Source organism: Coenobita brevimanus, chromosome 69 (assembly GCF_032717465.1).
Source record: "Coenobita brevimanus isolate Jiangsu-jjx chromosome 69, ASM3271746v2, whole genome shotgun sequence".
Taxonomy (NCBI): Eukaryota; Metazoa; Arthropoda; class Malacostraca; order Decapoda; family Coenobitidae; genus Coenobita; species Coenobita brevimanus.
Window position 1 is genome coordinate 1139049 of NC_137022.1, and position 72089 is coordinate 1211137.

The following is a 72089-nucleotide window of genomic DNA, read 5'->3' on the forward strand; positions in this document are numbered from 1 at the left end:
TAGTTACGAGGTGAAAATTGTCGTGTGTTGAATCTTGGCCTTAACGGTGTCACGGCTATACCATAAACAAAGCTGCTACAAGACTTCCACCTATAGAGTCACTGCCCACTCTGAGCTCACTAAATTTGTTACATACTCCTGCCTATTTAGATTTAGAGGACTTTGATCACTAACTCACTGGAAATTTTGAGAGCAGGTAAAAGGACTAGCCCACTGAAGCGATCGAAATGTTGAGATCTTCCATGGCGGGTATCTTCATTGACTTTGGAGACTTTGGAACGCGTTTTCTTCAGTGATCGACTTTCCCTGTTTCACTTTAACGTCCTCTTGTATGTTACTAATCTCAACAACATTGATATAATAGATAATACTGCCACACATGGGCGTACTGCGGTGAAATATGGAAAATATGTCGTTAAAGAAGAACTACGAAATCTCCCAAAACCAATAACAACAAAAGTTCCCCATTTTTCGGTCTCGGAGTAGATTTCGTAACCCCGTCTTCTCCAGCGATATATTTTTCCTTATTATACTCTCTCTTGCACGTTACTGATTCAAAGTATGTCGATATTAAAAACGAGAATGGCAACATACGAGGCAATGCTAAAGTGTAATCTGCACAAGTAATTTTTCAGAAATAGTACGGTCTCCAAAGGCGATAAAATTTTGAAGCGATGGCGTAATCCGTGAGTCTGATGTCTGGTGGTGATTTTTGGATGTGTGGAATTTTTGGATGCAATTGTGAATGTTGGCCGTAAACTCCACTCTGGCCACATTAACTTGGCATACACTAGAAAATGGTGCTAGTTAAGAAAATGTTGTGGGAAGTATGTAGTGTTGTTGTTTTATTCTGCCGCTGAGCTACAGGAAAAATGGGCGGGAAATTATGAATATATCCGCCAAGTTACAGTGAACGAATTAGGCTCTTCGGAAATGGTGACCAATGGCTGCTCTCATTTTCTTTTCCTCCTTTTTACTATGGCGGTGACGGTGTGGTTTCTGGAACATTTATTACATCTCAGGGGTCTGCTGTTAGGAGGTCCCAGATTGTTCAGGCGTAACGGTATAAAAGGCCAGGTGAGAAGGTGGCTTTTCGCGCCTTAGGCCAAAACAATAGGCATCATAGACCGTGTTCTGGTTGTTTTGGGAGGCTGCGTCACACCCTCTTCCTCGGCTATTTATTTTCCGCGTTGCACTTTAATATCCTTTTGTGTGTTATTGATGCAAACTATGTCTATGCAGAAAATAAAGCGAAAAGCATACAAGCGGATATTTGGTGCACTACGCTTAATAAATCGCTTTGAAAGAGGTGCCACGAGATCTTCCATAGCGACTGGAATACGGCTTCGTTGTGTGTATAAATCTTCGACTCGGCAGGCGTCAGTGTCTTAACCCCGCTACAACACAAACAGACTGTAAATATTTGCCCCTCCTACTCTAAGCAAATGCCCTTGGGTAGGAGAGCTCAGGAAAATTATGTGTATATGGGAGTCGTGTTTTCATCGGATTTGGGGGGTTCGTAACGATTTTATTTGGCTTACACCTTAAAAGCCTCATGTATGCCATTTTTTTTAATCCTCAACATCGTTTGCATCAATAACACACAAGCGATTAAGGTGTAATAAAATAAATCGCCGGAGAAATAAAGTTACGAAATGTCTAAAACCAATGACAACACGGCCCAATATTTTGAACCTCGCGCTGCTCAAGACTGTGCCTGAGCAGTGCAAAAGTGTACATATTGTTGACTCACTGTACATTGTCTCGTTGTACTGCACTCTTGTACTCTCACCTGTTTATAGGATGTACATAATTTGCTCTAGTCCTCCAATTACAGTATGTTCTTAGCAATAACTGCGATACTGTACATAGCGAAGTGAGCGAATGTTAGAATTGTACCTTAGACCTTAAAAGGATGTGAACGAAAGGAGTTTGGAGGTGTAACTCATGACTTGGAGGTGTAATCTTGAAAGGCTTGGAGGTGTAACTCTTGAATGGCTTGGAGGTGTAACTCTTGAATGGCTTGGAGGTGTAACTCTTGAATGGCTTGGAGGTATAACTCATGAATAGCTTGGAGGTGTAACTCTTCAATAACTCTGTATATATAACCAGCATGTCTTGCAGGTGTAGCCAAGTTCATCAGTGCCTGTGTATTTGCCTGTATATCACCGCCTATAACCATTTTCAAGCCTATTTCATTTTTGTTATTGTCACGAAGGTATATAATCATTCAGTAGCATTCTATCATTTAGTCACTCATGTCATAATTCCTATATTTCATGTTATTATCCTATATGTAATTTCTTATATTTACTGTTATAAGTATCTCGTATATTCCCCACGTAAGATCAATATTTACAATTATCCTCGCTTAAAGGGTCGTATTTTCATTGGCCTAGATTCCGTAACGCCTCTTCCTTGTTGATTTATTTTCCTCAGAACTCTTTAAAATTTTCTTCTGCATTATATCTGTTTGGGAAGTCTAAGCAGCTTTCCCATCAATAACATACAAGAAGATAGTAAATTCTCAAGCTCCTATGATTCACTATGCTCTTTTTACTCTAACTTTGCCTAAAATTGCCTTCTCCCCATCTTCAGGGCCGAGTTATAGCAATAGATTAACACTACAAAATGATGACAGTCAAGGGGAAAATCAATGGAAAGGGTGTAGAGCCAAAACAATGTCTTTTACATCACTGGACCGTGTAAAATAAACTGCATGAAGAAAAGAATATTGGCCAAATTAATGTAAAAGAAGTGTAAGTAATATTGTTTCACTTTCACCAGAATATAAGACTAGATGTACCCCAGTGTAGAAGTGATGGTGACAGTTTCTCACTTAGTTAAAAAAAAAAAAAAAAATCAGCCATTACGTGGAATCAAATACAAGAGTTGTCCTGATCATGGAGGAGTTAAGGTGTAAATATGCAAAATAAATCGCTAAGGAAGGGATGCCACGAATCTCCCATGCCAACAAAAACTAAGGCCTTCGGTATACATAAATAATTTGTCTCCTTTTCATCCCTTCATAGGAAGCCAAGGGTATTGTCTATGCACACAGCTGTACAGTGTTATTTTCTTCGTTACCTGAAGGCTCGGGTATTGAAGAGCCAAACTGAGCTTTACTTCAGAACAAAATATGAATGTTGAAACAAATATAAAAGCTAACGTAAGCAACACTGAAGTCGCCACTGCAGAAATGTCGCTACTTGTGCTAATAATCAGCAGTGTTATATTAGCATGAGTATAAGCACCTTACACGGAATTATATATTGCAAATTTCATGTCTGTACTAAAGTTAAATTCGCAGTAGCATTGGGACGATGTGCCAGATGTATTTTTGACTGGTGACTTAAATGTACAAGTGGCGACTGGATTGTTACTTACGGTACATACATTTACCTGGCAGCTTGAACAAACTCCCCTTCCAAATGGTTGCTGCCTGTGTATGCTGCAATGATACATACAGGAAAGTGTCTGGTATTCATGCATGGAAGAAAATTCAAGCTACACTTAAGGAACTGCCCCTATAAATGTACAATCCTGTTTGGGAACTTTCATACCATGTTGAGGTCTGGTGGTCGCCTGAAGCCGTACTCTCACTGGATTTGGACATTTTTAAATACTTCTTCCTCAGGGATCTATTTTGCCTATTACACCTTCATATCCTCTTCTTTGAGACTGATGCTAAGTTATCTAATACTGAAAAAAGGTATACAGCAAAACATACAGGTGTGATATGAAAAATTAATCACTAAGAAAGGCTACAAACTCTCCTGAACCAGCCAGAGTAGGGCCCACAGCATACTTCATTTATTATAAGATTTGTTATTACCCATATACTGTACCTATACCTGTAGATTACGTTGTCAGCTGTGTTAATACTTTAGGTGCTTTGTTAATATCTTTAGATTATATTGCTAGTTAGGTTATGTAGCGTATGCAGCACTAAAGTCGCCACAGCAATAATGTCATCTTGTCCTAAAAATCAAGCCTTGGATTATTACAACTTTAAGTACACTGTCCCTCATGCAATTTTTTAAGTTTGTACCTGTACCAAAAAAATGTCTAATAACACTAAGGACGATATGCTGATTTTTTTTTTCCTTTTTTTTTTTTTTTTACAGTCCAGGTAACCCCAATCCACGAGGCTCATTACCCGTACGTCTAATGAAATGGTGGCGGCTTTAGCATTACATACGTTACACATTTTTCAGTATTACCGATATCTGAAAAACAATTACCTGCTTACGTTACCAGCCATACACATCTTTTAATATTACAATTTTTAAAGATATAATTGATTGCTCTGTTGACTACTATGTACAGTCTCCAAAAGAATGTGTTGAGACTTACAGTATCATGGAAAACAGGATGAAGGGCCATGAAATACCTTACTATACAGCCTGTTTGAACAACCGTACTTTCGCCTTTTAAAAGATACAAATACATCCAAACTGGGGAGGCCTGATTTCTGAATGAACGCTGTGGCTGTTATCATGTGTATTAGTTGGTTGGTTGTGAAGTGCATTTTTAAATAACTGTAACTGTACTGTATATGAAGCTTGTCCATATGGCAATCTACTTACAACCCTAAAAACGCCAAATTCAAAAATCACGTGTTTTGATCGTAACTGCAAGACGAGTAAGGTGTCCCCAGATATTTTTCATCGAATGTGTATCAGTCCAAACGCTTCTATAAACAACCGTAAATAATTTTCGACTACGGTCACTAACTAGAATAAAATTTAGCATATACGTGAATGTTCTGAGATTTTGAATTACCAGCTACACTGAAACTAATAATTATCGTCCAGGTACTGTTTTCATCATGGATTGTGGTCCCCATATTTCTTTTGGTGACTGGACACTCGCAAGTCACAATTTCTATCCCATCCTGGTCAGAGGTGAGTTTTTTTGAGGTCACATCTAACATATTTGTATAACTGATGTAAAATAGTCATTGTTTTAGGTAATTCTTCACACACACACACACACACACACACACACACACACACACACCACATTTGTGCAAAATATAAAAATCGCTACATTTGTTTAGCGAATGAGAGGCGGCGAGTATTATAGCGACTGAGAAGCGGCGAGTATTACAGTCATTGTATGTGGGCTGATTTGACGATTGAATTTGTGCTGTCACGTAACTTGTCCACAAATGACCTCTCTTCAACTCGCCTCAGATGGGCTGGGAATTAAGGCTGGGTGTAGACGGTAAGCAAAAGTGTCCATCAAGCAATACACATATATCCATAGACACATTCTCCTGCAGGTTTAGAGAGAGTGTTAGTGTATGGAGTCTGGTACACGGTTGATGGACAGTTGGCCGCACATCTACCTGGGACAGCCGTGTGAAGTGCAGATACGGTTTCCATCGCTCATGCATCACACCCTCACTGTCATTTCTGCTCAAGTTTGTGTTTGTCAAAGTTGCAAATCTGCTGCCCTCTGATATTGTCCCAGGTTTATGTGTGGCCAACTGTACCATCCTAAAACATTTATAGTCAGTGGGGCCTCAGATCAGAAACAGTCTGGGTTACACACAGCTTACAACACCCTACATCTCTCGGAGTCTGGCAAAACGTGGTAACTCACACTTGCTGTACACTGATTCTTATTTTTCTGTGTTCTCAGTTGCCATAACACGTCTGCTGCCATTAATTATTCACAACAATCCTTCATTCCATCAAGATACAGCTTCTCAAAATGACTTAATCATTATTTCATCTTTGCCTGAATTTTTAGAGTTAAATGCCTTCAGCCCAATGGCGTTATTTTGTATATATTTTCTCTTTTTATACCTCCAGATTTTTTTGGTCATGCTAGCAATAACATCTCAAACTGACGGGATTTTTTAACGTTCCATTTAACGCCTCCAAACCGAAAATGTTCATATGAGCTCAAAAAAAGGGTCTGAAAGTGGTAAGAAAAATATGAAACGTGACTATCAGAATGAAATAGTTAACCGTCTTTAGCCTATCGACTCATCATTAGTCCTTCAGTCCATTCCAAGCCGCCCTCCCCCATACACCGTTTAAATACTTGAATTCAAACCTCTACTTGTTTATGATTTGAGGCCCTGGGGTGGGATTCCCGAAGACGGTTATGATGGACTCCCTGTCGTAACATAGATTTGAATTTGCAGGAAGAACTACGCACGAGAAAGCCTGTATTCCACTATTCCTGTCCTTACTACTTTAAAATATATAAATCCGCCATTATTTCCCTCTCGCAGTCAGGTTATCTTTGTGTAGGATGAACGAGGAAAATTGTAAGGAATCTAAACCTCTTTCCTTGTCGATCCTGCGTAAACAAATCATACGACAGGGAATTTATCGTAAGTGTATTTGCGACTCCTAACCCCTAAGAAGCGATGTAAATATTCCCTGTAGCAGCCCTTACGTAGATCTCACTAGGCTAGACCAGTGTACAGTGTTGCCATAGACCACTCGTTATGTAGTTTAGTTGGGTGCCGAGAGAGGGTGCTAGTGGCAAACAAGACTGCATGTTGGTGTATCGGTATGAACAACTCTATTTCCAACGGACTTATGAGGCAGGTTACTGATGCTGTAATATATATTTCATAAAAAGAGGGGTTTTATTCTCCTACGCACTTTAAATAATAATAATAATAGAGACAGACACACACAAGTACACCCAAACATAGACAAACACACACATATAATAGTCTGATTTCAGTAAACCGCATGAGGAAAAACTATGCAGACAAATGTATAAATAATATGGTTTTATCATTAGCTGGAACAAGAATCTTTTTGTATAACAGATACTATACGTATCAAAAATACATACAATTGCACATAATTAAATGTGTTGTTGTTGTTGCTACTCCAATCACTGACCGAGCAGACCCATCGATCACAAGTATGCACTTTTTTTTTTTTTTTTTTTTTTTTTTTTTGAGCCGTTCCAGTGTACAAATAATACGTTCACAGTACAAGGAACCAGCGCCCCGTTTTGTTAGTGCCTCGCCAGGATGCAGGGAAGTATAAGAAGACTTGGTTCCCGGGTGGATGTCGCAAATGCTTCAACCAGTCACAACGCCACCAAGTCTTCAGCGTCTCAAATGTGTAAATATACTGACCAAAACATGACAACAGAAATATAGCAAAGAAAATATAGCAAACAAGGAGATAAATAGTAATAATAATACCGGTAATAATAATAATAAAACGAGTCCAGATACGATCAATAGTTCCTTTACACTGGATTCTGTGAGCCATGCTGCGTGACATGGAAGGTTTTGTAGCTCTTCTCCCTAAGCGATTTATTTCGCATATTACACCTTTGCATTATCTTGTATCTTTATGCTGTTTCAATATCGACATAGTGTGCACTGCTATCTATTAGGACTGTGAGGTGTAATATGCAGAATAATTCGCTAAAGAAGAGGTGTAACGGAAGATGAAGAGAGGAAAAACAAACTAAAAAAAAATCCATACACCATATTACAAGTGTCTGCCATTCATTAAATAAACAAATAAATAAACTTGCCAAACTTAATATTCAAGCCGATTGGATGGGTTTGAATCTCATTAGCTTTGAATCCCATATGTGTAAAGCAACCGTTGATCGTAGCTGTGGAATATCTAACTATACTCCTTTCACCTTAACTTGGCCCAGATTTTCGTCCTTTTGCAGCTTATTTCACGCAGCTTCGGTTCAAAAATAATGCTATGGCTCTACATCCTTTCCACAGCACTTCTTCGTGACTAGCGCCATATTCTACCGCTAAACTATTGCTGCACCTTAGCATGCAAGACACAGAGATGGCAGGTTGGGCCAAGTTAGCGTAAAATGAGTATAGAATCGTTTATACACGGAATATACGGGTTACATTGGGTTATGCTCGTATTTGTGTCAGCATGGGAGAATTCGTAACACCTCATCTTGTGCTATTTATTTTTCACACATCTTAAATTTCCAAGTCAACATCATTCTATTTTTTTATGCTACCACTAGACTATGTTATTAATTTTAAAAGATATTTCGAATTAGAGAGGTCAATTATAACTCCTACTGACCCCTCCACTACAGCTGTCACTTCCTCCAAAGGATTAAGATGGACTTGGGCAGGAATTTCGCTTTTCATCAGGAACTTGCAAGAGGATACCGATGTGTAATGTGCAGAACAAGTCGCAAGGGAAAAGGTGTTACGAATCGCCAAGGCCACTTTTGAAAAACGGCCCTGTCACTTCACAAGTTTGACAAGTCTCTCCCAGAAAAACAAAACAAAAAATAAACAAACAAGAACCACGTCATCAGAGTAAAGTGCTAAGGATAGTCCATACATAGCGCCCTTTTTGACCAATTCTCGCGTTTAGCGGGTACGGCTTACTCAGCGCACAAGTGTCTACCCTGCATGACATCAAAAGTGTTTATCATTAATGTGTAACAGGGGGGATATAATGGTCTTTGTCTAGATCATTTTACCACACCCACATCAGCAGACTGAGCCGTTCCCGCACCACATGAGTACTGGCCAGGGGGTGCAATGTATGTACCACCCTGCAATGTCTGTATATTTAGGTGCAACACAGCAACAAAACATAGAGTAGTTGTTACAAGATTTTACTACAACAACAGAAGGCTCTAAGGATTTGACAAGAAGTGCAACGTAACAACTACTTGAGAGAGTGCGTTACGTAGCTAAGATAACACAATACACAGCGTTACGTAACTAAGATAACAAGACAGGGCGTTACGTAACAAAAATAACAATACACAGCGTTACGTAACTAAGATAACAAGACAGGGCGTTACGTAACTAAAATAACAATACACAGCGTTATGTAACTAAGATAACACAAGATACAGCTACGTAACTAAGATAGCACAATACAGAGTTACGTAACAAAATAACACGATACACAGCGTTACGTAACTAATAACACTAGAATCAGGGCGTTACGTAACAAAAATAACACTACACAGCGTTACGTAACTAAGATAGCACTAGACAGGCTATTACGTAACCAATATTACTAGATACAGTGTTAAATAACCATGATAACACTCGAGATACTGTGATATGTAATTAAGATAACACTAGACATGCAATTACGGAACTAAGATAACACATAACGTACAGGGCGTCACGCAACTCATACAACATTTATACTGACAGCGTAACGTTAATACTGCGGGATTTTACTGCAACAACAAAGAATATCTGAGATTGAGCGAGAAGTGCTACGTAACTAATCATTCCACATACCGACAGTGTTAAGTAACTGAGGTAACAAATGCGAAGAGCGCTACGTAACTGATAAACACGGAAAGCGCTACGTAGCTTGGATGAACAGAAAAAGCGCTACGTAGCCAAGATAAACACGAAAAGCGCTACGTAACTAAAACACAAAAGGCGCTGCTAACATCGATAACACTGAGCAAAAACCTATATGCATACACTACACAACACTACTGGTGATATGGAAAACACAACAACCAACATTTTGTGTGTGTGAAGCTTAGACATCGTTCTCAGCTGACGAAAATATGGGCGTTAAGGAAAATTTAAAAAAAACAATTAATCTTTTGAAATGCGCGGGCTGTTATACGGATGCTACACAAGCCAGACTTTACAAGATTTAACCTAACTGAAGGCCACATACTTTTCTTTTTTTTTCTTCTTCCTTCTTTTTTTTCTCCTTTCCTTTTCTTTTTTTTCTGTTTCTTCTTTCTCTTCTTCATCATCTTTTTCTTTAAGGTTAGGAGCCGAAGGATGCCAACGTAAGGATGGAAGGATGCCAAGATTAAGGCCAAAGGATGTCAAGGTTGGGAGTGACGTATGTGACTTTCACGCTTTGAATAGGACTTGTATTCCCGCCGGTTAAGGAAGTTCCCTAACACCTGTTCCTTAGCGATTTATTTTTGGATATGGGTGGTTAATATGCTGTTGTACGTTACTTATGCAGTGTGTGGCGATATTAGGAGTAGTGCAACACAGAAGAGGACAGCAGGGTGTAATAAAGAGAATAATTAGCTTAGGAAATGATGTTAGGGACTTGAAATACGGGTCTAGGTCTTGTTAGTCTCGGTTTGTGCTATATCCATTAATAAGGCGACACAAATCAACGTAATAATGACAGGAAAATTATATCAGTTGGCGATAATTACAATAAATAATGTTTAAACTCACACAGCCGATGCGACGGTCCTCTCGCCTCCATTTCGCGCCAAAAACAGCAGGTTCTTCAGAGCGGCCACGGGTTTGACGTAGTATGCGGGCGTGGGCGAGGGCGTGGGTGGCTCTGTGGGTGTGGGGGAGGGTGTGGGCGTGCGGATGAGTATGGGGGCGTCCTCTGGGGGGATGTGGAGGTCGGAGTAGGCTGGGGGCGGCGTCTCCTCCTTCAGTACCGTCTCGTAATCGGGAGGCGGGTCCTGCAGAAGAGACGGGGGGAAAATGAACTACACTTGATCTATAAAGCTTCGTAATCCCTTTCCCTGTGCGATTTATTTTGCCTATTACATCCCTACTTTCAACACAATATCCCATAACAGAAAAATACTGTACATATTGACCTAACAGGAAGGAAAATACTATATAGGAGGGAGACAAGCCCGTAACTATGTCTCAAAAGGAAGCTCCCTAACACCTTTTCTCAAGTGATTTATTTTGCTTATTATATCTTACGCTCCTCCTCTGCGTTATATAAATCCATCTAATATCGCCATACTCCGCATAAATAACGTGCAAAAGGATATCAACCAGACATCTAAAAATAAATCGATAAGGAAGAGGTGCTTGGGGGAAACGAATTTTAAGAACACACAAATAACAGATATGAACAACTAGAAGATTATGAATAACTTTTCCTGTGGATCTGTTTGAATTACGAAAACTAACAACCCTTTCAGTACGATGGGGCCACTAAGGTGATAGGATCTAGTTAATATTATCATAGTATTATTGCATTCACCTGTACTGCTATCATTTGCAACATTATTATTATTATTATTATTATTATTTGTGGTAGGTGGGGGCACTCATCATCCACTCACTCGATGTAGTACTGCTCTCGGGTGTCAGCCCTTTCCTCTCCTCCATCCTTCTTTCCTTCCGTCCTCTTCTGTCTTTCTTTCCTTCATTCTTTCCTTGTCCTTCTGCCTATGGGCAACTTTACACTCCCTCTTCTGTCTTTCTTTCCTTCATTCTTTTCTCTTCCTTCTGCCTGTGGGTGACTGTACACTGAGTGACAAGCCAAATGGTTTCCTGTACACCAGGAAACCATTTACTACGCTGGATGGTAACCATATAACCAAATTTTGGCGCCTGGTAGTTTAGTGGGTAATTACAGTATTGCGCTCCAATCGGATTGAGCCGGTGAAGGTTTATATCCAAGGGATGGTTGGGGTTGATTGCTCGTGTAATGCCACTCAGGGATGAGTGAGGCTGGTCACCCTCATCTTAAATGTCAGGACCAACTGCCTAGCCCCCGGGCTCCTACGCTCCTCATGGGGGAATGTAGGATTGGGTGATAGATAGATAGAATTATTATTATTATTATTATTATTATTATTATTATTGCATCCACCTGTAGTGCTACAATTTGCAACATCAGTATTATTGCATCCACCTGTACTGCCATAATTTGCAACTTCAGTAGTACTGCATTCACTGTATATCTATCTATTTATGCCAGACGCCTTAATCTCATATGGGGTGGCCACAAACAAGTCGCCTCCATGTCGCCCTGTCCCCCGCCATTTCACTGCCCTGCTCCCAGCTAACACCCCCCTCTCGCATATACCTCTCCACCCCATCCTTCCATCTCACCTGTACTGATGTAATCTTGATGCAGTAAAGGCCGCGCTGAAGAGATAAGAGAAGTAAGAAGTCTGTGTGTATTATTTGCAGTATCAGTTTATTTTTGAATTATACACACGAGTAAAGTTTAGCCGACGCATAAGGGGTAGACCGAGGATGAGGTGGAGGGATAGAGTCGTGAGGTACATGAGGGAGGGGGGAGAGTTGGGGGAGGACAGTCAAATGGTGAGTGACAGAGCAACTTGGAGGCGTTTTGTTTGCGGCCACCTTTTGCGGGATTAGGGCTTTGGGCTATGGGTAAATAGATAGATCTCTGCCCACTGTGGCGATGAGAGGAGCAAGGTGAACTATTTATCTATTTATTTATTTATTTATTTATTTATTTATTGCTGTGATAGTAATATAAGCGTAAAATAAAACAGTATAAAAAAGGTAGGAGGTGACCTGTACAGGGAAGGGGCGGGAAATATGAAACGCAGGACACGACGCTGCCAAAGGCTTGTCCCCTAACTTTTTCACCCGCCTGTACGTTGTTATTCACGTCTATGATACTTACAGATAAGGTCAACGTTAAAAAAAAAATGTATAATAACACCCTGAGAATATATACAAGTTTAGTAGACTTTATATCGCTAAGGAAAAGATGCTTGGGAGCTTCCGGAGTCGCTGAGAATTCGGCATCACGTACACAAAGGGCCGAATTTTTGTTAGTTTTGAATATTTCGTGACACCGCTCCCTCAGCCGTTTAGTTTGAATTCATATCATGATTTCATAATGTTATTGTTGTTTCTGGCGTTCTTGTTGTTGTTGTTGTTGTTGCTGGTTTTCTTGTTGTTGTTGTTGCCGTTCTTGTTGATGTTGCTGCTGCTGTTCAACGCCGATCTCTTTGGCCAAGCAGACTCATCGACCACGTGTAAGTATCTGCTTCTGTGGGGCCCTCCTACAGGTACAGTACATTACATTATACAGTGTAGGGATCCGGCGCCCCCCTTGTAGCAGCCAGCGCCTCCCCACGGTCAAACAACACACTAATCTACAGTAATTTCAAGGCACGAAAATGGATTCACCTCTTCATTATCAGGACGCCTTTTTCAAATTATTCCCGCCAAATTTCAACCATGAGCAGTTCAAATCCAACTCTTGCAGATTTCTCTCTCTCTCTCTCTCTCTCTCTCTCTCTCTCTCTCTCTCTCTCTCTCTCTCTCTCTCTCTAATGAATGGAGGACACATGTACCCTGATGTATGGAATTTGTTTTGGTAATTAATTTGCGTTTTCTTCTGCTAATCTTTATTTTATTAGATTTTTACGTAATTCAGGACAGACACCAAATCTTAGGGGTTAAAAAAATTATCTTCCTAAACTTTGAGGTGGATTGGATGGAGAGTGAGGGACTGACGAGGAGAGTGTACGTGAGTGAGGTGGAGGGGGGAGAAGGAAGGGGAGGCCAAGGGTGAGATGGAGGGATGGAGTGGAGAGGTATATGATAGAGGGGGTGTGAGCTGTGAGCAGGGCGGTGAAATGGCGGGTGACAGGGCGACATGGAGGCGATTTGTTTGTGGCCACCCCTTCCGGAATTAAGGCGTCTGGCATTAGATAGATAAAGTTTCGCTACTGGATGATTTTTTTTTTTTTAGATATAATGAATGAAAACCTTCTGGTCAACGTGGAAAAAAAAAAGCGTCCTCGGCCTGAAGGGGTTAAAAGGAATTCGACGAAAGGAAGAGGATGCGTTGGACGAAGAGAGGAAAAAAAGTGTGTGTGTGTGTGTGTGTGTTTGCGGGCGCGCGCCCATGGTAGCAGAGTATCCTGTGAGTAAGCAACCTGTAAGTGCATGGATATATGGTACACCCGCGAGCATTTCCGCGCTGAACACTTGACTACTGATTCGAAGCACGGAGAGCGAGACTTGAGGTGTCGAAGCAGCTGCCTCTGAATCCATTGTGTTTACTGTGTTCTTGAGGGCAGGGGAGGATCTTGGAGGAGTGGGGGGTAAGAGAGGAGTGTGTAGGCGGAGGATGTGGTCATCTGAATGCAACTAACTCCATAAAGACTTTGATATCATGGCTTTGTAGAGTTGTGAAGTCTACGGCAGTGATATGGCGTGACTTCAAATGCCACTACCACTTTATACACCTTTGGCAAAACCTGTAAAGCAAATTCCAACACTAATACTTCATGAATATACATCATAACTCATACAAGCACCAGTGAAGGTATATATGTGTAGGTAGGTACGTAGGTAGGTAGGTTGGTAGGTTGGTAGGTAGGTAGATATATTTGCTTCTTTGTAAGCGCGTGTGTTTATGGCTTTCCGTCCTTTCCCCATGTGCATATCTTTAGCCATTTGATATTGACACTCAGTTAAATGATTCCCATAAACACTGCAGTTTTACACGCGTAGCAATCACAACAGGACAGTTCCCTTGAAGTTCACATTATTCTGCAAAGCCATGATATCAGAATGAAGGGGTTATTTGCGTTCAAGATTACCACACTGGCGTCTACACTCCCTCACCTCTCACCCCACATCCTATGCTCTCCCCACCCATCCCCGCCTGTGATGGTCGGAAGGTGTGTGTGTGTGAGTGAAAGTGACTCATAAAACCCAAGTGACGTACCTGAGTTGGTCGTGGCGGTGTCTGCAGTGAGCGACGATCATAGATGAGGAAGAAGAGCATGAGTATTAGGAGCATAATATTTAGCATAGACCCCGCCACCAGCACCATCTGGCCCTCACCTGCCGTCCACCCGCCATTGCACCCATTACTGAACACCACAACACCACCCTGCAACATAATGATACACCTTAATAAATATACACACACCTTCACACACCTTACACACACCCGCATCTCACCTGCCGTCCACCTGCCCTTGCAACCATTACTGATCACCACAACACCGCCCTGCAACATAATGATACACCTAAACAAATATACACACACCTGCACACACACCTGCTTCTCACCTGCCGTCCATCCACCATTGCAACCATTATTGAACAGTCACATTTTAGGGGCATTACATTTTAGGGGCATTACATTTTAAGAGCATTACATTTTAGGGGCATTACATTTTAAGAGCATTACACTTTAGGGGCATTTTAGAAGCATTACATTTTTGGAGCATTACATTTGGGGGGCATTTTAGGGATATTACATTTTAGGGGCAACTGACCTTGACGGGAACGGCGTGTCCTTGTTCGGCTGGGCTTCGCTGGTCCCCTCTCCTGACGTAGTGGGCGATGGTCCCGTGGCAGGCGACCATGTACATGCCCAGGGCCGTAAGGGTCGTGGCCACCAACCAGCCCAGCCCCAGCCCCGTCAGAAGGGCAGACCAGGGCACCTTACCCCGACACGCCGAGCCCCCCGCCATCCCGCCAAACACACCCTGACGAAGCGATAACACGAGGACATTCTTATTTTGAATTTAGATGCTTTATTTTGTATTTAGGTTCTCTGTTTTGTATTTAGATTCTTTTATTTTGTATTTAGGTTCTTTATTTTGTATTTAGATTTTGTATTTTGTGTTTAGATTCTTTATTTTGTATTCAGATTCTTTATTTTGTATTGAGATTCTTTATTTTGTATTTAAGTTCTTTGTTTTGTATTTAGATTCTTTGTATTGTATTTAGATTCTTTGTTTACCATTATGAAGCAATAAAACGAATCATGGACATTCTTTATTTTGCATTTAGATTCTATATTGTGTATTTAGATTCTTTAATTTGTATTTAGATTCTTTGTTTACCATTATGAAGCGATAAAACGGATCTTGGACGTTTTTATTTTGTCTTTCGATGCTTTTTACCATTCCGTAGAAGCCCCGGGCCCCCGACACTCAAGGAATCGTTGTCGCTGAAGGACAGGAAGGGTACATGAGAGTGAATAACTGCAGATCAAGAGGAAAGGAGGAGCAACGTGCCTCTAGTGTGCAGGATATTCACGCCCTTCTCTACGGCAATGTTTTTCACCATATTCTTGCCGCCAACGGACGATTTTTTTGCCCAGCCTAACCCCTTCAAGCTGAGGACGTATATTCATCCTTGTCTTTATCTCTATGATAGCTGAATAAATCGTCTGGATGTAGCTGGCAGTAGTACTGGTGGTAGTGATAAGTGGTGGTGGTGGTGGTGGTGGTGGTGGTGGCAGTAGTCGTAGTCGTAGTCGTAGTAGTAGTAGTTGTTGTTGTTGTCATAGCGTTGGTAGTAGTAGTAGTAGTAATAGTGTTAGTAGTAGTAGTAGTAGTAATAGTGTTGGTAGTTTTAGTAGTAGTAGTAGTAGTGCTGGTAGTTTTAGTAGTAATAGTAGTTTTAGTAGTAGTAGTGGTAATAGTGGTAGTAGTAGTAGTAGTGGTAGTAGTAGTAGTAGTAGTAGTAGTAGTGGCAGTAGTAGTAGTAGTAGTGGTAGTAGTAGTAGTAGTGGTAGTAGTAGTGGTGGTGGTAGTAGTAGTAGTAGTAGTAGTAGTTCCAGCCCCAGGTTCTTTTGAATGTGACAGACTGAATTTACTCGTATTCTTCTCCAGGCGTCCACCATCATCCTTTCTGGGGATAGGGAGGGAGTTGAGGGACGTTCGTATAACCAGGCAGTGGATCCGCCTGATTATATCAGTGCCACAGCGTGAAGGCGTCCCTCTCCACCACCAGGAGGGGGGGAAGGGGAGGAAGGAGAAAGTGTCTGCTACATCCCTTTATTTTTTTCCCTTCGACGCGTAGGGACCTCTGGCTAGGCTACCGTTAATCTATCTGAATTTATTTATCTGTCTGTCTATCTATCTGGCTACGTATCTATATATCTATTGCCTAAATCTCGTAAGGGGTGGCCACAAAAAAATCGCCTCCACCATGCCCCGTCCTCTGCCCTCCCTCCAACTCACATCCCCCTCTCTCATACATCTCTCCACGCCATCCTTCCATCTCATCCTCGGTCTCCCCCTCCTCCTCTCCCACTCCCTCTGCCGCCTGGGAAAGTGGAAGAGGTGGAAGAGTGGAGTATTGACGCACCATCTGCCTCCGAAATCCAGCTGTCTTTTCCAGCTGGGAGATGGGAAGTGAAGAGTTACGTGGACAGACTAATGAGGAAGCAAAGGAGCGTTGTGGTGCTGATGTGGATGTGGTGCTGATGTGGATGTGGTGCTGACGTGGATGTGATGCTGATGTGGATGTGGTGCTGACGTGGTGGTGTGCTGATGTGGTGGTGTACTGACGTGGTGGTGTGCTGATGTGGTGGTGTACTGACGTGGTGGTGTGCTGATGTGGTGGTGTACTGACGTGATGGTGTGCTGATGTGGTGGTGTACTGACGTGGTGGTGTGCTGATGTGGTGGTGTACTGACGTGGTGGTGTGCTGATGTGGTGGTGTACTGACGTGGTGGTGTGCTGATGTGGTAGTGTACTGACGTGGTGGTGTGCTGATGTGGTGGTGTACTGACGTGGTGGTGTGCTGATGTGGTGGTGTACTGACGTGGTGGTGTGCTGATGTGGTGGTGTACTGACGTGGTGGCGTGCTGATGTGGTGGTGTACTGACGTGGTGGTGTGCTGATGGGGTGGTGTGCTGATGGGGTGGTGTGCTGATGTGGATGTGGTGCTGATGTGGATGTGGTGCTGATGTGGATGTGGTGCTGATGTGGTGCTGATGTGGATGTGGTGCTGATGTGATGGTGTGCTGATGTGGATGTGGTGCTGATGTGGATGTGGTGCTGATGTGGTGGTGTGCTGATGTGGATGTGGTGCTGATGTGGATGTGGTGCTGATGTGGATGTGGTGCTGATGTGGATGTGGTGCTGATGTGGATGTGGTGCTGATGTGGTGGTGGTGCTGATGTGGTGGTGTGCTGACGTGGTGGTGTGCTGATGTGGATGTGGTGCTGATGTGGATGGGGTGCTGATGTGGCGTTGTGCTGATGTGGTGTTGTGCTGATGTGGATGTGGTGCTAATGTGGATGTGGTTGGGTGTGGTGAGAGCATTGGGTGATTTGCCCATGTGGAAAGGATGGATGAGAGACTGACTAGGAGAGTATGTGCGTGAAATGTAGGGGGAGAGGAGAAGACCAGGGATGAGATGAGGGATGGAGTGGAGACAGATGAACGTTGGGGGTGTTAGATGAGGGGAAGGAAACCAAATGGCAGAGAACAGGGCGACGTGGAGGCGATTTGTTTGTGGCCACCCCTTACAGGATTACCGCCTTAAACACTAGGGCGATTATGTTACTCTATTGCTATGCCCATACGACTTTATTGACATTAGGATAGGGTTTACGGACTGGAAGGGTTAGACAGAGCTTTTTAGTTACCTCTCCACAAAGCTCACCTGTGCTAATTAAGAGAGAGAGAGAGAGAGAGAGAGAGATTCCTAACTCAAAATCCTCTTCAAACCCATTATTCCAACCTAACTTCTATTTTCCAAGCCTAACTCAACTATTGTATACCTCACCACATCTGTTTTACTTAATATGCAACAAAATAGACACACAGACAGGCAGAAAAGCACAGAGACAGAGACAGCGAGACAGACAGACAGGCAGAGATAGACAGACGTACAGAGAGATAGGCAGACAGGCAGATAGACAGGCTCAGGGACAGACAGATAGACAAGCAGAAAACAGAGGGGAAAAGAGGAATAAAACAGACATAAAGCCACTGATGTAGGTGAGGCAAGGGAGCGGCTTCAGTACCTACAAATACTATCAGTCCTTCACATCCGCTAGCGTCATGTACGGCTGATACGAACGAGGCCAACCACACACCTTAATAACAATGATTTAAAACACTGTAAACCGTAAAATTAGGTGTCATATTCCCTTCGGTTTAATAAGCCCCCTAACACCTCTTCCTTAGCGATTTTGGGATATGGCTTGTTAATATCCTTTTTGTACGTTATTTATGCAGAGTATGGCGATGTTTGAAGGATTTATGTAACAGAATAGGGCAGTAAGCTGTAAAAAGCAACCCAAATCGCTTAGGAAAAGGTGTTATGGAGCTTCCTTAACGACACTTCAATCCCGTGGTCTATATTTACACTTCGTTCTTGCCACTAACAGATGAGTTTGTACAGGAGATATTTCAAACTGGAGAAGGGGTTTGGTGCAGCACCCTTCCCTCCCCCACTACAGCAGCGCCTCCCACCACTTCCCCCACTACAAAAAGCGTTCTCCCAAATAAATGACTACATAAAATCAACTGGAGATAAAAATAAAACATAAAAACAAGACAGTCCGTCATCTGTGAGCCAGGCAGACGATAATAATACTGTTAGATGAAAACTTGACTATCATTTATCCATCTTGGTGACTCCCAATGCTGGCTGAGTGACATGTGAACTCAAGCTGTGACTCTAAACGACTATTATTAATTACTTTTCCTTCTACAGTCAATGCTTCCTGAGATTTGAGTTTCTCTCTCTCTCTCTCTCTCTCTCTCTCTCTCTCTCTCTCTCCAACGGCTGCTTTAGGAGTGGTGACGGCTATTGTTATATTAATGATTCGTTCAAATTTTTGCAAAGCGAGATCATATATAAATTTAACCTACATTATTAAAGCCGTCTCATGACCAGGAAAGTTAGTATTAAATTCCGGGCGTGGAATTCTCAGCTACATTTACGATCGATTTCCCGTCGAAACTTTCATGTGCTTCTTTTACAGGAGGAACTACATAAGGGCCAATTTTGCACTTCCTTCCCTGATCGTCCTGCAGAAAACAGAACCTGTTGTACTTTTTGTCTCGTAACTTGAGATTTATTTATGAAGTTAGGACAGGATACAAGAGGAAGATTAGACAGCCTCCTCCTCCTCCCTGCAATTCAAAACCCGAGTTACGAAAGGGAATCGATTGTAAGTCGGGAGAATGTATCATAGGAATCTTACGCTGGGAAAATATATATATACTCCTTTCACCTTAACTTGGCCCGGATTTTTGTCATCTTCCAGCTTATTTCTTTTAACCTGGGGTAGAGTATCGTCCCATATCAGCTTATTTCACGTAGTTCAGTGGAGGAAAATAATGCTATGGCGACACATCCTTCCTCTAGCGCTTCTTCATGGCTAGCACCATATTCTAGCGTTAGTCATTCACGCAGGCAATAAAGATGGGAGTACGGCAGTTTTAGGCCAAGTTAAGAGTAAAATGAGTAGAGCATTATATTCAAACAAGTCCTCCTTTTTGCTCTAACTTGGCCTAAAATTGACAGCCTTCCATCTCGAATGTTGGAATACTGCAATAGGTTAGCACTGGAATAAGGTGCTAGTCACGGAGAAGTGCTATGGAAGATGATATAGAGCCGTAGTATTTTTCCGACACTGAGTTATGTGAAATTTGGTGAAAAAATGACGAAAACACTGAATAAATCCTACCACCATTAACGCTCTCATGCTGGGCACAGCTCTAGTCTTGTATCCAACCAAAACCTACTTATTTCATTCGGGTAAGAGTGGGACATAGGAGCCGGAGCCAGCTAAGGAAACATCGTCAGTGTGTTGGTCTCTCCGCTGTAGGAAATAAAAAAAATAACGAATAAAAGGAAAGGAAATCCCCCCAAGTGACGTCAGAGTTAAGCCCGACGCTACCCTGACGTCTTTTGTTTTGCGCCTCTATGTTGTTTTTGTTTGCTGCCCTCACGCGATTTATTTCTGACGAGACACCTAACAGCAAACCTCTTTATTTTATTATTATTATTATTATTACTGCTACTACTACTGCTACTACTACTACTACTACTACTACTACTACCACAAACTCTAGATGTACACGTATTCATTGACTTTACGAACTACAGGAGTCATATATAGCCCTCTTTAGCCCCGTCACTACCATGAAAGACAAAGTTTTCCTCAGGCAAAGACAATCGCCTGGCTGCTTAGTGTCGAAAATCACTGTTCACTGCCTTGTTAAATATCGTATTTAAATGACCCGATACTTCTGTCTGCAACTGTACAATTCCGTTCAGCCACTCTTTGCTAATCGCTCCTCAGATTAATTTTCCCCCACACCTGAACTTACAACAGTTCAAGTCCAGTATTTTTTTTTTTAGTGACTGGAGGACGCCCGTAGTGATGTATAGACTTTTTATTTATTTAATTTCCCTTACTGTTAGTCGTCTTTCTAAACAATGGAAATCGGAAATGTTTCAACAATGCTTCCCACGGTCAGACCTTACTTAATAAAATGATAAGCCATGGTTTCTGCTCACCGTCTACCGCTCCTGAGTGAAAGACATCAGTCAGGATGTCTCACGGAACGAACACCCCTTTTTTTTTTTCCTTGTAACTTTTGTACCAATTGACTGGGCAAGTGCTTGTGTGGTCCCGTTGTATAAAGGCAAGGGTGATAAGTATGAATGTACTAGCTTTAGGGGTATAGGTCTGTTGAGTGTTGTAGGTAAGGTGTATGGTAGAGTGTTAATTATGAGAGTTAGAGAGGGTACAGAGGGAGTGATTGGTGAAGAGCAGTGTGGCTTTAGGAGAGGGAGGGGATACGTGGATCAGGTGTTTGCTGTGAGACAAGTGTGTGAAAAGTATTTAGCGAAAGGCAACGGTGTGTTTTGGGCATTCATGGATTTAGAGAAAGCGTATGACAGAACTGATAGGGAGGCTTTGTGGACTGTTTTAAGATTGTATGGACTTGATGGTAGGTTACTAAAAGGGGTGAAAAGTTTTTATGTAAATAGTAGAACGTGTGTAAGAGTGGGAAATGCTGTGAGTGATTGGTTTCCCGTGAGAGTGGGGCTGCGACAGGGATGTGTGATGTCACCTTCGTTGTTTAATATTTACATGGATGGTGTTGTAAGGGAGGTGAATGCAAGAGTTTTAGGTGGAGGTCTGAGTCTGGTGAATGTCGATGGTGGAGAGTGGAATCTTAAGCAGCTGCTGTTTGCAGATGATACTGCACTGGTGGCTGATTCAGAGAGATTGAGACAGTTGGTAGAGGAGTTTGGAAGGGTGTGTGAAAGGAGGAAATTGAAAGTAAATGAGAATAAGAGTAAAGTGATGAAGTGTACGAGGTTGGTAGATGGTAGGGGGATGAATATAGTTTTGAATGGTGAGTTGCTTGAGGAGGTGGAGTGTTTTAAATATCTAGGGTCACATGTTGCTGTGGATGGAAGAACAGATGCAGAAGTGAAGTTTAGAATAAATGAAATGGGAAAGGTGCTGGGAGGAATTAAAAAAGTATTTAGATGTCGTTCGCTTAGAATGGATGTAAAGAGAAGGCTGTATGAGGGTGTTGTGGTACCGACTGCGTTATATGGGGCTGAAACATGGAATATGGGTGTAGCAGAGAGGAAAAGTTTGAATGTAATGGAGATGAGGTGTCTGAGGAGTATGTGTGGAGTGACGCATATGGATCAAGTGCGAAATGATGAAGTGCGAAGGGGAACTGGAGTTGTTTGGGAGATGGCTGGTAGAGTTGAGCAGAGGGTGTTGCGATGGTTTGGGCATATGGAGAGAATGGATAATGAGCGACTGGTGAAAAAGATAACTAGATCTGATGTGAGAGGTGTAAGGCCGAGAGGAAGACCAAGAATAGGATGGATGGTCAGTGTGAAGAGAGCGCTGGATGCGAGAGGGATGTCTGTTGAGCAAGGAAGAGTGGCTGTGCGTGACAGAAATAAATAGAGAGAAATTGTGAATGAAAAAATGATGACGCAGTCCTGAGGGGATATTCTCCCGCATTTGGTCTGATCAGCTAGTCAGGTCAGGTGCGAGTAAGGGGATGGGTCTATTATGATGTGGCAGGGGTAAACCAGCTCTGCTGTCGGGCCCTGCTGCGGATGTCACTGATTGCACTGCACAGTTGACCCATGTGTGGTGTGGTGCGGTGAGGATCTGTCCCTTCTTCCCTTTGGGGCTAAGATGCGAATGACTGTTTGAATGGATGAGTAAATAGGGGGGGGGGTTGTCATCCTGTCTCGGCTACCTCCCTTTCCATGGGGGAAGCAGCCTAGGTATATAGATAGAGATAGACAGAACTTTTGTAGACTAAGTAACCCTGTCATAATGAACTGTTTCGTGTAAAATTTAGCGAATCTTCAAACTGTAACCCTATCTGACCTGAAGCCCTGACGTTGGAGGTTAAAATCACTCCTAAACAAAAGTAGTAACAATGCTATCCTGTCCTCATTCGGTCTGGGAAAGCTTGGAGCCACCACAATGACACGGGACAACGTGTGTGTCTTCGCTGTGCTATACTGGCCAGGGGTTCCCTCCAGCCACAAAAGTTTTATCTTAGGTAACAAAAAGAAAAACGGCATTGCTTCCCTGGCAGTCCCCCCCTCCCCCCCCAGTTGTGGTGGCCATCGGGGGTCCCACTCTTTACAACGTGGTCAGAGTAAACGCCCACCAGTACGCATAATTCTGTGTTCTTAAGTTAAAACTATAGCTGTGCATAATGCCCTTGCCAGGAACCTTGCAACCTACCCCTCTCCTTCGTAAGCGGCGACCCTTGGTGGTTTAAACCTTCCCAAAACCTGGCCGGGGTGAACATCTATCAATATGGATAATTTCGGGTTGTTCAATTAAAAACTTTGGCCGTACATAACTAGCCTGGCTGAGACCACATAGGGACGGCCATCGGGCCCCCCTATGTGCTTATAACCTGGCGCAAGTGAAGCTCTACCACTGTGCAAAAATTCGTGTTCCTATGTTTAAAAAAAAAAAAAAAAAAATGGGGCACCTGGTGGCCGCCGCCCCCGAGGATCCAACCCTACCTATAATCTGGCCCGGGGGTCGGTCTACCATCGTGTAAAATTTCGTTTTCCTAACACTCTTTCCATAAGACCTGGACCCATTCTTCAAGTCAGTACAGTAACTCCGCAAGTGAGGGTGACGCAATTAGGGACAAGGAGTATATAATTATGGCCGATTCTAGGGGTGCGGCAAAAATATAGACTACATGGGCATCATATCGGGCCAAAGATTTTACTCCTCACATGCTGGACGAACCGAACCTGCATCTTTTCCCTAAGGTAGGTGAATTTTCAGGGTTCGGTTTTAGTGGCTGGCTCGATGAAGATCATACAAGGGTGGGGAGGTTGCTGGAACGCTTTCATTCCATCAATTTTGGCAATGAGACACTTCCACAGGGTATAAGGGTCAAACATCAGTTAATAAAAAAGGGGGAGGGGAGACTAGCTTTATCCACAAAACTCGTGTTGCCCGAAAGTAAAACTGTATCGAAATTTCCCAGGTCTTGTACTTCCTACGTGATCGTTAAGTGTGTCTCTGGGCCCGGTTACCGTACACAGTATTCAACATTTTCACTCCTAGACGAGTCTCCTGGGTTGAATAAAATCGTATTGAAGGAACAAAAATAAGCCACAGAAAATAAGACCATGGTTTTGAAGGTGTCGAATCCTAAACCTCACAGAACGACTTAACTTAGATGTCACAGGTTTTACCCGCCACTGGCAAGCCGAGAAATACAACGGTTCACATTACTTCCGTTGTAGACATAACCTTTGTACAACCTTCCCGTCTACCCTGAGTTACACAATACTTACTAGAATATTAACACAACGGCTCTAAGCAACGGAACGGAGGATAACTCTTTTTTTATATTTAACTGAAAATGCGATACCTTCAAGTCTGCTCCTAATCTGTTCCTTAATTTTATGTTTTGTCGTTCACATCATTACTCACGTACAGCATTAATATCTTTGTAATACTGATACGGGTTGAACAGCAGGGAATATAAAGCGTAATGTGCAAATATAATCGCTAGGGAAGAGCTAGTTGAAAATAAATGGCAGTGCGAAAAGGCTATGTACCGAATTCATCACACACACACACACACACACACACACACGCCCCCACATCCCCACCCCGACTCACACACCCAACAGTAATACAAGCTGAGATATTACAAGCCCAACTCAGTAACAGAACAATGCTGAAGGTAAGAACACATTTACACTCAGTTCACAAGAGCAGGAACCAACCAACCATTTCATTTTTAAATCCTTGGACTCTGGGTAACGTCTGTTCGGTAAATTTTTCATACAACCAGACAATACTATGCAACTTGGGAAAAGGATTTGTAAAGGCCGTGGCCCGCGTTCTCAAGATTTAAGCTCCCTAACACCTTTTCCTAAGCGACTTTTTTAGTTTATTTCACCTTACTGTCTCCGTGTTACATAAATCTTTCTATCTACGAATCGACTGCCAGACGCCTCAATCCCTTATAGGGTGGCCACAAACAAGTCGCCTCCTTGTCGCCCTGTCCTCCGCCATGTCACTGCCTTCCCACCAGCTCACTCACCCCTCTCTCATATAGGTTACCTCTCCACTCCATCCCTCCATCTCGCCATACTAGGAAGCTCCAAACACCTTATCCTAAGCGACGTAATTTATCACACCTTACTATCCTCCTCCGTGTTACATAAATCATTCTAATACCGCCAAACTCTGCATAAATAATGTAAGGTGCAAAAGGATATTAACCAGCCGTATCCAAAAATAAATCGCTAAGATTGAGTTGTTAGGGAACCTCCTTACCAGACGACAGTATGAGCCCCTATCTGCCCTGTCTGTCTGGAAGTCTAACCTAAACTATAAAAAAAAAAAATTACCAGAAAAAAATAATAAAACCGTGCTGAAAAATAAATCCTTGCTCTCAAAAAGAAATCCCAGCACTCAAAAAGAAATCCCAGCACTCAAAAAGAAATCCCAGCACTCAAAAAGAAATCCCAGCACTCAAATATAAATCCCCGCACTCAAAATAATCCTCAGCACTCAAAAATATATCCCCGCACTCAAAAATAAATCCCAGCACTCAAAAAATAATCCTCGCGCTCAAAAAGAAATCCTTGCTCAAAAATAAATCCCAGCACCCAAAAATAAATCCCAGCGCTCAAAAAATAAATCCCCGCACTCAAAAAGCAATCTTCGCGCTCAAAAATAAAGCCCTGCCCTCAAAAATATATCCCCGCTCTCAAAAATAAATCCCAGTATTCAAAAATAAACCCTAGCACTCAAAAAATAAATCCCAGCACTCAAAAATAAATCCCAGCACTCAAAAATAAAAATCCCCGCACTCAAAAATAAATCCCAGCACTCAAAAATAAACCCCAGCAATCAAAATAAACCCCAGCAATCAAAATAAACCCCAGCAATCAAAATAAACCCTAGCACTCAGAAATAAATTCCCGCACTCAAAAATAGATCCCCGTGCTGAAAAATAAACCCCCGCACTCAAAAATAAATCCTTGCCCTCAAAAATAAGTCCCCGCACTCAAAAATTAATCCCAACACTCAAAATAAATCCCAGCACAAAAAGAAAATCCTGCTGCGCTCAGAGGGTTAAAATAAATCGGCTGGGGGTAGATGGCAAGAAAGTAGAACAATAATAATACAACACCAAGACCACAACACCCACCTCCAAAATTTCCACGGGTGAACACACAATATCTCCTGGGTTTTCCGAGGCGCACTAAGCTCCGTTTGTTTTGTTTACGTTTACGCTTACCATTCGAGTCTCATTTTATTTTTATTATTATTATTATTATTATTATTGTTATTTTATTATTATTATTATTATTATTATTACCTGGTGATTTATTCAATTTAAAAAAATACCTGTCATACTGATGGGGTTTGTGAAAGCTGTGTCTGAATTTCGAGAAGTCTGTCCCGATGAGAGAGAGAGAGAGAGGGAGGGGGGGGGAGGAGGGAGGGAGAGAAAGCATGTCATTGAACTGAAGTGATTTGTCATTCTTGTGCACAGTACACCCACCCCAAAAATATGTATATACTAATACTTTCCTCACAGCGAAGCATTTGAGTATCTGTCTATCTATGTGTATCCATCTATCTATGTATCTGTTGTCTAACACGATAAGATTTTGTTCAAGAGTGAATTTCTACCAGTTCGAAGCTTCAAAAACTGTTTCGACCAGACTTCTGTTTAGGCTGCCAACATACGATTCCTAGCAGTTAGTGGAAATTCCAGCTGTAAAGGGTTGATATATTCTTACGTCCTTGCTAATCATAATATTATCTTCCCTACTTTTGGTCAATGCACCGTGAAAGAGTCGAACCACAAGAGACACCAATAATGTCAGTGATGATTTTGGCAATATTTCCCTGGGTTTCAATAGCTATCAGGTAAAAAGTGGAAGGAATTTGATTTTCTGACTCTTCACTCGCCAAATAATAATAATAATAATAATAATAATAGATACGAGTAAGTACCACACGGACGAGCTACTTATACGGTGTTTCGGTCCGTGGCATTTTCATTCAAACTCCAATTTCGCAATCATAGTTCGTGAGACAGTCAACACCAGAATTATTGTACAAATGGTATTTTTCAGACATCCTTACCTTGTGTTTTGAGACTGAGAATATCGATGCTTTCACTAGGCTGTTACTGAGCCCACTTACCTAGCTGTTAGCCCGGTGAAGATCAGATGCCGGATGGTTTATGGTTACGAGGATGCGTTCATTAAGCTGCTACAATCCAACGCTCCACTTCTTGCATTACGAACTGCTAAAATAATCTTCCTAGTTGTCCAGTCGTGGTTTAGAAGCGTTCACTAAGCTTCTGCCAAACACACTTCTGTTCTTGCATCACAAACTAAACAAAATTATCCGTCCAGCTGTCTACGGGGTCCTGTCTCTTGCTGGCGGCCACGAGAGCTATAGCACCCGCCTTTCCCCCGCCACCTGACTTCGGGCACTGATAGGATTTGAGTCAGCACACACACACACACACACACACACATCCGGTCGTCACACCAGTCAGGGTAATCAGTGTTCATTCCGGATTCACGAGTCAGTCATATTCTTGTTCGCAGGGAACACTTAGCATATTTTACAAGCGTTTCGTTTTTTGTTATACCTTCATGTACGGTGTTATGGAGAGTTTTTTTTTTTTTTTTAATGCATCTGTAACACAAGGGAATACTAGAGGGATTACACATAAATCTGGCGCTGAGGAAGAGATGAAACAAAACCCTTAAGCCTCCTAAATACTGTCCGGAAGTAGCCAGCAAACGATCTTTAATTACTGACTGTCCACTACATAAAGGATTATTAACTGAAGGATAAACTTGTCCGAAATAGCCTACATTTTCTTGCGTGGCCTCGTTGAAATAAATTAGTCCAGTGATTGGCATGGGATTCTCTGGAGTGGAATTCTCAGACATATTATTACGAGTGATTCCCGTTTTAATTAATATTTTGTTTTCATACGAGGATCTAAACAAGGGAAGATTTGTCACTTCTTTCCCTGATTATCCTACAGAAAACGTTTATAACCTACAGTAATATCCGTCTCGCAACCAAGACATATTTATGAAAGCTAATAGGAGAAAACAAGATTCAACAGCCTCTTTGTCCTTCCTGCAGATCAAAGTCAGAGATACGACAGGGAAATGATCGTAAGTGCGTTTGTGTATCCCGGTCCTGGTTTGCTTAGACACTGTATTTCAAAACCTTTCAGACTTGCTACCACACAAGCACTTCTCCGGCTGTACTGCCTAACTGGTCTTCTCCCCACCCACCTATTAGCCAATCTCACCCATTTTCCTCCACAGCACTACTTTCCCTCTTGAACCCATTTTCCCACTGAGCCTGCTTCCCCCATGGACCTGTTCCCACCGTGTACCTATCTTTCTTTTTTTATGTACTCCACCGACTTATATTCCCCTCGAATAACCTACGTTCCTCATGGACACCTATCTCCCTCATGGACCTATTCTCTCCATGGAACTTTTTCCCCATGAATCTATCTTCTCTTCATGGGGACACACCAGATCCCCAGATGGACTTATTTCCTCATGGACATTTGCCCACTGGTCCTGTGACTCCACTTCGGTCCACTTTCCCCTTACACAATTCCCCCATGGACCCCCTTTTCCACATGGACCTATTCCAACCATGGATCTGTTTCCCTGTAGACTTTATTTCTTCCCCCATCTCCCCACACAGGCTACCTACCTGCGAATTTAGTGTGATAAACCCGCCTCCTGGTTTGTCCTCAGGGAAATCGCACATAAACCCCACCCACACCACCCACGAGCCCAGTCCACCCAGTCAATCCCACCCTACCCATCCACCCACACCACCCACGAGCCCAGTTCACCCAGTCAATCCCACCCTACCCATCCACCCAAGTGCCCAGTCCACCCAGTCAATCCCACCCTACCCATCCACCCATCCCATCCAAGTGCTCAGTCCACCCAGTCAATCCCACCCTACCCATCCACCCATCCCATCCAAGTGCCCAGTCCACCCAATCAACCACACCCTACCCATCCACCCACTTCGCCCATCTCTACCCACTTTGTTCATTCCACCAACTTCACCCACCACACCCACCCATCCACCCCACCTACCCACCCAGCCGTCTGCCACACCATCCACCCGACCACCAAGATTCCACCACCACAGGCTGACTTGGAACGTTTCACACACACACACACACACACACACACACACACACACACACACACACACACACACACACACACACAATAGCTCCGTAGCCATTACAGCATTGGGGGGTGAGGGGCACAAGTACACCCGTGTGTGTTAAAGTACAAACCTTACGATATATACCAACGATATCTATCTATCTAACTGTATCTGCTGATGACTGTAGATATATATATATATATATAGTGATACGGAAATGAACCAGCGAATACATTAGATGAGAGTAAAACAGTAAGTGTAGGTGTAAGAGGGATACGTCCAGTGTGACGGGAGGTGCCGATAGGAAGAATACATGAAAGCAGGAGGGTCATGCAGAGATTAGGATGCAAGGAGTGCAGGTTTTAACAAGGCTAACGGGAGGCTCTTCTGCCATGTGGCCACCCCTTGGAGGGAGTCCCCAAAGGAAACCATGCGTCACAGCTACTGTAAAACCTACATTTAAATCACTCTCCTATTTATATTGGGATTCTGGACGATGTAAATAGTGCCTACTCTAAAAACTAACATACTGTCCTCAGTTTTCACAAATTTAATTTCCATATATATATATATATATATATATATATATATATATATATATATATATATATATATATATATATATATATATATATATATATATGAAATAATTATTTCAATGTTATAAGCAGGTAATTGACTAATTAGTGTAGGAAACTACTGTGAAAAATAACATACCGTATCATATGTATTCAAATATTTTTGTTGCTGCATTGTATGTTTGTAATGAGTTCACAGCTAATTATTGTGTGGGTAAAATCCCCCGTTTGCTTCCCCACTAAAAATTAGGAGGGGGGGGGCCTGCCCCACTTCCGGTGCCCTTGCACACACATCCATGCATAATTTCGACCCATTTTGTAAGACCTGGCTTGTAGTATCGAAGCATGGTGACGAACACAGCTAGAATACCAGTGTGTGAGAGGGATATCCAGCGAGCTAGATACCTTCTTCTTTTTTTTTTTTTTTTTTTTTTCCCGAGGCCTCTCAAAGTACTGTCACAATCTCAAGTTTGCCATCAGTGCCCTGCCAGTATTGCGTCCTGCTTTCCATATTTCTCATTCTTCCCCGAACATCAGAGAGTAACTTTCCTTCTCATACTGTTTTGTTGGTTGCATCGTACTGCCATCACATCAGAAACTGTCATGTAACCCCCTTCATTGCCGCAGCAGACAGGGAAAGGTCGCCAGGGCCCGGATCCACCTAAAAAAAGAAAGAAAAAATATCACTTCCTTCTCATCATTCAGACCTTCAGAACTATATAACGGGAGGAACAACGAGCCTACACAATCTTCCCGTTTCTCTTCTTTTCGCGTAAAGAATTTTAAAAAATCTTGGTTGCAAGAGGAATATTACTTTATATATTTATTTATTTATTTAAAGGAAAGACATAAGAGTAAAACAGAGCGTGAGGACACTTCCCGAGCCTGTTTTTCCTCCTGCAGCTCAGAATCTGAATTACGAGATGGAGTTGGTTGTGAATGTGTTTGAAAATACCACCCGAGGGCCTAGTTCACACACACACACACACACACACACACACACACACACACACACACACACACACACACACACACACACACACACACACACACACACAAAATCACCTACAATCAATTCCAGATATATTTGTGCAAGACGGACGAGGAAGGAAGAGTGAGAAACTAACCTTTGGCCTTCCTATACAACAAACCACAAATTTCCTTTCGCAACTGTGAATTGTTTGTGAAGGCAAGACATGGAGGGAAGACTACATACACATCCCATGTCTCTTGTCCCTCTTTATTCACGCTGGTAACTAGAAATTGTGCTAGAACGACAAGGAGGGGAGTTTGTTACCGAGACGATTAGGCTATCTAATTCTGCGATGAAGATAACGATAGGAAAGCAAGAAGGCGCCCTCCCACCCACCAAACCCTCCTGTAAAGCTGGCAGGAAAAGTGAGAAGGACAGACATGCAGCACACACAAAAATATCGCCATGGAAATTTTATAGGATAGACGGAGAAGAAAAAACTGTACCTTTTCATTACAGATTAAGATGCTGCAAAAGGACGAAGCTCTCTGGCAAGTAAAAGTGAATTCAGAATTGCTCTGATGAGTGTATATTGGCCAGGTATAACGTGTCTGCATCTCAGGTGATATGATTGGGCCATCTATCTATCTATCTATTTATAACCCGACTCCCTAATCCCGCAAAAGGGTGGCCGCAGACAAAACGCCTCCAAGTCTCTCTGTCACCCACCATTTGACTGCCCTCCCCCAACTCACTCCCCCCTCCCTCATATACCTCTCAACTCCATCCCCCCACCTCATCCTCGGTCTCCCCCTCCCTCCACTTCGCCTACATACATCTTCTTAGTCAGTGTTTCATCCTCTGTTCTCTCCACATGTCCAAACCACCTTAGTGTATTTCTCCTAATTTTCTCAGTCACATCCACATCCACCCACCCCGTTCTTTCACTTCTTCATTCGTTCATTGGGCCATACTGGACTGAATACCTTAATTGGATCTAACAACCTGTATGCTCCTGTACACCCCTGACCAAAGGCTGTATAAATGGAGGACCTTAAATGACCTAAATTACCTCAAACTGGACTACACGAGACCCATTTGGAGCTGACTGGCCCTAAAATGACCTGGACCTGTATTCTGGTTGGTTCAGGAAGCTCCCTAACAATTTCAATGGCAAAAGTTTCGCCAAAGTCCCGAAAGGTGGATGACCAGTATTTATTGGTTGATGCATTTATTCATATATTTACAATCTTCTACAGTTTGAAGGTGTATACATACCACATGAACATCAGGTCACGTGTGACACTTTCTGATGCTGTTATGGACAACTTTGACGAAAATAATTCATGCATGGAGATGGTGGTGCATCCGAAAAGTTCATGTACAGTACAGAAGAATCCTGCATCCCTCGTGCAAACAAGAAAACTTTGGATGTTTCAGATTGCAAAGAATAATTAATATCTCACCTTGGTTGCTAATGCGCCAGAACGACTGAAGGCTTCACCACCCGAGAGACTGTTGAGTTTGTGAGGAACACAGGAGTGATCTTGCTTCTTGAGCTCTTCTTTCCAAGAGGAAACAGACACCAGAATGGTACTACATCCTGTTGCTTAAACACACTCCACAACTGTCATTCCCTGTAATGACATATGTGCCGGTCATTCTATTTTACATGGTCAGCAAGTAACACCTAGAGTCCACATGTATGTTGGTCATTCTGAAAGAACCATGACTCCTGGTTTATGTTTGCCATCTAATCATGCTCTCACAAGTTGCAGTGCCAACACTGCCCTGTTCAGGACTGGTAAATGCACTGCCTCACAAAGCTGCCTCAAAATACTGCAAATCTTAGGGAACCTTCACAGTGCAGTGAGACTGGCATCGTTTGACAGCAGGTTGCTCGCCAGTGTACACTAGGTTACTAATATATATTGACGGTCTGACAAAAAGGAAAGAAACGCAGACAGAAAGGAAAGAAATTCATGGACCAACTTGTAGTACACTCTGACCACAAGAGAAAAGTCAGCCATGTTCCCGCCTGTGGTCCAGTTTGAGGTAATTTAGGTCATTTAAGGTCCTACAGAGGACGCATTCAAAAAGCATACACTGCAGGCAATGCTGTGATATTCCCAAGCCTGATATATGCAGACCCTATCGTGCATGGGTGGCTGCTGGGATAGAAGAATCCCTCTTGAGCCCTGGGATGTATGAAAATGACTGCTTCTACACAAGTAACCATCCATCCATCCATCATCCAACCCTACGTTGCCCTATGAGGAGCGCAGGAGCCCGGGGCTAGGCAAGTTTGTCTTGACATTTAAGATGAGAGTGACTAGCCTCACCCATCCCTGAGTGGCATTACGTCAGCAATAAACCCCAACCACCCCTTGGATATAAACCTTCACCAGTTCAATCCGATTGGAGCACCGTAATTACCCACTAAACCACCAGGCGCCAAAATTTGGTTGTATGGTTACCACCCAGCGTAGTAAATGGTTTCCTGGTGTACAGGAAACCATTTGGCGTGTCACTCAAATGTAGAGTTACCCACAGGCAGAAGGAAGAGGAAAGAATAAAGGAAAGACAGAAGGAGCGTCGTCACCCGTAGGCAGAAGGACGAGGAAATAATGAAAAGAAGACACGAGGATGGAAGGAAAGAAGGATATATCACAATCTCTTTTGTAGCAGTACTGATTGTGCCACATCCAGAAAATGGCCTTGAGTCATGGTTGGTTTGCAATACATCAAGCACTGCACTTGTACATATATCGTTCAAACTGACCAGCTGGGCAAACTTATTAATCTGGGGACTTTGTTGGCAGAAACATTATAGTATTTTGATAATTACTGATTAAAAGGATGCATATGGCATCCTCAGACATGTAGCCTACAATACATCCCCATGCTATAGTAGAAAAAGCAAGTATGCTTCAGCAATAATCATATAACTGTAGCCTACATTCTTGTCCATGAGGTATACATTTGTAACTGTCATTGAACATTAACTGGAACGCTTGGCATGCACATATTATGAAATTGTTTTGAAATAAACATCCATGAATAGAGGCTAGAGCATCCTATATTGCGCTTTCCAGCACTGTACTGTAGCAATAATATTTTACTGCCATTTTGGTGGTTATTCAGACATGCTTAGATTTTACTCTTTTTTGTTATTCGAATTGCTACCTGGTATTGTAACGTCTTCCGATGATTTTTGCATATGTTTAATGGCAGAGAAAAGCAATAAACAAGCAAATCCATTAAGTTAATATAATTCGATGAATATTAACACTGCCATAAGTGAATCCAGTTTGTCAATTTAAATGCCTCTGAGATGGTCCTGTCACCAAAATGTAACGCCACGACCACTCCTTTCCACCTTTGCCGTACACTATGCTTAAAATTGGAAGGGGGTGCGTTCATTTTGTTCTAACTGGGTGAGGGGCACCTCGTTAAAAAAATACTGTAACCAGAATGACCACTAACGGATGTGAGGAACAGTGTATATGGGTAAATGAGGCTTTACAAAAAACAGTAACTGCACTGGGGTAAAGCAAGTTGGGTTTGTTTAGTACACCCACCCTCAGAGAAGTAGATTTTGCAAGAAGAGTGAATATTATTTTGTCATGACGAGGCCGCAGAGAGACACTCAAGGGACACTGTGAAATGCGACTGATACTGCTGAATATTAAGGGATATTATTGAAGAAGATTATGCTGAACTGAACGTTGTTGGTACTGAATGAGGATCCATTAAATCAGTTATGGTTTCTATTCCCTGAAGCAGAAACAAGAGACAAATGAGAGACGTGAACCACAACTTGGTCTCGTGACTTAGTAACAGCTGTAATGGACGTTGTGAGGATTGATTGCCTAAATAAAGGGTGGAGTCAACAGCGTATGGGTGGATGGGACTACAAGTGCAGCTCAGACCACTGGTAAGTAGGCTAAAGGAAGGCAGCTGAGGACAGGAGAGAAACCCAAGGAACTCCACTGTTGATAATTTTAGAACAGTGGCCATCTACAAAAGCATGTACAGTGACCAGAAAGCAAGCAATAGATGCAGGAATAAATAGAACTGGAACAGTTAGCCAGACTCTGTGGAAAGCTTTGGGGATGTCAGGTGCAATGGCAAAGGTTTCGCCAAAGTCCCGAAAGGGGGATGACCAATATTCTTAAAAGACTGAGAGAAGATCGCCAGTGGCGTGTCCCTGACAGAACCCATCGCTACGGTCAGAAGGGCTATGAGAGGAAAGGTGCTGCATCATCCTACTGAGGACAGTCAACACTTTGAATATCAAAAAAAAAAAAAAAAAAAAAAAAAAAAAAAAAAAACATGCAAATAGGCAACGGTAAAAACGCTGGAAACGGTCACCCTTATCTGGCAAGGCTGCGTAGGAGCAAAGTTCCAGCTAGAAGAGAAGGTGCAAGTTGATGGACAATGGCGAAGGTGTTTGTCATGGCAGGGCATCAGCAAAACAACACAATGGAACAATCAGGACTGTACTCCATTTTAGTGTTGAGGATGGGGAATATTGTATTTCCTGCTTCCTATGGTCTCCAGTCTTTCAAAAACAGTATGTCCAGGCATCTCGAAATGAACGGATCTTGAAGTTGGCTGTTTTTTTTTTTTTTTTTTTTGAAGGAACGGTTTGCGGGCTCCTGACCTTTGGTTCCTTCTTCCTTGCATTAAAAAAAAAAAAAAAAAAAAAAAAACTGACATGACGGTCGTAACCAAAGTGCAAAGTTCGGAACACTGAAGCTGAGCAACGTGACAGCAAGTACGTGTTTTGCACGTACACCAACACCCACCTTTGGCTTGGAAAGTATAATATAAAATGAGAGAATGGCGTGCCATCAGTAGCCTTAGTTTGGAAGATAAGCCATAGACAAGCAGAGGCGGTATTCATCAGAGAAAAGAAAAGGAAAAGCTACGAATGTTACATGAGCAAACAGATTAATATATTCGTCTAAAGGTGGCAGTACCAAAAGAAAAATTACGTCGTTGGGTTAAAGGAAGTGAGTTAGGGTTGGGGTACTGAGTGAGGAATGAAAACTGATTCAATACACCATGAAGAAGTGGCAGCGTCTACGTAAGTGGCTGGTGGCATAGTTGTGCTTAGTAGGTGATAAAATACACTATGGAGATCATATGCATCAGTGGATATGAGGACAGTTGTGCATAAGTGATCAAGTACACAATAAGAATCATCTACATTAGTACTTGTGGGCACAGTTGTACATGGAAAATGTGCCATAAAATCATCTACCTCAATGGGTGAGGGCACATTTGTGCATGTGATAAATTACACCATAATGATCATGTACATCAGCGTGTGGGGGTAGTTTTGTTTGGTAAGAAATGATAAAAATAAGTAGACCTAATATGAGGCAATAATAAACACTGAACAGTACCAGCTGGCCGGCCGCTCAGCTGCGGGAGTGCATTGGGTGGGTGTGTTGCAGTGCCCTCCCGCAGCCGTAGCCGTTAAATGGCAACATCACCTTATATGCCGGCATCTGCCACACTGGGCAGTGGACTTACCAACACAGTAATATTTCATTTTGTACCAAACGGTTACAGCCTGCGTTAGGGACGGTCGCCTGACGTGGTCCTGCGGCGGCATCTGCTTCAGTGGGCAGTGTCAACAACAGTTATGCTTCATTTTATACAAAACCGTTATATAACTTGCGTTAGGGACGGTCGTTTGACGGGGTCAGGGCGCATCATTAGATTCAGCTATACATTATGGCGGCATCTGCCTCAGTGGGCAGTGTCAACAACAGTTATGCTTCATTTTATACAAAACCGTTATATAACTTGCGTTAGGGACGGTCGTTTGACGGGGTCAGGGCGCATCATTAGGTTAGGCAATACATCATGGCGACATCTGCCTCAGTGGGCGATGGAATCAGCAACAGTTATGCTTCATTTTATACAATACGGTTATAACTTGCGTTAGGGACGGTCGTCTGGCGGGGTCAAGGCGCTTTATTAGGTTACACATTATGGCGACATCTGCCTCAGTGGGCCGTGGAATCAACAACAGTAATGTTTCTTTTTGTATAAAACAGTTATACCTTGTGTCAGGGACGGTCGTTTGACGGGGTCAGGGCGAATCATTAGGTTAGGCAATACATCATGGCGACATCTGCCTCAGTGGGCGATGGAATCAGCAACAGTTATGCTTCATTTTATACAATACGGTTATAACTTGCGTTAGGGACGGTCGCCTGGCGGGGTCAAGGCGCATCATCTGGTAAGCCAGCTCCACCAGGTCACTTGCCCAAGCCCCCAGTCGCACAAACTCCAGCTGGTCGCACCTGCTTGCTATAAGATATCCCAGCGAGTACACGTCACTGGCCGAGCTTGTTGTCCTACCGAAGTACATCTCCGGTGCGCACCATCGGTGCTGACGATGGCGCTCTGGGCTGGCCGCAGGGATGGTCACGGTGTCGCCTGCTTTACTACACAACCCGAAGTCAATTAGTTTGGCCGTAACACGACCCTGGCTGAAGTCCAGAATTATATTATCAGATTTTACATCGTTATGTATGAAACCCCTGCGATGAATTTGGCAAAGACTGAGTGCAATCTGCAAAAATACATCAATCAGCTGTATTGGCGATATTGCTTGGCTGTGGAGTAGCCAGTGTCTAAAGGTAACACCGGGAGTCAGCGTTGTGATGAGAATGGGAGAGTCTGTAGCAACCGCCAACACCCGCGGGGCGCCCCCAGCACCACGAAGCTTCCACAGCTTTTTGCCCTCACTCATCAAATTGGCGTGTTCGCTTAATGTTTTACCCACCTTCATACATGAAAGTTTGCCCTTGTAATAAACCCTATACGCTATACTACTGACGCCTTGCCCTAAGGCAAACTGGGTGACAGTATCGCTCATTATATCATGTTTTTGTCGTATTAGGTCCCGCAGTGTAGGCCTACTGGTCTTCTTATCCAAACGTTGAGGCACGCCCGCCCAAGATGTGAATACGCGTAACAAATGTAGTGCGTAATCCATTGTGTTAGCAGTAAACTACGTACTGGTACCCACCTACCAACTCGACGGATCTTTTTCTACTGAGGGATTTGACAGCAGTTGTCCATATTTATAGGCTGATTCCAGGATGGCTCCGTTTTCTATGTTACTGACCATTTTCTTTCTCTCTCTCTCTCTCTCTCTCTCTCTCTCTCTCTCTCAAAACCTTCATACAGACAATTTACTCATGTGTTACGCTAAGATGGATTTATATTTATTAAAAATGTATTTATAAATACGTCCATCCTTATATAGTTGTAAATAAAACAAAGATAAAGTACACAAAAATTTGTATTATAAGCGACCGAGAGGATTATCAGCTGTTGATTACGGAGGTCGTTTCAGTCCAAAAGTTATTAACACAACACCAAAACTCAGAATAATTTATTTAATCATTCAAGCCTTTGTGTGTCATCAGGACTTCACAGCCTTTGGTAATTTATGCGTCTGAAAGCCTGTCAGTTGTAGTTTGGTAAGTAATGATAAATTTTCAGGAATGATGGCATTTGGAAAAATAATGAAGATATTGTTGACCACCTCAGAATTTGTAAAGAGGCTATTCCAGAAATGAAGCCCCTCATATTGTTTCAAAATAACAAGTCACAATATCACATTGCCACTAGTGGAACAGATTTATTTTGGAAATGAGTTTAATTCTCGTCTCCAAAACCATTCGTTTTTATGACAAAAGGAAGTTGAATGTAGTGGAGATGGCAATCTGAATATCATCTCAACTACTTTTATTTCTTTGGGGATTTTTTTAATTTTTTTATTGAGTCTGCTTACCATTTTTTTTTTTTTTTTCCAGCAAATAGTGTTTGTCTTGTTATGCATTGTTTGCTGTTAGTAAAGTGTACTGAAATGTTTTGTCAAGCCCTGTCACAGGGTGAAGATGGCTGCGTCATCATCCTGGCCTTTAATCACCACAAGAACAATCATTGGTAATTTTTTCCTTCAGTCCTATATGGTACTTGTCATCCTTCAGTCCTATATGGTACCATACTTGCCATCCTTCAGTCCTACATGGTACTTGCTATCCTTCAGTCCTAAATCTGCAATCCTTCGGTCTTAATTTGCTATCCTTCAGTCCTAAACTTGCCTTCCTTCAGTCCTATACTCATGCGAGGGAGAAGGAACCAAAGGTCAGAAGTCCACAAAATTGTTTCCTCTAAGAAAAACAAAAACAAGATACCAGAGAGCCAAATTCAAAATTCGTTCATTTCGAGATGCCTGGACACACCGAGTTTAAAAGACTGGAGGTCATAGGCAGTAGGAAACACAGACAGAAGAAGACAGTTCCAGAGTTGGCCTGTTGCATACATGAAGGACTGGGAGCAATGGTTAACATTTGCTCTAGAGAGTTGGACTGAAAAGGGATGAGAGTGTGGTGCTAGATGGATGTTATGTGCCCACTGTAGTGGGGGAGGGATGCAAGCAGACAGTTCAGAGGAGCAGTGACCATTGAAGCAGCGATAGAAAAGAGATAAAGATGCAACAGTGCGGCGAAGAGACAGAGGCTGAAGGGAGCCAGTAAGAGGAGGAGAGTTAATAGACGAAAAGCCTTTGCCTTCATCTTTTTGAGGAGAGCCGTTTGTGAGGAGCCTCCCCACATGTGAGAATTGTATATATTGCACACAGACAAATAAAATCTGTGTATAAAGTCAACAACCATTAAGCATCCTTCAGTCCTAAACTTGCCGTCCTTCAGTTCCAAGCTTGCCATCTTTTAGTCCTAAACTTGCCATCTTTCAGCTGCAATCGTGCCTTCCTTTGGTCCCAACCTTGCCATTTTAGTCCAAACCTTGCCATACTGTCCTACAGTCTTAACATTGCCATCCTTTGGTCCAAACCTTACCATCCCTCAGTCCAAACCATACCGTCCTTTTTAGTCCAAACCTTGCCATCCTTCAGTCGAAACCTTGCCATCCATCAGCCCAAACCTTGCCATCCTTCAACCCAAACTTTGCCATCCTTCAGCCCAAACCTTGCCATCCTTCAGTCCAAACCTTACTATCCTTCAGTCCAAACCTTACCATCTGTCAGTCCAAACCTTGCTATCCGTCAGTCCAAACCTTGCTATCCGTCAGTCCAAACCTTGCCATCCTTCAGTCCAAACCTTGCCATCCTTCAGTCCAAAATTTGCCATCCTTCAGTCCGAACCTTGCCATCCTTCAGTCTGAACCTTCCCATCCTTCAGTCTAAACCTTACTGTCCTTCAGTCCAAAATTTGCCATCCTTAGGTCCAAATCTTGCCATCCTTAAATCTTAACCTTACCGTTCTTCAGTTCAGCCTGAGCATCACCCAGATCAAATGTACAGTAGAAGTCCGATTTTTCGGCATCTATGGGACCAGGCAAGTGCCGAATAATCAAAATTGCCGAATTATCAAAAACCCTACCCACTCAGTACCTTATATGTTTCGGTGAACACTATCATCACTACTCATATCATTACAAATGTGTTTGGAGAGAGTACTGTATACTGTTTGATACTGTACAATACTGTAATGAATACAGTACTACTGTATACATGAATATGAAAAATAAAGAAATTAGTGAACATACTGTATATAAATGTAATGATACAGTAGGCCTACAAGTTCACATGCACTTACCTAAACTTATAGTAGGTTCCTTATTTACATATGTACAATAGAAGGGGTTGATTGGAGTCTGCTACTGCTGGAAGAAGTCCCCAGCAGTAGAGGGGACGAAAAAAATCGGAAAATCTGCCGAACGATCAGAGATTTTCGTAAATGGGACAAATTGTCAAAACTGCCGAAATGTCAGATTTGCCAGGGAATTGGATGCCGAAGAATTGGACTTTTACTGTACCAGAACATACACTGTCTGAAAATGTTGGTATGGCAGACTTTTTCTATATATTGGCCAAGGGCTTTCAGGTGAGGGGAAATATGGGGTTAATAAGCTGCAGATGAACAGGAACAGATAAAGAAATTCAGACCATTGGCATGAAATGTTGAGAGCCATTTTACAGTATCATTTTTTTCCTTTATAAAATGTAACCCTATTGTCAGTGAGATGGGTTTTAAAGATCATGGAATTGTTCAGTATTGCTGCATTGTAAGGAGAGTGGAAAGGTTACAAGAGGATGAGAAAAAGGCAGAGTATAAGAGAGAAGTGGAGGAACGATTGGGCAAATATGAATTGGAGCAGATGGGGGATGTGGAAGGTGTGTGCAGGTTATTTACAAAAGAAATATGTGCAGCATGTGATGTGGTGTGTGGGATGAAGAGAAGACGGAGGGGTGTGCAAGGAACAGCGTGGTGGAATGAAGAGGTGAGACAGGCTGTGGCACAAAAGAAGAAAGCATATAATGAATGGATGAGAAATAGGGGCCTGGAAGAAGTTGAGAGGTGGAAGAGAGAGTTATATGTAGAGAGAAAGAGAGAGGTGAAAAAATTAGTAAGAAGAGAGGGGATTAGAAATTTGGAAGGAACTTGAGTGTAAAGTGGAGGGACTGTAAGAAAATGTTCTGGAAAGAGGTGAAAAGAGTAAGACAGGGTGGAAGTGAAGTCAGCAGGGGAGTGAAAGATAAAAATGGTAGATTACTCGTGGAGAAGGGAGAAAAAGTGAGCAGATGGAGAGAACACTTTAAGGAATTGTTGAACATAGAGGATGGAAGTAATGTGAGTATAAGTGGCTGGGGAATGGCTGGGAGAGGGAGGGAGGTGAGAAGACAGGAAGAAATCAGTAGGATAGAAGTTGTGGAAGCAATGAAGAAAGTGAAATTTGGGAAAGCCCCAGGAATTGATGGAGTGTGTGGTGAAATGCTGAAGCATGAGGGAGAGATAGTAGTAGAATGGATGTGGAAAATGTGCAGATTGGCCTGGGAGGAAGGTAGAGTCCCGGAGGACTGGAAGTCAGGTATAATTATTCCCTTGTACAAAGGAAAAGGGGAAAAAGAAGTATGTGGTAATCATAGGGGCATCTGTCTTCTAGTATAATAGGAAAAGTGTATGTTAGGATACTTACTGACAGAGTTAGAGAAAGAACAGAGGAATTAGTTGGAGAAGAACAGGGAGGCTTTAGGAAGGGAAGAGGTTGTGTAGATCAAATATTCATTCCTAGATCTTTAGTGGAAAAGTTTTTAGAGAAGGGAAAGAAGTTGTATGCGGCTTTCATGGATTTGGAGAAAGCATATGACAGGGTGGATAGACAAGGATTGTGGAAAGTATTAAGAATATATGGAGTAAATGGGAAGTTGTTTAATGCCGTGAAGAGTATGTATGATGGTGCTAAGGCTGCAGTGCATGTGGATGGTGAACTGAGTTAATTTTTCTCTTTGAAGGTTGGGTTGAAACAGGGATGTGTCATGTCTCCATGGTTATTCAATCTGTACATGGATGGGGTAATAAAAGAGGTACAAGGTAGGGTAGTGGATGTTAGTGAGAGAGGGTAGTGTTTGGAAACTCCCTGTACTGTTGTTTGCAGATGATACTGTGTTGTTGAGTGAAGACGAAGGAGAGCTGCAAGGCTTGGTGGATGAGTTTGGGAGAGTGTGTAAGAAATGGAATCTAAAGGTGAATGTAGGGAAGAGTAAAGTGATTGTCTTTGAGAGAGGTGAAGTCAGTGAATGTACAGCGAGGTTGGATGGTGAGGAATTGGAAAATGTGAGTACGTTTAAGTACTTGGGTAGTGTGATGAGTAAGGATGGAGGTTTGGAGGGTGAAGTGCTTGAAAGGGTACAGCAGGGAAGAAAGGTTGCTGGTTCCTTGAAAGCAGTGATACGAAGCAGGGAAGTGAGCATGGAAGTGAAAAAGTTACTACATGACAATATTGTGATACCAACTCTAACGTATGGAAGTGAAGCTTGGACGTTGTTGGAAGGACACAAGTCAAGAGTGAGAGCAGTGAAAATGAGTTATTTGAGAGGAGCCTGAGGAGTCACATGGAGAGACAGGCTGACAAATGAGGATATAAAGGAGCGTTGTGGTGTGGATGTGGATGTGACAGGAAGCATTAGGAGGAATACACTGAGGTGGTTTGGCCATGTGGAGAGGATGGAAGGTGAAAGACTGATGAAGAGAGTGTACCGTGTGTGAGTGAGGTGGAGGGGGGAAGAGGGAGGGGGAGGCCGAGGATGAGATGGAGGGATGGGGTGGAGAGGTATATGAGAGAGGGGGGTGTGGGTTGGGAGCGGGGCAGTGAAATGGCAGGGGACAGGGCGACGTGGAGGCGTTTTGTTTGTGGCCACCCCGAACGGGATTGAGGCATCTGGCAATAGATAGATAGATATGAAGCCCATTCGGCTGGAGAATACCTGCAATGTCGTCCCCTCCCTACCCACCTGCCTTTTGTTACCTTTTGTTACTCTTGATTTCTGAATAGAAAACAAGGTAAATTACCAGAATTACACCCAACTAACAGACACTGAAATTATTATGGTATGCTCATTAATGAGTTTAAGCAGTTACAGGCACTTTCTCTTCATAAGCATCTCACAAAAAATTACTGTGTGTGTGTGTGTGTGTGTGTGTGTGTGTGTGTGTGTGTGTGTGTGTGTGTGTGTGTGTAAAATTTACCAGTCTCCAACTTCTGGGTATTTGGCCTTTAAGTGGCACACAGTGAGACTAAAATCCTAATACTGTATTTATATGCCCCTTAGGTCTTTTTTGTTTTGATATTCATTTTGAAGAGCAAATACAGGTACTTTATAAATACAGTACAGTATTCTGTATAGAGCAGTGTACAAGTATTATACAAGTGCTTAATTATTGTGCATTTTGTTGTAGTGTGGATGTCGGCACTACGAGGTGGCCAGTGTGTCTGTAGAGGAGCAGCAGCCAGATTGCACACCCTTCCCATAAGAAGGATACCTTCAGTTGTAAACTACCAAATACCTACAGCATCACTCCTCAACTCCCACCTCTGTTTTACTCCAGGTACTGTACATTGCATATAATGCATCTGTGCCGTAAATCACTGTTACCAGCCATAGCCAGGGTTTCTCTCAGTGGTATGGTATATCAGATGCTGTTTTGTCATTGTTATACCTGGAATTAGGAGGACTCTAGTACTGCCCTTACAATGCAAGGCCCACCACATGAGACTGAAGAGGAGACAGTTAGAAGTGCAGTTGCTATGAGAAATTTGGGTGAGGTGGCTGATATGTCAGAAATTGTTGCTGAGATGCTCAGAGCTGATGGTCATTTAGTTGTGAAAATACTGAGTTGCTAAATGCAGTTGTAAGAGAAGACATTGTACTGGTATAGAATGACTGGTTGGAGGGTATGAATGTGATGTGTATGAAGGTAAACATAATGCAGTGGAGAAAGGGAATTGCAGAAGGATGAAACTGATAGATTAAACAGTGATGGTTTTGGAAAGGGTCATTGAGAGCATGATTTGGAAGAGAGTATTAATGAAATGCAGTTTGTTTTAAACCAGGACAAGGTACAACTTATGCAGTATCTTTACTTATTGTCTGACATTTGCAAGAGAAATGCCTCAGAGGAGAAAGCTGCACAGTGCTATTGTGGATTTGGAGGGATTTGATAGGGTAAAATGGTCTTGGAGAAAGTTGTTTTGATAAATGGATCATCAAGTTGGTGTTCTGTGAAGGGGCAGTCATGTATGTGAGAGTGAGCAAAGAGTTGACTGATGAGTTCTCAGGCCATGTTGATACAGTACAGGGTTCAGTGCTGAGTCTGTTGCCTCTCAGCTAGACACTTGAAGCATTGTTATGAGAATTTAGAAGTTGGCTACTTAGGAGCTGTTAGGCTATATCTTGCTAATTTAGTGTACGTACCAAAAATATGGAGGTCAGAGAAAGTTTGAAAGGTGGACGAAGGGATGGATACAAAATTGCTAAAGATTAGTACTGGTAAAACAGTGTGGTGTTACATAGATAGATAGAAAACAGAGGTCTTTAGGTATGAGGCCTCTTGCTCTGTGTAACAAAGGAGTTTGGAGGAATTCTTTCCTGTGTACACCATGTAAAGAAGGGATCCGCAGAAAGTGCAGCAGTAGAACAGGTATACTATAGGATGTGAGAAATTTTCAGTATGTGATATACCTGGACTGTGGAAAACAGAAGGGAATGGGTCATTTAGGATGACAGTCACTTGGAATGCATGGAAGAGTTTTGTCACCTGGAAGACATGCTGAATATGGAAGGAGGAGCAGAGTCTAGTTCCATCGCTAGAATGAAAGGTGGATGGGAGAAGTGTAGAGAACTGTTGCTTCTCCTGACCATGTAGAGGCTCTCCTATGCCAAAGGCACTCTCTGCAATGCAGGTGAAAGATGTGATATGCTGTATTACAGTGAGATAGCCAATAAGAGAAGGGAATAAAGGCAGATTGGAACACACAGAAATGAAATTGTAAAGGTTGAAGAGTAGGGTATCACTGAATAACAGAACCTAATTCATTGTGCAGCAAGAGAAATTTGGAATAAGAAAATTTTGAGATATTATGGAAACCAGTAGATTGAGAATAGTGAGTGGGAGGACTGGGTGAAGAGGTCATTATAGTGAATGTGGAGGGAAGAATGCCCATAGGCAGACCAAGGAAGATGTGGGATGAGGTCCTACATGGAGACCTCCATGATAGGGAACTGAGAAGGGAAATGGCTCAAGATCATGACAGTTGGAGAGCTGGCATCAAGTAAAAAGACCTAAACATTCTGACTTGGTCAGTGGTTTCTAAATATAAAAGCCTGTTGTTAATAATTCTTGCATTTTGTTCTTTTGGTTTCTAGATCCTTCCTCATCCCATCAATAGGTGTGAAAAAGGATAATGGCAGTGGTGGTTATGGTGATGATAAAAGTAATGGTGATGGTGGTGGTGATAATGAAAATTAGAATAGTGTTGATGTTGATGATGATGATAATGAATAAACTCATGATAATAAGTCACTTCTCTTGATATTTCAGTTAGGCATCCAGCACAAGCTGGAGAGAGGAACATGTCAACAGTGCGTCACCTGAACCAGGATGAGGCCACTAATGTGGATGTGGAGCTGTTCACTGACTACCAGTTCAGTGTGGACCAGCTAATGGAACTGGCTGGCCTTAGTTGTGCTCATGCCATCGCTCAGGTAGGAGGCCTGATTTTATGCTTCTTTATCACCCACTAGTACGGGTACCTAGCATTGCATCGGTAAAACCCTATAGTCATGCATACCAGCATTACCTGGGACCCTGGGTGGCCACTGCCTCTGTGGGAGAAGATTCCTGTGGTCCCATTTTACCTGCTGAACCTATGTTCCTCCATGAGTCCAAATTTCCAAGGCTGTATATCTACCATGGACCTATTTTCCCACTGCCCACCCACCCACTCTGCCCACCCCACCAATCCATCCACTCGTCTTACCTGTCATGGCTAATAATGATATGGTTGTACAGTCAATCAAAAAAGTATTGCACGCCTGGGGTATGACATGTGAAAATGAGCGACTTCTACAGACACACCTGGATCTACTAACCTGGTGCCTTAAAAAAAAAAAGGGTACCCAGAATGTGAAGTTTTATGTGATTTTGAGTCCTAATAATCACCAAGGATAATATTTGCTCTAATAATCACAGGGTGTTCCATATATCACAGTGTTTCTTCCATGTTTCATAATTATAGGTGTGGTAAAAGGCCTCGTAAATCAACTAACTCAAAGACAAACAACCATCCCTTATGGGATTTTGATGTCTGGCTATAGATAGATAGAAGATGCCCAGTACTTTTCTGGTTTACTATACACCTGCACCTAAACATTCATGGAAGCAACATCCATGAATTCACCTTTCCACAAGGTAGCCAGAGATATCCAAATTTATAAATATATATTTTTTTTAAGTATGCTAAACGGCAGCAGTGCTCATTGCATGATGGTACAGTTCATGCATCACCTGTATTAGGTGGCTAGCTCTATCTTACTCGTAACCTGGAATTGGGGAAAGGATGTGTAGAGAATGTGGATTGCATATTCTCTACACAGTAATGCAAGTTTGTGGGTGGTTGGGTGAAACTGTAAGGTGAATGACTCGTGTAGAGAATATGCATGTATGCACATTCTCTATACAGTAATGTGAGGGTGTGTGATGTATGGTCATTGGTGCTGCAGTCTGTGCATTGGTCAGTGATATTGTATCAAGCGAATGAGTGAGGGATCCAGTCAGGGAGACAGAAGCCAGCCAGTCTAGCATTGCAGTGCCACTGAACTTGTCATACATAAAACACACACACACACACACACACACACACACACACACACACACACACTTATATTAATATATTTCACTGACGTCCTGACATGAGATGATGTTACACAGGTACCGTATAGGCCAATGTTTAACAGTCAGTGAAGCAGTGTAGTGGGTGGCTGTGTACACATGAGGTTGTGAGCAACACCCATCTGAAAGTACTTGGTTACAGTGACGAGCAAAAATTAACCAACAGTTTGCTCCCAGCATTGAGCACTGTTGTCCATATTTCTTATTCCTGCTCAAACAGCAGAATATTCTGCAGTCTCATACCATCTCATATAATTCATATAGCCATAAGAAAAAACAGGTCTCATAACAACAGCCTTTGACCTAGCTGGTTGTGACTTTGAAATTTTGCTCATGGCTGTATATACACATAAAGCCTGGCAGCACTCAGCTGAGTAAATGTTGCCAGATGTTGATATTTCTCCCAGTAACAACTTTTATGCAGTTGTCACAGTCATGTAAACCTTTCATCACTGCTTTGGCGATGGTGCAGTAGAATACCTGTAGTGTATATGCAAATTCAGTTGTTCAATCAAGAACAAATATTAAATATGTAAGCTTAAGAAACTGTTAGTTTTCCCACAATATTCAGCGTCATTATAAAGAGAATTTTAATACAAACCTCTTCATTTTCCCTTGTGCAGTCTCAGGTCCTTTCACACGTGAAATGAATATTTTCGTTCAGTTGATAGTACGAACATTATTTCACATGCCTTAAAATTTTTTCTTCATTTTACTGTAGATCAGTAATGTCACACAGTTATAAGCATATGATTAACTATACAGGCCGTCCCCAACTTATGAAAATGATTGGTTCCTGAAGGTCTTTCATAAGTCTTTTTTTTCCGTTAGTCCATCTTTTCTAGTCACTTTATATCATTCACCAAGATGAACTCCTCCCCGTGAACTGCTGTCAATCTTAGTAGCCCCTATTTTCATGCATGTATGGTTAATATAAACAAGCATAAATTCAAAGACTTTGATATATTTACGTTTAAAGTACTATTGAATGCATTGGTACAGCTTGCTTACATGTTCAAGAATACGTTCCTTGTCCTTTAAAATTGTTCCTACAGTCAAGGGATTCAGTGTAAGCACATGTGCCACATCACTCAGCTTCTCCCCACTCTCCACTCTCATGATTATGTTCACTTTGGTTTCCATTGTAAATGCACGCTGTTTTCTGCTGTTACCAATACCACTCTCACTACTTTTCTGTTTCTGAGACATGTTGGGGGAAATAATCAAGTCTAAATGATGAAAATCACAACTGATGTTACTTGTGGTGGTAACAACAATGCCCTGAGCCTCCAAGCAGGGGGAGGGAGGGAGTGCACAGTTGCCATCTGTTGGGGACCACTGACTTGTCTTTGGCGTGCGTTTTGAATCAGTAAATTAATTATTATTATTATTTTTTTTTACCTCTGAAAATTAGAACAGGGAGGTTTTAGGAAGGGAAGAGGTTGTGTAGATCAGATATTCATTCTTTGGTCTTTAGTGGAAAAGTTTCTAGAGAAGGGAAAGAAGTTGTATGTGGCTTTCATGGATTTGGAGAAAACATATGACTGGGTGGATGGGTGGATAGACAAGGATTGTGGAACGTATTAAGAACAAATGGAGTAAATGGGAAACTGTTGAATGCCGTGAAGAGTATGTATGAGGGTGCTAAGGCTGCAGTGCATGTGGACAGTGAATTGAGTGAATTTTTCTATTTCAGGGTTGGATTGAAACAGTGATGTGTCATATCTCCATGGTTGTTCAATCTGTATATGGATGGGGTTATAAATGACATACAAGGTAGGGCGTGGATGTTGGAGTGGCCCTAATGAGAGAGGGCAGTGTTTGGAAAATCGCTGTACTGTTGTTTGCAGATGTTGCTGTGTTGTTAGTCATGAGGAAGGGGAGCTGCATGGCCTGGTGAATGAGTTTGGGAGAGTGTGTAAGAAGTGGAATCTATATGTGAATTTAGGGAAAAGTAAAGTTACGGTCTTCATGAGAAATGAAGTCAGTGAATGTACAGTGAAGTTGGATGGTGAGGAAATGGAAAATGTGTGTGCATTTAAGTACTTGGGTAGTGTGATCAGTAAGGATGGAAGTGTGGAGGATGAAGTGCTTGAATGGGTACAACAAGGAAGAAAGGTTGCTGGTCTTTGAAAGGAATGATAAGAAACAGGGAGGTGAGCATGGAAGTGAAAAAGTTAGTGCATGACAGTATTGTAATACCATCTCTAACGTATAGAAGTGAAGCTTGGACGTTGTTGGAAGGACACAAGTCAAGAGTGAGAGCAGTGGAAATGAGAAATAGAGAGGAGCATGTGGAGTCACATGGAGAGACAGGCTGACAAATGAGGAAGTGAAGGAGCGTTGTGGTGTGGATGTGGACGTGATGGTAAGCATTAGGAGAAACACACTGAGGTGGTTTGGCCATGTGGAGAGGATGAAGAGCGAGAGACTGACAAGAAGAGTGTATATGAGTCAGATGGAGGGGGGGGAGAGGGAGAAGGAGACCAAGGATGAGATGGAGGGATGGAATGGAGAGGTATATGAGAAAGGGGGGTATGAGCTGGGAGCAAGGCAGTGAAATGGTGGGGGACATGGCGACATGGAAGCGATCGGTTTGTGGCCACCCCTTACGGGATTAAGGCGTTTGGCAATAGATGGATAGATAGAGGAAGGATGGGGCTTGAATATATTTGGTTTTGTGTTGAGGAGGGGTAAATTGAGATGGTTTGGGCTTGTTGAGAGGATGATGAATGACAGTTGGGTGTGGAAGATGATAAGTGTGAACACTGGGAGTAGGGTTGTGAAGGGCAGACCAGGAAAGACCTGGGTCAAGGTCATAGAGTTTGACCTCAGGGATAAGGGACTGAAGAGGGGGGCTGCCAGATATTGAGCAGCATGAAGAGCTGCTATTAGTTGATGAAGGCCAATGCATGTAAGCATGTTGGAGTCTTTATAAACAATATGAATGATACAATTTGGCAGTGACTGAACTGGCAGAGAGAAGGCCTGCAGTCCTAGCGGACCCAGGATCGAATCCCACCTGGGGCAGGAAACTGTTTAAAGATTTGAAGTTCATAAAGCAGACATTACTGATTTACCAGAAGACTCACCGACGTGTCGTAAAAATACCTCTGGTAATACCAGCACACCAGTCTTGTATTTTTTTTTTTTTTTTTTTTTTTTTTAATGCGAGGAAGAAGGAACCAAAGGCCATGAGGCCGCAGTAACAGTTCCCTCCAAGAGAAAAATAACATACAATAGAGAGCCAAATTCAAGATCCGATCATTTTGAGATGCGTGGACACACTGCGTTTGAAAGACTGGAGATCATAGGAAGCAGGAAATACAGACAGAGGGAGGCAGTTCCAGAGTTGACCTGTTGCATTAATGAAGGACTGGGAGTAATGGTTAACTCTTGCATTAGAGAGTTGGACAGAAAAGGGATGAGAGTTTCCTGCCAGACGGGTGCTACGCGCCCGTCGTAGAGGTGGAGGAATGCAAGCAGACAGTTCAGAGGAGCAGTGACCATTAAAGTAGCGATAGAAAAGAGATAAAGATGCAACAGTGCGGCGAAGAGACAGAGGTTGAAGGGAGTCAGTAAGAGGAGGAGAGTTAATGAGATGAAAAGCCTTTGACTCCACCCTATTGAGAAGAGCTGTATGTGGGGAGCCTCCCCACACATAAGAGTTGTACTCCAAACAGGGGCGGATAAAACCTCTGTATACAGTAGAGTCAACAATTGTGCAGGGGTAAAGAAGGAACGGAGTCGGCTTAGCACACCTAATCTCTTGGAAGCATATTTTACAAGAGATGTAATATGATCTTTCCAAGATAAGTCCCAAGTAAATGAAACCCCAAGCATGTTCAAGGATGATGCAGGATTAAGCTGAATATTATTAAACATTAGTGGGTATACCTGCGGAATATTTTGTCGGGTTGATAGGTGTAAAAACTGAGTCTTTGAAGCATTAAAAACAACCAGATTATTTTTACCCCAGTCAGAGATACGAGCCAAGTCAGACATTAGGTGTGCCATAGCCTCATCCCTTGTTTGTTGAAGTAACTGCTGAGATGGACGTTGCGGGAACCGAATGGAAAGGTGAAGGGTGGAGTCATCAGCGTATGAGTGGATAGGGTTAGATGTACAGCTTAGAAGATCATTGATGAATAAAAGGAAGAGAGTTGGTGATAGGACAGAGCCCTGAGGAACACCACTGTTGATAGATCTAGGAGAAGAACGATGGCCGTCTACAACAGCGGCTACAGAACGACCAGAAAGGAAGCTAGCGATGAAGGCACAGATAGAAGGATAGAAACCGTAGGAGGGCAGTTTGGAAATTAAAGATTTATGCCAGACTCGATCAAAATCCTTTGAGATGTCAAGTGCAATGGCAAAGCTTTCGCCAAAGTCCCGAAAGAACGATGACCAGGAGTCTGAAAGGTAGGTGAGAAGATCGCCTATGGAGCGTTCCTGACGGAACCCATACTGATGATCGGAAAGAAGGTTGTGATAGGAAAGATGCCTTAAAATTTTTCTATTGAGAATTGATTCAAAAACTTTTGAAATACAGGACGTTAAAGGCAATTGGACGATAGTTGGAGGGTTGGGAGTGGTCACCCTTCTTTGGGACTGGCTGAATGAGAGCAAACTTCCAGCAAGAAGGAAAGGTACAAGTTGACAGACAAAGGCGAAAGAGACAGCCTAGCATGTATTCAGTATGGAAGGTGGCTGTTAGCATTGAAGTGGTGACATGAAGGTGTAAAGTATGTAGGAGGACTGCTGGGTTTTGTGAACAGGCTGTGAAGCCAATGCCCAGAGTCAGACACATAAAAAAAAATATATATATACAGATACCCGGTATTGTTCATACCTGCGACATACATGCAAGATGGACAGAAGAGGGTGCTGGTGTGATGTGGTCCATGGATATACTGTAATGTGGTGCTGTGTATACTGTAATGTGTTGTTTGTGCATACCATCATATGCTGTGGTCTGGGTATACTGTAGTGTGTTGTAATTTATATATACTGTAATGCCTACTGACTTAACAATTTGGACAGAAGGTGCTGTTGCATTGTGATCCATTTTTGTACAGTACGTAGTGTGTTGTTGTCCATGTATATCTTGTTAATACCTGCAGACGTACCAGCCAAATGGACAGAAGAGGGTGCTGGTGTGTTGTGGTCCCGGCAACAATGGCGGTGATGGCCTGGTGTGTGCCCGTCACCTCACCCTGTTGGGCTTCACACCGGTCATCCTGTACCCCAAACCCACCGACAAGCCACTGTACAATAACTTGGTCAAACAGTGTCAGATGTATGGGGTTGCATTCATCGACGCCATGCCAGATGCTGACTCACTCAACAGGTAACTATATATGGTAACTCAAACATAGTCATTTGTATACAGGTAAGGACTAAAGTTTGTCTACTGTTTCACTGTATCTGCTTCACACTTCGGGCATGTCTTTCAGTTTGCTTCTTAATGCAGCTTATTGAAAAGAATCACCTGGGGGGGGGGGGAATACCAAGCCTGTCTCGGTTGACAAGTATTAGCCTAGAAGAGGAAAATGAGAAGTAGAAGAGATGGAATACCTGACGAATGTTTTTTTGTGATAGGTGGGGGTGCTCACCATCCACCCACTCAATGTAGTGCTGCTTTTGGTGTCTGCCCTTTCCTCTCTTCCTTCCTTCCTCTTCTGTCTTTCTTTCCTTCATTCTTTCCTCTTCCCTCTGCCTACGGGTGACTTTACACTCCATCCTCTGTCTTTCTTTCCTTCACCCTTTCCTTTTCCATCCGCCTATGGGTGACTCCACACTAAGTAACAAGCCAGATGGTTTCCTGTACACCAGGAAACCTTTTACTACACTGGGTGGTAACCATATAACCAAATTATGGCGCCTGGTGGTTTAGTGGGTAATTATTGTGCTCCAGTCGGATTGAGCTGGTGAAGGTGTATATCCAAGGTGTGGTTGGGGTTTATTGCTCACGTAATGCCATCAGGGATGAGTGAGACTGGTCTTTTTCATCTTAAATGTCAAGACCAACTTGCCTAGCCCTGGGCTCCTATGCTCCTCATGAGGCAACGTAGGATTGGATGATGGATGGATGGATGAAGGAAAGAACCCAGGTAGTAAAGGAGATTATGAAAGCTATATTTATCCCTTTGAAAACTGCATCATACACCAAATTGAAGGATCTGAGGATAGTGAAAATATACTAAAAAAGAAATCATGACATTCAGAGTGTTTGTAAGTATCTGTTTAAGAGTGTCCAGACAATTTCCCTGCATTTCAGAGACTACAGTTTAGTTGTGGATGCTTTGTTCGGGTTTAGCTTCAAGCCTCCAGTGCGACCTCTGTTTGCACCTGTTTTGGATACTTTATCAAAGGTAACAGAATGTGGGCTTTGTACACATCATGTAAACGTAAATAGGATAGTGTATTACAGATGGATCCTATTTAATGTTATTACATGATTAAGTTGCTGATCAGTTAACACCATTTCTTCACACAGAGTTGCTTGAGTCATTATAAAATTCCTTTGCAGTCAGTTTTTTTTTTTTTTTTTTTTACCCCCACAGTCTTGAACAAGAATCATATTTTGCATGAAATTGTTTCACTTAAAGTTGCATTCTACTAGCACACATCCTAGACATTAAGTGAAGACTACCTGTACTGTTGAGTTATTAACCCAAGAACTGTGGCATACAACACTAAATGCCCAGCGGGTGACTGCAACATAATCATTAAACTCAGGCAAAAAATTCCGTTACAGTAGACCCTTGCTGTAATGGACTGCATAACAGTGGAGAAGCCATGCATGGTAAAGCCTAAAGGTAATTAAATCCAAGGGTCCACCCTCCCCCTCAGGTGAGAATTGAAGCACATGTTTAAAAATAAATGAGAACAGTATCACAATCTAGTACTGAAAATGAAAATTATACCCATTTTACATTCAGTAGGCCCGTAATTTCACCCTTTTGCAATCTGTTTCACATCCATATCATAGCACTTCTTCATGACTAGTACAGTATTACTGCACTATAATCTGTTATTATAACGCAGCAGTCACAGAGGGGAGAGGAGTTCCAAGGGCCATGTAATTCACCTTATTTAACAAATTGTTCAGCATAGCACTGAGGCCATTGGGTGACTAATGACTGGTTGTTTATAATGTAGTGGCATCTGGAACCTTTTGTCAGTCATTTTCCCCATTCATGTCTCCTCACCTGTTCATGCTGCATTTTGCAGTTGCCTCTGAAATTTAGATCTTAAAACACACACCCTGACTACACTGTTGCAGTTATTGACTTAAAAATTGGCATACCTATACTTTAAAATGTGGTCTTCCTTCCCATCATGCTAAAAAAAAATGTCGGTGATAGAAATAAAAATTACACACTGTAGTTTTTCATCATCGGACTAAAGCCGTTGAACTTAACTACATAATGACTAAACTGTGAGAGATAATGACTTGGTATAGCATACATATACAGTACTGCAACATGTTCGCTTTCATATCAGTGAAGTAAAATTAGTTTCTGATAATGTTGGAAAACTTTTTTTTTTTTTCCACCACAAGATGATTGAGATATCCTGATGGCACACTTCATGGGTTGATTCGCTGTGAGACTTTTATCGTATCATGTATCATGTTGCCGGTGCTGGAATGGGAAGCCATCATGTGGTGGTACCAATATAACCAAACTGCTTTGCTTCCCAGTTACATAAACCCTCAGCTCCCTTCCTAATCCTGTTCCCCTAATAGCCGATGGTGGGCTGCAGCAAGAGGGCAGCTTCAGTTGGCAGTAGCTGGATTAACATTCAGAGTAGGCTGGAGCTGCAAGTATACTATTATCTTGTTGCCCATATTGCACACTGCCAAGATGTGAGATCCGTGCATATTTACTTTCATGCATTTGTTTTTATTGTTATTTTACAAGGGAAAGCTTTCACCCCTTCAGTCTGGTGATGCACTGATTATTTTGTTCATCATCATCATTGTCATCGTCATCATCATCATCGTTATCATCATCATCATCATTATTATCATCATTGTCATTGTTGTCGTCATCATTGTTGTTGTCCGGACCTCCCTTCCTACCCTAGGGTGGGTTAAGGTTGAGTCCAGACAGCCAGAAAGAACTTGATAGAATGAGATACTAGCCAAAACTTGCCGAGGTGAATGGGCCACACTCCCATTGACTCACCAGTCAAGCTCCCAGAATCCTGGCCTCAATGGATTGATACAACTTATGCCACTTGTATCTTCGTATTCACCTATCCAACAGTCAATTCAGTGACTGTCAAGTTCACGTTCTTTATTGGTATTTTCTGGCTGTCTTTACAGTTTTACAATAACTTTGCCCTCTCTGTAAATCTCTTCCAGTACTTTAACATATGTTTCTTGTACATCTTGTCCTCGTTGTTCTCATCACTGCATCTTTTTCAGCAGAATCAAATACTGTACCCTCTCATAAATAGCAAAGTCTCTCCACAAAGGTTTTTTATATTCTGAAGTTTCCACAGTGGCATGATTAACCAAAAATTTGCAGTTTAGGGAAACAGTTAAGTTTTTCCAGTTGATTTTTTTGGTCATGTTGTCTCCAGGGATGGGGTCAAATACGTATTTGTATTTGCAAATACACAAAAATCAATATTTGTATTTTGTATCTGAGAATTTTAACAGTTGCATATTTGTATTTGTATTTGAGCCTTGTATTTGCCATATTTGCTTCAAATACAGTCAAATACACTCATATAAAATTGCTAATTTTACATGCCATTGTGATAAAATTACTGCCAATAGTGAATTTTACTTTTCTTCATAAATAAAAGTTGGCATAGTTGGCATCTTGTCTACCACTGTCATTCAGTCAAGGGATAATGTACAGTACTATACTTGTCAGAACGTGTTCCAAACCTGTTAGCCTGTGTTGAGTGACTGAGAGACTGAGCTCAGCACCAGAAGCCAGCAGTCACTTGTAAAGCCAAGATGTCTAGTACTGTACTGTATTTAGATGTTTTGGACCTAAGCAGCCTGGTTCTGACCCTAGCCCAGGGGTTCCCAACCTTTTTAGCTCTGCAGCCCCCTTTGGTCAGGACTGTATTCATGATGCCCCCCTCCCCCCCCACACACACACACACTGCTCTGATGCCTAAACAACAATGTTTTTATCCATTCCATGTGAACGCTAAAGATGCTGGAGATAATTGTAGGATTTATAACGAAATCAAAGCTCATACCGGTATGTTTATAATTTTTAATTCCTCTGAATAAGAAAAAACATTAAACCTGCATGCAAAAACATAAGTATATTATTTTCATCTCTCTGAAAAACAAAAAAAAAACATTAAACCTGGATGCACTTTTGCAATAATTAATTGAGTTGTTAAGCTGCTGAACACTTGGATAGAAGGAAAATTAGTGGGAAGGTTGGCTTTGTTTCTTCTCTACGAGCAACTTGATTCTTGGAGCAGTTTTAATTAGAGCACACTGCATGTCATATTCAGCATCAAGCAAAATTAACGACACTGCATGCAAGGATTACAACAGACTGATGGTTGTATGTTATGACAACACTACATGTGGTTGCTTGAAATGGCAGTTGTGAAGTTTTTCTATCACATATATGTCTTTGGAAAAACCCTGTATGCATTTGAATGGCCTAGCCCTATTTTGAACTTTGATTGCCCCACGCCTCCCCTAGCAAGCTCAAATGCCCCCCAAGGGGGGCCCACCCCCCAGGTTGGGAAACGCTGCCCAAGCCAGTACATCGTTGAGTGTAATTATTGTCACAAGAATGTTGCTGGCTCCCTCAAGAGTTCTTCCCCACCAGTTCTAGCACCAGTGGTGCTTATTTTACCTAGGTAAATCTCAAGGGAGTAAAATTATCTGTTTATAATTAGGTTGAAAGAAGCTGGTATGGTACCTGCATTTGTAATTATATTTGAAGTTTCATATTTGTATTTGTTGGTACAATACCTGTATTTGTATTTTATTTGTATTTGAAGCTTCATATTTGTATTTTATTTGTTTATGATGATTTAGAAGTTTGAATATTTGTACCTGTATTTGTAATTGGCTGCAAAGAAATTAACGTATTTGTGTCCGTATTTGTATTTGGGCACTTGTAATTGACCCCATCCCTGGTTGTCTCAAAGAATGTGATTGAGTATATGTTAGTGAGCTTTTAGGTGGATATGTGCTGTACTTTAGCTGCTTCAGTGTCCTAATGTTAAAACATTTTCACACACAAAAAATGTATATACTGTATACCAGCACAGTTTTATTTCATCAGCAACCAGCTTTAAGGGTATTAGGTGAAAGAGGGCATAATAAAAAATGAGTTTGCAAATATCCGGGTCAGGATTTACTGTACTTCAGCCATAATGGCCACCACACAAAAAAATATATATATATATTAAAAAAAAATAAATTGTCTCTTTGCAGCATTGTCACCATCTGAACACAATTCTTTATCTAGGTATTTGATGCCACCTGTTTTGAAGCAGGTATTTCTTTATAAATGTGCTTCACATACACTAGCCAGGTTGTTAGTCCATTGGCTGTTAAGTTCAAAAGTGGATGGCAAACCCTGGTCATGTACTGTGGGTCACAAAAGTATTGGTGCACAGTATGTGTGAAACATTTGGGAACACAGAATGAAGGTCACCGAAACATAGTGTCCGACCTACCATGTGTTGGTAGCCCTGGTGTCGGGAGTTGTCCTATATCGCCAAGTAGCAATATCATCTTGCAAACATACTGTATAGCAAATGTTATGTTTATATCAACAGACATTCTTCATACACAATGAGACGTTGGTAATATACAGCAGTTGTTCAAATGTTTTCAGTAGGCATTGGACCCCCTAAGCACTGATACTTTTGCGACCCCCAGTAGTCCTCCATACATAATTCATCCAACCAACTTGATCCCCTGTCAGTTCCTGAACTTATCAGCTTCCATGCCTCTATTCCTACACATGCATTTGCCATAACCACCCATCTCCTTGGCTTATCAAAATTCCACTCACCTTCAAACTCATTCACACTCCTCTCATACCCATTAATTTATATATATCCATTGTCTCTGTATCCAGCTGTTATTAAACATTCTTACCATATATGTTTCATGAATCACTGTACTGTTTCTTTTTTTATCCCTTCTATGCACTCCATCCACACTCCACAATTATGCTATATCCACTGCTCTACTTGGGCTTTGAGTTTTCATTCATGCCATACCAGATTCTTACACTTATACATTAACGTGGGCAATAACACACCCTCATGCAGTCCTCTAGCAGCCTCTCCATGCAAATCTTTGTTTAGTATCAAAACCTTCATAGCACCAGCCATCTTCCTTTCATGTGCAACTCTATTTTCCACTTCTGTTTTACATATTCCTCTTTTTCTATTACAGTACTGCACCAGGGTACCAATTCAAGGCTTTCTCATCAACAGTCACATTAAAAATTACCCTTCTCAGCATTATTATAACCATCACTATATTGTGACAGGTTGACGAATGAAGAAGTGCAGGAACGTTGTGGGGTGGCTGTGGATGTGATTTAGAAAATTAGGAGAAATACACTGAGATGGTTTGGACATGTAGAGAGAATGGAGAATGAAACACTAAGAAAGTGTATGTGGGTGAAGTGGAGGGAGGGAGAGACTGGGGATGAGGTGGAGGGATGAGGTGGAGGGGGGAGTGAGTTGGGGGGAGGGCAGTCAAATGGTGGGTGACAGAGCAACTTAGAGGCACTTTATCTGCAGCCACCCTTTGCTGGATTAGGGCATCAGGCTACAGATTGATAGACTAAATTGTAATGTGTATTTAAGTGTAATGAGAATGTGGTGTCTACAGACGTCTGTGCCTGTGGTGAGTGTTGACATACCATCCGGGTGGCACGTTGAGGCAGGACCGCCCACCGATGCCCCTGCCATTGCCCCAGACATGCTCATCTCGCTCACAGCACCCAAGCTCTGTGCCGCACACTTCAAAGGTTAGCCAGCAGTAAGAGAGGATGGAGGGTGAGAGACTGGTGAGGAGAGTCTATGTGAGTGAGGTGGAGGGGGGGAGAGGGAGGGGGTAGCCAAAGATGAGATGGAGGGATGGAGTGGAGAAGTATATGAGGGAAGGGGGGGGGGTGAGCTGGCAGCAGGGCAGTGAAATGGTGGGGGACAGGGCAACATGGAGGTGATTTGTTTGTGGCCACGCCTTACTGGAATGAGGCGTCAGGCAATAGATAGATAGAAGATTATTTTGGTGATGATGAATGGTAGATATGATTATTTTATTTACAGAAGGGTAGATATGATTATTTACAGAAGGGTAGATATGATTGTTTACAGAAGGGTAGATATAATCACAGTTGCTAAAGTTGAACAGTTTTATAGTTTTATTATTACTAAGAATAATCACAGTTGATGATCCTCTGGCTAATATGCTAGGTTTAAGAACAGAACCCTCCTTGTATTGGTGCAGGTGATTTAGTGACTTTAATGCCATATATAAAGCTTTGTGGTATTCGTGTGGATGTGACTGAAAGCAAGACGAGAAGTACTTTGAGATGGTTTGGCTATGTGGAGAGGATGGAGACTGAGAGACTGATTAGAAGCTATGTGAGTGGAGAGGGAGAGGGGGAGACCTAGGATGTGGTGGAGGGATGGAGTAGAATGATTATAAGAGAAGCGGTGTGTGTGTTGGAGGGAGGGTAGCCAAATGGCAGAGGACAGAGCAGCCTGGAGATGTACCCTAACCTAGCCTAAAATTGCCATCTCCCCATCTTAAATGCAAGTCGTAACATTAGATTGACAACAGGAAGTGGTGGTAGTCATGCAGAAATCCTGTGAAAAAGATGAAAAGCCATAGCATTGTCCTTTCCTGCCACTGAGCTGTTTGAAAAGCCCAAGTATTGTCCTTTCCTGTCACTGAGCTATTTGAAAAGCCTTATTATTGTCCTTTTCAGCCACTGAGCCATGTGAAAAGCCATAGCATTGTCCTTTTCTGCCTCTGAGGTATTTGAAATGACCCCCAGAATGACACAAATCAGGGCCGAGTAAAGGTAAAGAGCTACTGATGCTTTGCAGGTCGGTACCATATCTTGGGTGGGCGCTTTGTTCCTCCTCAGCTGAGTGCCAAATACCAGCTCAACCTCCCTGACTACCCTGGCACCAGTCAGACCATTGTGCTCTCATCACGACCATAGCCATTCAACTGAGGCTCGTATTCAAAGGCTGGTATCTTCCTTAGCCAAGAGGGCTGTGGCACCATTTCCCTACCAGGTTACTAATGTATATACTAAGTTAATATTCTTGACTGTGGTATTTACACAAACCATGTCATTATTAAAAAGCTGTAAATAACACATGGGAGATTATTAAACTAAGAAGCAAGATAAATTGCTAATAGAGAGGTGTTAGAAAGCCTCCTAACTCAATAAGGTTATCAGTCTAAGTGGCTTTGGTGATAATCCCAACTCCTTTTCCTTAAATTATTTATATTGGACACACTGGCATGGGTTGCATCAATAACACACAAGAGGGTAAAGAGGTGTACATACCCCATGAGGATCATAGGAGCCCGGGGGTAGGCAACTTGGTCTTGATATTGAAGATGAGAGTGACCAGCCTCACTCATCCCTGAGTGGCATTACTAGAGTAATAAATCCCAACCATCCCATTGATATAAACCTAAACAGGCTTAATCCAGCCAGAGTGCCAACTGTACAGGAAGCCAAATGGTTTCCTGTACACCAGGAAACCACTTACAGTAGTATGCTGGGTGGTAACCATATAACCAAACTATGGCACCGGGCGGTTTAGTGGGCAATTAAGGCGCTCGAGCCGGATTGAGCCTGTTTAGGTTTATATCCAAGGGATGGTTGGGTTTTATTGCTCCAGTAATGCCACTCAGGGATGAGTGAAGCTGATCACTCTCATCTTAACCCCTAAAGAACGCAAATTTCTCAGAGCACTTATACCAAGAACCACAATTAGGGTCCAACTTTTCGACTTTCTCAAATTGTAATTTTTTTCTTACAGATTTCAAGAGCTTGAATGTACACACCTGAAAATATATATCTGACGCACATATGTCCAATGGTTACCATACCAGTGACTGTCAAAAATAAAAAGTGTATCCTTGAATCTGCCAGAGAATGGCTAGTAACCATACCAACATAACTGTAAACAGTATACTATATATTCCTAGGCAAAAAACAAGGTGAAATAATTATCATTACAGGAAAATAAAGTTTATAGTGGTGCATAGTGAGGGAAAACCCCACGTGCCTGGAAACAAAGGGAACGGATGAAAGTGGAGTGAGTGTGGTGGTGGATGGAAGGAGGAAGGGAGGTGTTGGGGGCGAGGAGGAAGGGAGGAAGTATGCTTGCTACACACGCCAGCTACGGTATCTATGGGGTATAAGGGGGTATGGGTGGTTGGGAGGCCATAATGAGAGGGCCCAGCGGGGCAGAGGCAGGCGGAGAGATGGAGGAGGGGGGTCACCCCTCCCCTTCTAGAGGCCCAGTCTGGCCATACCGCACCAGATACTGTAGTTCCCATTGGCTTGGTCCTACATACGTCGTAAAAGAGGCGGTGCTACCTACTGCCCGTCTTTGGTAGGCTGTGTACCATTGACAGACATAGGACTTTATGCAACATCTTCTGAAACTGTCGTTCGACAGACATAGGTCTTTAGGGGTTAAGTGTCAGTACCAGCTTGTCTAGCCCCGGGTTCCTATGCTTCACTTTGGGGCAACACAGGATAAGATGATTTATGTATGTATGTACACATCATTATCCTCATGTGTGGTATTGATACAAACCATGCCAATATTAAAAACACTAAAACACACATACAAGAAAATGTAAATCTGTAATATGCAAACTAGATCAAGTTTTACCTGCCATAGGAGGTTTCATCATATGTCTTTCCTTGTGTTTTATTTTCCACATTATGCCTTTCCATCATTTTGTGTTATTGATATAAGCCATAAAACTGTCAATATTAAAATGATTTAACTACTATGTAAGTGACTAGTAAGGTGTAGTATGTGATTCATTCTCTGGCCACGACCCATTTTCAGTACCCAGACTTAAACAAGACCAACTCAGCAGCAGATATTAGGTCTGATAAAAAAGTAATCAACATTTAACAGGGGAGGGGGTAATTACTGAGTTCAGACTTTAATGCTCTTCACAGTATGGCCCTTGGGACTCAACACATTTACCCCAGCAGTTCTTCTGTTGGTGGAAATGTTTTGTAAAGTCTGTTTTTGGGATCGCCAACAATATCTTTGTCGTATTTATCTTTATGTCATTTGTGTCCTCAAATCTCGAACTCTTCACGGGCATCTTCAGTTTAGAAAATTGCCAAAGTCATAGGGAGCCATGTCAGGAGAGTCGGGAGCCTGCCAGACCTGTGTGATCATGTGTTTGACTAAAAATTCATGGATGAGATGGGATGAGAAGGCTGCAGCATTGTCGTGGTGGAGTTGCCAGTCCTTTGTCTCCCACAACTCTTGTCTCCTGTGGATTTTTTTTTGGCTAAACACAGAATCACACAGGTCTGGCAGACTTCCTACTCTCGTGACACGGCTCCCTGTTACTTTTCGTTATTTCCTAAACTGAAGATGCCGCTGAAGGGTTTGAGATTTGAAGACACAAATGAGATAAATGGATAATGTTGACAATCCAAAAAACTGACTTTACAAAAACGTTTCCAGCAATGGAAGGACCACAGGGCTGAGTGCGTTGAGTCCCAAGGAGCGTACATTGAAGGTAATTAAAGTCTGAATTCAGTAAGCACTTCCCCCCCCGACACCAGCTAAAGGTCAGTTACATTTTGTTCAAACCTCATATTATTTCTGAGCCCAAGGACTGGCAAACAAGCGCTACAACAATCCTAGGATGTGGCTGAGGTGACTTGTAGCAGATGCTTATTTTGAGGGATTCTGTAGACCACGGGAAACTAAGTAAATACAGTGAGCCCTTGTTTTACACGGATAATGTAGAGGGTAAGGTCCTTGTGGAAATGAATTCCATTTAAACAGTTTCATAAGATACATCATTGTATGGCTACTGTGGGGGAAGACTTCCAAAAATTCCAAAAATTTATAAGAAATTCTTATTATAGCCCAATGGAAAGCTGTACGCCCATGAGACACATCTATAAACACACACTCATTATCATTATACATATTAAATATTGATTGTTTAAGTATAATGGTAATAACAGTGGAATTTAAGATCTCCTTGACAAAGTAGTTGAGATGATTCATGTTGCAAATTTGCAACATGAGGCTTAAGCAAGTCTTTGTTTATTGACTTAAGGCTCAGTGACCCCTCAAAAATGCTCTCTTAACTCCAGTCAACTGATTCTACATACAATGTTCATTTCTAAAATGCATCTACAGTTACTTCTAGCATGTGTGTATATCATCATCAATCATTGCAAGTTACATATTCATAGTTTAATCTAAAAGAAAAACAGCGCTTTCAGCATAAGAGAAGAGAACGAATGCCTGCTGGGTCAAAGGGTGCAGGTTTGCATGTGCACTAGCACCGTGCCCTCACCTGGCCATCTCTGTAGCACAACACTTTTATGACAATAAACATTTCAGTCAGTCAATCAGCTTGCCCAGCCTGATGACCTGCTCTGCCTTAACCCGGCATAAGTGCACAGTCCTTACAATTGACTCATTAATTTTGTAAAACTTTGCAATGTCCACTACTAATTTTTCAGCTTCCAAGCATGTGAGAATGTCCTGTTCCCCCCCCCCCCCTAGCAGTAAGCCAAACCTGTTTACCTTTGCTACAATACTGAGGGCTTTGCTGTTGCTTGGAGGGCATCATGACTCAAAGTACAGTAAAACCTCTACAGTACTCGTCAGAAGTATTCAGCGTTGTCCGCCGGGCGCGCAATACTTATGGCCCAAAAAGAATCACCCATTTTTGGGGGTAAGAATTGAGCCACAAGTTTGAGCTCCGAGCATGACGTCACGGTAGCCTGAGGCCTTCCGACACGCTGGTTGGTTCCCGCCTCAGTTGCCCACGGGCTGCCTGAGAGAGAGGAACTCCGCCGAGTGTCCCTCTCAAATTGCGCCATTTTTTACCGAGTGTCCCGCAGTGTTTTGGCCTTTAAAACTTTGTTATGGCACCTACCCGTGAACTATCGAGTGAAATCATATCCCAGATCATTGCTCTAAAGGAGGCAGGCCACCAGACAAAGGAAATTAGTGAATTGGTTGGTGTGGCACGATCGACAGTGCGTCGTTGGTGTGCGCGGTTTCGGGAGGAAAACAGTGGTGAAGTTCCCACAAAGAAACCGAGGTCTGGTAGGCCTAGGAAAACTTCCCAAGGTCTGTTAATGTTTTAAAACGTGCAGTGGAGTTTAATCCTCATGTGAGTGCAAGGAAAATTAAGGAGAGCAACCCAGAAGTGTTTGGTGAGGTGTCAGTGAGAACAGTGTCTCGTAGGGTGCATGAGCTTGGTTACACAAGTCACAGGCCTGTGAAAAAGCCTCTTCTCTCTAGCAGCCAGAGAATTCGTAGGCTTGCCTTTGCTAATAAATATCTAAACTGGGGTGAGGAGCAATGGTTGTCAGTGTTGTGGTCTGATGAGGCAACGTTTAGTGTTACCTGTAACAGAGGAGCACGAAAAGGTAGTGACCCACTTGACCCACGGTATGTAGAAAGCACAGTTAAACATCCTGATTCACTCATGGTATGGGGTTGTTTCTCAGGGAAGGGTTTGGGGAAGCTTGTTGTACTTCCCAAGAACCTCAGAGTGAATCAGGATGTTTACCTGGAGCTTCTGTGTGATCATTTACCAGACTCCTTCGAGCTAACAGGTGCACGAGTGTTTCAGCAGGATGGTGCACCTGCTCACAAGGCCAAATCGGTCACCAATTGGCTTCGTGACTGTGAGGTATCATTCATGACAGACTGGCCAGGAAATAGCCCAGACCTCAACCCGATTGAAAACCTCTGGTACCTCGTAAAGAAGAGTCTCCAAGGGAAGGACGTGAGCTCTCTGCCTAAGCTGGAAGCCGCCATTCGTGACTCCTGGGACAAAATACCGCTCCAGCACCTCAGGAGCCTCGCCCTTTCACTTCCAAGACGTCTCAGGTCCGTGAAGAAACGTAAAGGCTACCCTACAAAGCACTAAAGGTAAATAAAATGCATTATTTTTATGTTTTTTCAATGTTGAAAGGTTTGTTTCTCAGGAGGGACGCAGGGCGCTCCATACTTCTGACGAGCACTGTACAATTTGGCATCCTTCAAGTCGGAAACTTCTACAACTCGGGAAGGCTCCAAAATATTCATTTAAAAAATCAAAATTCAAAAATTCCCAAAAATGCACACGTGAGAGGAAGAGAGTCGGCAAAAATCCCCCCAACTCGGTAAGATGCCGAGTTGTACCGACATTCAGCAAGAGTAACCCGGCATCACGTGTGCATGGGGATGTAAATAAAGCCTGTTGTGCGCCACATGGGCCAGTTTGCCTTCGTCCACCGCCTGTGTTACTTTCTCTCCTCACTCGCTCTGCTTGTGACTAAGTGTTATGCACTCTTAAGTGGATTGTACCAGCAGAAGCCAACCATGGCATCTCCCAGTGCTACCCCAGTGTTTAGTGAATAAGTTCTGTACAGTAATGTTTAGGTGTTTAGTTCCCCAGTATAGTACAAGTCATAAATACATTACAGTATGGCCTTTATAGTGTTAATTGTGCTTTACATAGTGTACAGTGTCAAATACAGTAAAGATGTGCCCAAAAGTGATCTTGAGCCCCCCTAACACCTCCAAAAACTACCAAAAGTCCTCCTCCATGCCTGCAATACACCCTGCCACTGCATGGAATCATGGTAAGGCAGCTTTTTCTGTTTATTGTAAAAACTTTTTTTTTTTTTCCATTTTTCCCATTTTTTACTTTTGTGTGTGTGTGTGCTGGGGGGGAACTTAAAGTTCATCCCTACAACTCGGCAAATAGGCTAACTCGGCAAGGCTTGCACATGTATTATACCGAATTGTAGAGGTTTTACTATAATACAGGGTAAGATTACACAGGATTCTGACACACTCATGAGTCAAGGTTGGGACAATATGCAGCCTGCATGGGTGAGAGGGGCAGGGGAAGGATGCCCAGTGCCATGTGTGACATCAAGATCATGACATTCATCCCATGACCACCATGTCAACGCACAGATATTTTCAGTGTTGAAGGCAGCAATCCTGGGTTCACAGCCGCAGTCTTCCCTCGCAAACCATGGCATGGTCAGCATAAGGGCAGGAGGGTAGAGACTGGGGTGTGCCATGTGGTTAGCATAAGCAAGGACCCACTGTATGTAGCCACACCAACCTTACAGTGCATAACAAAAGTCGAGTTGAAGACCAATGTTAATACTGTACTTTCCTCAAGCACTGCTGTTTCATCTTGCTGCACAAGGCCAGAGCGATGTACCTCTGCTGAATTCCCCTATGTATCAACTAGTGACTGTGCAGTTGCCATCTCCAACAGGAGAGGACAGTGCCTTATCCTTAGACTGAACCACCCACAGGTGTATTGTGAATAATTACAGTGGCTTCCTGTAACAAATATATAAATTTTGACCAAACACGTGTACATTATTTGCTCATCATCTGTATGTAGCGGTGATGGATGATTGACCAGTGTTCTGACAAGAGATCCATGGACCAGATTCCCACTCACACTAAGCGTGTTCAGACTCATCTTGACATCTTTGTGTTATACGTAGTATTTACTGGCCTAACAGCACAGCTAGTTTTCTTGCCTAGTTTTATGTGCATTAACCTGTCCAAGGGAGGAGCAACCATTGTGATTACCTTTTGTCAATTGAGTCAGACCTCTTGTGATATCACAAGGCAACTCAACAAACTTCTGTTAACCCCTTGTTATATATATTGCACCCATTGTGTGCGATATCTTTGTAGCTACTCAAATGCTCCATATATCATCCAGGGTCATTGTCTCACATACAGTCCATATGTGATGCAGCTACTCAGATGTTCCATGTACTGTCCAGGGCCTTTGTCTCATATACAGTCCTGATGTGACAGATCTATGACATGTCACTGCCCTACTTTGGAGACATAGGATGAATCTCAGGTCTGATATCAGCCATAAAGGATTGGGTTGGGTTAGGCATCCTCCTCGGGGAACTCTGTCGATGTACCAGTTATGTAGAAGATGTACATTTCCTACAGTTATGGCTGACAACTCTCCAGGGTTCTTGCCAACTACATACATGCTGGGAAATGCTATCCTTACCTTTGTGTGCTTGCTTCACATTTGGTTCTCCACCTCCCTCCATCCTTTTTGGGTATTCATCCTAACAGTGCCTCCAAAGAGGGAACACAGTGAAGTGCCAGATTTTTGCAAGGCCAAAAACACAATTTTTACATAGTGACTTTGGAAACATGTTATTTAAGACCTCGCCCAAGGAAGTATACATTAGTTTCCTCCTCCCCATGTCACACCCAGCACGTCCACTCACACTGGAAGCAGAGATAATTTCCTTGTTTTTACCAAGAACAAGGATATGGCCATGAGCATCAAGAAAGAAGTGCAGGGTGGTCATTTTAAATGAGATGACAATACTTGCACATTGATGACCCTAGGTGAAGTTTGTCATGCCTTCTGAGGTATTCCAACTGAGAGTGATGATAATGCATCCATCCTCAGCTCTGAGTCTGTAATGAGGCCTCCAGCCACCATTTGAAATGCTTGGGTGGTGATATGTGAAGTTTTCAAGCTCACTCAAGAGCACCTACTATTTCTCGTGATTAATTCCCCCCCCCCCAGCTATCAGCTCCATTCTGTCTGATGCAGGACAGTATTTCATTTACCAACAAGGAACTTTTTTTTTTTTTTTTTCCAAGATATGTTTGAAATCAGATTACAGTATTATATACCATTACAATACAGTAGACCCTTGCTTTTGGACCAGATAAAGTATTGGATTTAATGAACTCTATGAAATCACTGGACTTCTGTCCAGCAGTGTGTGTGCGTCCTACTCTTTTTACTCCAACCTTGCCTGAAATTGCTCTCTCCTCATCATGACTGCTGAGTACTGTACTAGTCATGAAGGAGTGCAATGACAAGGATGTGAAATAAGCTGCAAAAGGGCAAAATTATGGGCCAAGTTAGTGCAAAATGAGTTTAGTTTTCATTTTTAACATATGCTGTTGTACTCATTTATTTTCAAATGTGCTTGAAATCCCACTTCAGGGGGGACCATCCTGTATAACGGATTTTCAGCTTTATCAGATCAGGCTTGCCCACAGTTAGTCCATTATAGGGAGGGTCTACTGTATTTCCATACAAAATCTTATGTAAAAAAGTAAGAACTATTTCATCAGAATATCTGTTCACATTTATTTTTGTTTTGTCAACATACCACATTGTAATAGCAATAATTTTGCATCAAATTTGGTACATTTTGCATAGAAAATAAAACACCAGTTTTATCAAGAAGCTTTTCTGCAAGTGGCAATGAAGAAAATCAGCACTGAATTTCTCATCCTCTTAAATGTCTTCATTGCTGTTTTACCTACATGGTATTAATATTTTTACCCAAATCCACTGTAGAAACAAATACCTAAACTGAACTAATAATGGTGCTATCATAATTATCAGCATACTGCTTGTTCTTCTAACAAGTCATGGAAAGACAGCAACTTTAGTGGTCATTGGCAAAGTTAACATAAATTGATGGATCTGGTGCATCATGGCAGCCACTTGCATCGATAAAGGGCGGTCACAGGGTACCATATTGTGATCCTGGGTTGCCAAGTATCTCAACCATTCTGAGGTCTTTGTCAGATGAAATTGGAACCTGACAGACCAGGATCACAATATAGTGCCTTGTGACTGCTCATTAGTGATGCAAAAATTGACAGCCGTGATGCGTCAGATTCAGCAATTAATCTCTTATTCACTCATATCACATAAGAAAAAATCTGGGGGGGGGGGGGGAGTGGTTACTCAGCATAAGATTTGACAAGTGAGATGTCAGAAGGATATATTATCATCCTGTTAAGTTGGCATCACTGGGTGGGTTCTAATTTCATCTGGGCATGGCAGGGGGGAGGTTAAGTGTTTGAATACTCAGTAAACTTTTATTGGAAAAATCTGGTTTCTGCCTTAAACCACTAGACCACCAATTGTTTTTAGCTGAGATTACCATTCAGTGTAGTAAATGGTTTCCTGGGTTACAAGAAACCTTTCGGCATGTCACTCAGTGCAGTCATCTGAAGGTAGTGCTACACTGAATATGTGGATGGTGGAAACCCCCCACCTTATCACCTTCACTACCGTAAAAAATGTTGCCACACGTGGGTAGGTATATTTAAAGGTCCCACACCATACCAGCCACATTACCGTCCACCACAAGTAGGCCAGCTGTGTAGCACCACCATTTATGGGAAAATCATAGTTTGACTTCATCAACATGTTTAGATTTGGCATATCAGGGTTTATTGTGACTTCCAGCCGTGTGACTTCACAGTGCATCGTGATCATGCAATAAAACGTTATAGGCCTTGACCAATGGTTTGTTTCTCCACTATGATGTAATATCCCATCCACCAATCTTTATTTTTTGTATAATTTCTCCAAATGTTACTGGTTACATATCAACTGCCAAGAGCCCTACCCTGCCAGCTGGCCTGTTAGGCAAGTTGAGGGAATGTATGTGGTTTAGCCATGGCGACTTTTGATTCTCCCCTCAGATATTGAGGAGGTAATAGTACACAAGAGAAAATTATGATTTTTTTTTTTAATTGCATGTCATTTATGTTAATAAATAAATAAAAATTAGGTAACAGAGTACGAAGAATCTATATTTAGCGATTATTATGACACCGCTACCCACCCTCCTGCAGGAGAGAGATTGAATCTCTATCTCTCTCTCTATTACCAGACACCTCAATCCTGTAAGGTGTGGCCACAAACAAGATGCCTCCATGTCGACCTGTCCCCCACCATTCCACTGTCCTCCCCCCAGTTCACACCCCCTTCTTTCATATACCTCTCTATCCCTCCCTCTCATCCTTGGCCTCCCCATCCCTCTCTCCCCCTCCACCTCACTCACATACACTCTTCTTGTCAGTCTCTCGCTCTCTTTCCTCTCCACATGGCCAAACCACCTCAGTATATTCTTCCTAATGCTTTCTACCGTGTCCACATCCACACCACAACGCTCCTTTACCTCTTTATTTGTCAGTCTCTCTCTCCATGTAACTCCACATGCTCCTCCCAAAAAACTCACTTCTGCTCTCACTATTGACTTGTGTCCTTCCAACAACATTCAAGCTTCACTTCCACATGTTAGAGTTGGTATCACAATACTAACATGCAGTGACTTTTTTTTTTTTTCCCCCCATGCTTACATCTCCTTATTTCTTATCACTGCTTGCAAGGAACCAGCCATTTTTCATCCTTGTTGTACCCTTTCAAGCACTTCGTCCTCCAAACTTCCATCTTTACTCCTCACACTACCCAAGCACTTAAATGCACACATATTTTCCACTTCCTCATCATCCAACCTCACTGTACATTCAGTGACTTCATTTCTTTTAAGACCATAACTTTACTCTTCCCTACATTCACTTTTATATTCTGTTCCTTATACACTCTTTCAAACTCATTCACTAAGCCTTGCAGTTCTCCTTCATCTTCACTTAACAATACTGTACAGTGAGGAGCTGAGTGGCTCGGTCATAGAGCACTGGACTCAAGATCGCGTGGTGGAGAGTTTGCAACCCACCCAGGTAGCTGCCTTACCTGGGAGGGGCAGTGCTCTCCTGTAACCCTAGCAGGGCTATATGATCTATCTAGGTCTAACTCGGGGAAATAAATCCATATCCCCTAACAATACGGTATCATCTGCAAACGACAGAACAGGAAGTTTCCAAACACTGCCCTCTCTCATTAGGACTGCTCCAACATCCACTGCCCTACCTTGCACCTCTTTTACAACCCCATCCATATACAGATTGAACAACCATGGGGGCATGATGCATCCCTATTTCAATCCAACATTCAGACAGAAGAATTCACTCAATTCACAAACCACATGCACCTTAGCACCCACATACATACTCTTCACGGCAATCAGCAACTTCCCATTTACTCCATATATTCTTAAATACTTTCCACATCCCTTGTCTATCCACTCTGTCATATGCTTTCTCCAAATCCATGAAGGCCGCATGCAATTTCTTTCCCTTCTCCAGAAACTTTTCCACAAAAGATCTAAGAATGAATATCTGATCTACACAACCTCTTCCCTTCCTAAACCCTCCCTGTTCTTCTCTGATTTCTCTGTTATTTCATTGACACTGTCAATAAGTACCCTACCATACACTTTTCCTATTCCTTTGCACAGGGGAATAATTATAATTGACTTCCAATCCCCTAGGACTCTACCTTCCTCCCAGGCCAATCTGCACATTTTCCACATCCATTCTATCACTATCTTTCCCCCATGTTTCAGAATTTCACCACACATTCCCCAGTTTGACTTTCTTCACTGCTTTCACTGTTTCCATCCTACTGATCTCTTTCTCCCTTATCACCTTCCTCCTCCTCCCAGCCATTCCCCAGCCATGTATACTCACTTTTTCTCCCTTTTCTTCTATCAATCTGCCATTTTTATCTTTCCCTTCCCTACTAACTTCTCTATCACCCTGTCTAACACTCTTTACCTCCTTCCAGAACATTTTCTTACATTCCCTCCACTTCACACTCAAATTTCTTCCAAATACTCTCTTCTTACTAATCTTTTCCTCTCTCTCTTCCTTTTTACATAACTCTCGTTCGTCTCTCAACTTCCTCCGTGCCTCTACTTCCCATCTACTCACATTATGCTTTCTTCTTTTGCACCACAGCTTGTCTCACCTCTTCACTCCACCATGATGTTCCTTACATCCCCTTACCTCTTCACTTGGCCCCACAAGCCACTTCACAGGCTGCACAGATTTCTTCTGTGAATATCTTGGAGACATCTTCCACCTTCCC

General features: G+C 42.4%; 2 protein-coding genes across 2 annotated transcripts; one reads left to right on the top strand and one right to left on the bottom strand.

The window, feature by feature from the left end:
• Nucleotides 1-36933: 36933 nt before the first annotated feature.
• LOC145406024 (maternal embryonic leucine zipper kinase-like) lies at nt 36934-37782 on the bottom strand. The gene has a single exon (XM_080277210.1). It carries the CDS (start codon nt 37780-37782, stop codon nt 36934-36936), a length of 849 nt encoding a protein of 282 aa, XP_080133336.1.
• Nucleotides 37783-43593: 5811 nt separating this feature from the next.
• On the top strand, nt 43594-60301 carry Naxe (NAD(P)HX epimerase). The gene is made up of 6 exons (XM_080277408.1): nt 43594-43705; nt 45698-45861; nt 52171-52397; nt 53328-53421; nt 58905-59043; nt 60131-60301. Exons 2-6 carry the CDS (start codon nt 45730-45732, stop codon nt 60247-60249), a joined length of 711 nt encoding a protein of 236 aa, XP_080133534.1. The 5' UTR covers nt 43594-43705; nt 45698-45729; the 3' UTR covers nt 60250-60301.
• Nucleotides 60302-72089: the final 11788 nt, after the last annotated feature.

What these genes read in the sequence shown, in the direction of transcription:
- Naxe (XM_080277408.1), top strand. Translation starts at nt 45,730, where the DNA reads ATGTCAACAGTGCGTCACCTGAACCAGGATGAGGCCACTAATGTGGAT. An exon ending in GTGCTCATGCCATCGCTCAG is followed by an intron (nt 45,862 to 52,170) that starts GTAGGAGGCCTG and finishes TAATACCTGCAG; the next exon opens with ACGTACCAGCCAAATGGACA. An exon ending in TTTTGGATACTTTATCAAAG is followed by an intron (nt 53,422 to 58,904) that starts GTAACAGAATGT and finishes TGGTGTCTACAG; the next exon opens with ACGTCTGTGCCTGTGGTGAG.
- LOC145406024 (XM_080277210.1), bottom strand. Translation starts at nt 37,782, where the DNA reads ATGGATTACGCACTACATTTGTTACGCGTATTCACATCTTGGGCGGGC.